The following is a 72,089-nucleotide window of genomic DNA, read 5'->3' as shown; positions in this document are numbered from 1 at the left end:
AATCTTATGTTACAGATAAAATGGCAGAAAACATACTTAAAAATATACACTTATATACTTAAAAATCCTCAATATTTTCTTTTAGTAATCATTTAAGTGTGTGTGTGTGCATGCGTGTGTGTGTGTGTGTGCATGCGTGTGTGTGTGTGTGAAAGTTACTACAAAGAGAAACTTTGAAATTTCTTTTCTCTAATCACATGTCTACTTCAGCCAATGTTTACGGCGGCAACATTATTCCTCATTATTCCTCCTCTTTTCCTGTTTCCTCCAAGGGTCATGTGAAAAACTGTATATAATTCAAAAGAGATATTTCTATAGTGAGGAAAAAAACCCCTCATATTTAAATCAATTCAAGCCTCTTCCTGACATCTAGGCTGTATCTAGGACACATCTGGACATTGAAAACATCCAAATTTGACTGAGTTTTCCAATTTTCACCAGAACATTTGGTAAATAAAAGAATAAGAAACTTATAATAACATTTAAAAAAAGGCAACAGCATTTCAGTGGGGCTTATTCCCCTATAGTACAGCCTTTATCTCTTGTCCTTTGTCAGACTTGCCCCACATTGGTGGAGAAGGCTCACATTCACAGGGTGTGGTTTTTGAGGTTGCCACATGGCCTTGCCATGACTTAAAATATCTCTCTCTGGCTGCCACATGGCCTAGGGAAGCACCAAACACAAGACTCATTGACCTCAGAACTTGGTGCCTTATGACTGAAGGCTTTTCCAGGATACTCCCTAAGTTTCTATTTCTAAATATCTGGAGCACTTCAAGCCTTAAACCATCATCTTGATCGTCTCTTCCTCCCTTTAGTAAAGCTGAGGGTAAAAATTAATTTGGGGCACAGAAGGTGAATGCTGATGTTCCTTGTTTCCCTGAGAACACTAATCCTTACTCTCCAGAAGAAAGTATCCCTTCTTCAGCCTAATCCTTTGGAAATTATTTGAATAAGAGGTAGGAGAAACCCATGGGGAAGCTATTCTGGGGAAGCTATTCTACATATAGTCCCAGTCCTTGGGGTATCTGCAGTGTACAATTCAGGCCCAATTCTCTACTGTGTGGATGCATAGAGGGCAATTTACTTCAAGTTATTAAATGATATGTATTTAAAATTTTGGAAAAACAATCATCTTGAAGGAAAAGGCAAAGAACATTCTTAAGGGAAAGGAATTGTTTTTTCTCTATATGGAAAGGAAAAATGAGATAAATTGGTTTAAAAAGAGAAAAATAAATATATTGCAAGGGAAACTTTTTTCATCAAACATTTTTGAGCGCCTATTTTGTGCCAGAGATGGTTCTAGGCTCTAGAGATATAGTAGTCAGTGGACTATACAGACATCTACTTTGGCCTCACGGACTTTCTGCTGCAATGGAAGTGTGTGGCAGGAGATGTATCCTAGTGTGTGTGTGTGAAGAGGGGTCAGAGGAGATTTCTCTCAAGACCTGAAGCCAAGACCTGAAAGGAGTTAGATGGACAAAGTCTCCAATTTAGTTTGGTTTCATTTTCAACAATCCTGTTACAAAACAAAACAAAACAAAACAAAACTTCAGTTCAAATTTATTTTTTTCTACCCTTCATGGTTGCCTGATGGAGATACAATTTTGATTTCAATAGGAGAAATTGGATTGCTACCTCTCTCTCTTCCCCTTTCAGGGATATATATTATTTCTTACATCTCACTGCACTGTATCATTAACTGTTTTACATGTTGGTCTCCCCTTCTGAATTGTGAGTCTCTTAGGGTCAGGGACTATGTCTTAACAGTCTCTGTTTAGGCACAAAAAAGTTCTATGATGAGCAAATAAAGAAATTAAGGGGCACCTGGTTGGCTCCATCGGTTAAGCAGCTGATTCTTGATTTCGGCTCGGGGCATGATCTCACGGTTTGTGAGTTCAAGCCCTGTGTCCGGCTCTACGCTGACAGCATGAAGCCTGCTTGGGCTTCACTCCCTTTCTCCCTCTCTCTCTGCCTTCCCCCCCACTCAGGCTCACTCTTTCTCAAAAATAAATAAATAAATAAACACTAAAAAAAGCAATCAAGATGGATGCTGCTGTGGTTGCAGCATCATTTTGCATGGAAAAAAAATATATCAAAATGTCCTTTGTCCTATCCAATTTGTTCAACCCTCAACAAATTTACTGAACATCTCTATGTGCAGGCCCTATGTTTGTCATAGGAACGTGAGCAAAACAGACGTGGTGTTGGTTCTTGTGGGGTGTACGGTCTGATGGAGGAAAACAGGCTTCATATACATTCTCACTCAAGTATCTAATTCCTAACTCTACCAAAGGGGACAAAGTAGGTAGAAATACTGAAGTAAAAGATTTTAGCACAAAATAGCAGGAAAATTTAAAGTGTTGTTAGAGTTTTGGATATCTGTAAGAAATGTAACTCCTATTTTCTTCCTCTCTCCCCTTCTATATTCCTGTAATAATGAAGTTTGTAAACTCAAGATGCATAATTTCTATATAGGGAAAAGGGCATACATTAATACTTATTCTAGATATTTCAGCTGCTTGGCTTGGTTCCGTTGCCAATGGCAAAAACCAACTTTTGGTAAACACCAGTCTGATTTTCCCCGAAGTTGTTTCCCAATGGTCTTGATATTTAGTGAGTCAGAACCTTGTTTTGCATGGAAGTTTTGGAGCTCAAAAAAGTACCAACCTCTAAATCAGGGTGTACATTCTTCCATATTGAGCTTATGAAAGGATAAATAGTTACAGAGATAGACAAGAAGAGCAGTAGTCATTTGTACTGCTCTCCAAATGTCAGGAAGACTACTCTTAGAAGCTTAAGAAATAATTATACATGACACAGCATATTTTTATTTCTGGCTTCAGATCTAAGAAAATAACTTAAAATAACTTCAGTATTAGAAGGTGAACATTGGAGGAGCAGAGTGACCTCTTTAATATAGTAGGACAACACGCTACTATTAAGTTGATGTTTCATAAATTGTGGATATGAATTAGGGGAAAAAATCAGCACTCTTTTCTTTTCTGTTTTTTTCTCATTTGCCTTTTTTTCTTCCCTTTTCTCCCCCTGAATGCTATCATGTAGACCTCCGAGTTGTGTTGCTAATGTTAATAATGCTTGCACATATGCTTTTGCCAGTAAATAGATATGGAGCTGAAAAGGCACATGTAGTGGTATGATAATACTGGAGAATACTTTTCACAGGTATTTTATTTCTCCCGTAAAGGAAACTGATAATAATTTGAAAAGGAAAGTCTTATTTGATACTGTTGCTTAATATTGTACTATTCTTTTTTAAATGTTTATTTATTTTTGGGAGAGAGAGAGAAAGAGAGTGAGCGAGCAGGGGAAGAGCAGAGAAAGAGGGGGACTGAGGATCTGAAGCAGGCTCTGCATTGACAGCAGCGAGCCCAATGTATGGCTCGAACTCACGAACTGCGAGATCATGACCTGAGCCAAAGTTGGATGCCCAACTGATTGGACACTCAACCAGGTGCCCCAATATTATACTACTCTTGATGAAAATACGAACTTTAGTTTAGCCTGGTATCGAATTACTTAGCATTTTAATAAAAATATGAGAGTCGAATTGGTAGAATAAGGATAGCCAATTCAGAAAGATGGAATAAAAGAAAAACATAAAAGCGGGAAACACCACTGACAGCACCACAGCTAAAGCAGTCCACTTCCCCAAACCCATAAGCCCTGTGTTCACCTTGTCAGCCACAGAGAACAGACAATCAAGGATTGTGTAACAGAAGCAGAGAGTAGAATGGGGGTTACCAGGGTGGGGAGGTGGGGGAAGTGGGGAGATGTTGGTCAAAGGATACAAAGTTGCAGTTATGTGGGATGACTAAGTCTAGAGATGCAATGTATAACATTACTACTATAGTTAATAATACTGTATTGGATACTGAAATTTTGCTATGAGAATAGATTACAGGTGCTCTGGAAACACACAAAGAAGGTGGATGATATGTTAATTAGCTTGACAGAAGTGATAATTTCACTATGTGTATGTATGTCAAATCATTATGCTGTACACCTTAAATGTATACAATTTTTATTTAAAAATGTATATATATAGGATGCACTTCATATGTCCTAAATCATGCAGTTTCAACAGTGTGATAACTTTCCCAAGGAGGTGACAACTGGTTCGTGTGTGTGTGTGTGTGTGTGTGTGTGTAGAATAGTAGTCTTTAGAGGATAAGCATATGCACAGTATATAAAAAGACATAAAGTATATCTATGATACTAATTCTCATAGGGTAGGGAGTAAATAGAAAAAATGTCTAAAAATGTTCCGTAGGGGGAGGATGATAATGAGAATAAATGGTTGAGAAATTGCCCTTAATGTTATCTTCATGATGTGTAGAGGAGATAATTTACTTCTATGTGAAACTACTTAAGAATTTGATATTTATGTTAGTGCATTAACTAGGAAATGGCCACGATGGGATGAAGCCCGAATGGTAGCATGTTTAATAAATGATGGAAGAGCCTGAGGCAAACTGATAGGCTTCTCAATAGCCTTATTATAAATCTAACAAACCTGGGCTCAAATATACTCTGTTTTGGAAATAATGAAGTGGTAGGAAGTAAATCCCTTTTTGCTTATTTATAGAATCTTATGGACAGAATCTATAGTTTCCACATGTACTTGTACAGTAGACATTGTCTTATCTGACCTCCACTAAATTTACTTGCCAGATTAACAGAGGTTCTCCATACTCTCTGTAATAATCTCTGGCTAAGGTCCATGGCCCAGGATAAAAGGCTACTCACTATTATATCCCACACTTCTGTTCTCCCCAGCTGATTATATGCTCATTAAGAGTCAGCTTGGTTCATTCCCAAACCTGCTAATACCACTTGCGTTTATTACTATATTTAGTTTTTATTTAATGAAATAGCAGGTAAGCCTATGAAAGCAAAAAGAAAGAGGATTATTGTTTGCACAAACACCAAGTTGAATTCTTTAGAAAGAGCCAATAAAGGGAGTCTCAAATTTAAATTGAGCACAGTCAAAGTGGTTGTGTGCTTGATCCCAGCCATGTTCAAGTACAAGTACAGAAAATGTAGAGCTTTGAATTGAATTAGACTTGGGGTTTTTCCAGAGGAATATAAAGGAGGGAGAGAAGGCAGGTCTAGGGAGTTAGTGAGTTAGTGAGTATAGTAATGGATCTTGTCTTTAAGCTGGATAAGGAGGAAAATGAGAACACAGAAGGGAGGAGAAAAAGGATGGCAGTCCTGGTCGACTGGAGGGGTTTGAGATAATGGAATCATCTGAAATATTGGAGATTGTAATTGATTGGAGAGTATAATGCTTGAAGTTGAGATCACGAGGGATGCAGTCAATGGTAATGACAAGATAGCCTTGTCATTGGTGGATTGGTGGATGAAGTGTTGTAGAGGGCAACTCAATAGGAGTGAATAAAAAGCTTATGAGATATCACATTATATTGGAAGGATGTTGAAATCACCAAGAATGACTTCAGGAATAAGGCTGGGGAGAGACAGTGAAATGGCTCAAGCAATAAAGAAGAAACATGCAACTCAGTAAGCGGCAAGTCAATAAGTGCCAGAGGTGCTCAGAGAACAGAGAACACTGTGGTCTGCTATGCTGGGCAAAGTGTTGTGGAGCAATGGGGTTAACCTGGGTGTTGACGGTTGAAAAGTCAGGTTGGGATAGACAGAGAGGACCAGAAGGTCTTTCAGATGTGGGTCATAGAATGAGCAAAGGACAAATGGCAGGAAAGAGCCTGGTGTATTTTTGAGGTCAGTGAGTTTACTGGGTGTGGTGGCTTCGGATTCAGAAAGTTTGGAATGCCGGACTGAGGATTTTTGTTTTTGTGCTTTTTGCTTTTTCTGCAGAAAAGTAATTATTGGTTGGCTATTGTCTTCTCTCTGAGTTCTGATCTTGACTGATGCTATCTTGTGAGCCAGAATTCACTCTTGCATTGAAGTTTAAGGTGGTGAGAAATTGCCTACGCTTGTAAACACAGGTGAATAGGCAAACATATTGAAACATAAAAGGGCAAATGGAAATAAGTTAGAGAGTTAGAAAACAAAAATTGAGCCTATGCCCAAGTTTACGTAGACGCTACATTTGCAGAAGCTTATGCCTTGTAAACCTCAGATTCTTTATCTTTGAACCCTGATCTTAGAGTTCTTTATCTTACAATGTCACTTCTTCACTTTTGTGATTTTTTTCCATAGAACTAAAAGTAAACTAAGTTAATTCTACCACCCCCACTTCCCTTTGACTTTCCATTCACTATTTTTATGAAGCACAATAACAATCTACTGATTTGAGAGGAGATATTATACCATACAGAGAATGTGTATGTGGAGACCTTCTGACCAGGGTCTTCTCTTCCTTTAGCTAGAACAACATTTAAAGCTAAGTTATCAGAAAGTTTCTAGGTGATATAAAATCAGAATAAGGTAATTTTTTTAGTGACATCAGGTTATGCAATGCCCAACGATTTCTGTTACTCTTCATCACTTATTCCAATCGGGGTCCTGGGGGCAAAGAGATCGTGTACTCAAAGGTTTCGTTGAAGAGACTTTAACGAAGGGATTCTTTACAGGGGTGCAGGCAGCGTAAAGGGTACTAACAAAGATGATGAGGCACCCAGGGAACTAGCAATGTTGGGGTTCTGTTACTGTTCCTAGGCCTGAAGGGACACAGAGAGCAAGTGGTATTAGAGAACCCAGCACAAGTGTAGCCACAGGAAGGGTGGCCAACAAGAGCTGTGGCCACAAGCAGAGGATTGCAGCCCCTGCCCAAACCTCACCAGTTGGGGAAAGAGCAGACAGAATAAACACTCTGGTCTCACTTTCTGCACCCTCAGGCTTCTCCAATATCTGTAACCCAACTGGAATCCAGAAGGCAAGGGAGTCCAGATGATGCAGCCAAAGTGGCTAGCCTCTCAAGGTCCAGCAAAGAAGAGAAAAGTCAAGACTAGATCTGGAGAGGAAAAAAGAAGAACAACCAGCACTCTACTCTTTCAACTCTTCAATTCCCCAGGGTTTCATGTGTTTTCAGTTTCTCCCAAGAGCAAAACTTTAAGATTCTGAAAAATTAGGGGCACCTGGGTGGCTTAGTCGGTTGAGCATCAGGCTCTTGACTTCAGCTCAGGTCATGATCTCACAGTTTGTGAATTCGAGCCCCGCATTGGGCTCTGCACTGACAGTGCAGGGCCTGCTTGGGATTCTCTCTCCCTCTCTTTCTGTCCCTTCCCTGCTTGCATACTTTCTGTAAATAAATACACTAAAAAAAAATTCTGAAAAATTAAAAATATGAAAAAATTATTTTTGTCATTAAACTAGGTTTAGGGTTTTAAAGAAGGATCAGTAAATAGAACATATTAGGAAATAGTCCAAGCGAATGGCAGGTGGAAGCCAAAATACCATGTTTGTGATTGCTTAAGTTATGTTGGAGGGAACACCTTAGTGTGAGGACCCGTGAATCTACCAACTGAGCCCAAAATTCATTGGTCTTCTCTGGCACCAAACCCTGTGGGGGAAAATCTGTTTCTGGAGGAAAGCAGAGAATGCCAGTTTCCTGTGGGCAATCTGCCTCCCTTTCCCAAAGAAGAGGAGGAAAGAGTAGGTTTACCCACCAGGGTAGCTGGAGGCTTCAAGTCCAGCATGTGCCTCTTGAGGCCAGCTCCTTCTCAAGAGGAAGATGGATAAGACTAGGCTGCACATGCCTACTTATTGTCCCCAAATTTACCAGGCAGAGAATTTTCTCCACTGCCTGCCAGTAGGGTGAATTAAGAATGTTGGAGGGAACTGCCTTTTGTTGACCACATTTTCTCATTAACCAGTTCATTCAACTTACACACAACTTTCAGGAACTGGGCACCCTAGAGATGCTGAGAATGCAAAGATGAATAGGATGTGATTTATCCCTGGATGGTAATCAGAAGAGCAGCTAGCAGTTATTGAAGATGTACCTTAAGGCGGGATGTATTTTTCATTCATTTGTCGTGAAAGATTCATGGCCATCGTATCAGACTGATACCATTGCTAAATTTATTTTATAGATGAAGAAACGGAGGCATGGCAAGTTTCAGGGACTTGTTCCAAGTCACAGAAATTAGTAGAAGAGCTGGGATTCAAATATAGGCCATTTGGTCCCAGAGCTAGTGTTCTTAACCCCTTTCCATGTCACAGGCCAGTGCTGGAGACAGGCCTGTGCACAACTAGTCACAGTGTCACGAATGAGGTAAGTGCTACTGGAGGGATGTACAATGTGCTAAGAGAGCAGAGGAAGGAGTGACTAAACAGGCCTGAGTGCATGACACCTGTGCAGTTTCCCTTGTCCATTGCCAGAAATTGACATAGTGGAGTCTTTTTAGGGCATGCTTTATTATTACTATCCATGGATTCAGATTCAGAGCTCAATTTATGTTGTCCTTCTGCTTCTCCCAAGCACACCAGCACACCAGGAATAATTTCTTCCTGACATCTTGGATCCCTTCCAAGGTTCTGTTCCAACTTTTGGACAAGGCAGAAACAGGAAGAGGATGTCCTAATGTTCCCTGACTAGAGATTTGAGTTGGAATTTGGAATAGTTTTGTGATTAAAATCATTGCTAAGGCTCTATTGTCCTGCACTATACATATGTGTGTATGTATACACACACATAGTTTATATATAAACTATATATAGTTTATAAATCACTAAAATCTTCTGTAAGTTTGAATTTCTATACCTTTGTGTGTATCAACTATATTATATACATTTTATAAATCACTAAAATCTTCTGTAAGATTGAATTTCTATACCTTTATACTTTATAAGTCTTATGTTACATGATGATGATTTTTTTTATAATGTGGGATTTTGTCACCTCAAAGACTTTTTTTGGCTATGACTTTATCATAAGTTAGTAGTAACATATCACAAACTCTCCTAACAACACAAAACAAATTCACTTTTCTATATCATCACTCTAGGTAGGAATTATTTCAATTTGGCCCCCTTTAATGAATCATTTCACAGATTATCTTTAAGATATTGAACATCCATATCTTTGGTTTTTTAATCATTTGATACTAGAGTAAATATCATTAAGTTTATATGACCAGACTGCACACTATAAACTGGTGCTGCTGTCTGCCTCTAAGAGACGGTCCATTCATGTCAGGATATTAAGTACATCCTGCATTTTGGTGTAAACACCAGGTGGGATTAGAATCCATTCAGCACAGAGCCCCTCACTCTTTCCTTTTTGATGAATGAAAATCTCTGGGAAGTCCCTGCTCAGGAATTCTCTATACCTTTTGAAGTCCATAATCTCACTCCAAAATGACTCAAGAAGAGGGCTGGGTCAATTCCTCCCAAGCCTCCTTTATTCACAGCCTATTTCTTGGGGCAACCTCAGAAACTCACAGAAAAAAGCCCAGGTTAACATGTATCCCTTCTTGTACTAGGTTACTCTTTCAGGGTTGCAAGGTAGGAGAAATCCTCCCTCCTGTCCAAAGTTAAAATCGCCTGGGAGCTTTGTGCCCCTGACTCATTCCTACCTTATTTTCCTTCTAGGGCCGTCGAGAAGCCATTGTGAGACTAAGTGATCCTCACAACCATGGGATAACCTTTGGGTGAAAGTAGTCTTTGGTTTATAGAATAAATGATGACAATACTCAGAACTGACTAGAGCACAGGAGTTTCCCAGGTCGGGGTACAGCCCTGCTTTCTGATCTGGCCAGACATCACCACACAAAGCGCACAGGTGCTGGGGCTCTACTCTCATGGCCTTTCCTTCCTTACTACTGGTGTACCATGCTGGCATGGGTGGTCTGACAAATGCGCCAGTTCTGGAGGGGGGCACAGTACAATAGCTTTGCAGAAAAAGAGGCTGTGTCTTCTGATGATTTAACCATCACCAAAGGAGTAATATGAAAATTGACAATTGTAGAAAACCACAGGCTGCCTGTTGGTATTGATTCTTCCCTCCCCCCCCCCCCATAGTAACAGAATCCCTAACACTGGGATTCTGGGAACAGCCTTGAAAGCTCTGCTGCTCATATGACTAAGTTTTGGCCAATGGGATATAAGTGGAAGTGATGTTATTTCTGGGTTATGCCAATTATGGGGAGGGGCAGGCCCTGTCTTTCTTCGACCTACTTTCTGGTTGGCTGGGATGTTGGTGTGAAGGTATCCATCCTGGACCACGTGGGTTCAAGGATGCAGAACTACACAATAGAAGGCATCTGGGCCTCTGAGCTTTGAGCTGCCATACCAGTCCTGGACTGCTTACTCCCAGACCATTAGCTGAGAGAGGAAAAACCATCGATTATGTTTAAACCACTATTATTTTGTGTCTCTGTCAAAGCAGTCAAGACTTGATCCTAAATCAGTGTGACTTTGGATTTCAGTAGAATAGAGTCAGTTTTAGTTGAGAACATTGCTTTGTTATTGCAATTCATCTGTTTCAACAGGTAGCGTGACTCTTCTCAGAGCTCTATAGCTTTCATGCAGGGTGTTGCCTTTTGGGGTGTACATAGAAAAAGAAAGCCCTGTGAAATTGGGCCTCTGCTAAAATAGAGTAGAGATCTGGAATTTTTATTTAGACTCAGAAATCCTGCCCAGAACTGTCACTTACTCCAAACGCTGCCATATTTCTCTGGCACTCCCCATGATTGATGTCTATAAGAGCGGGAGTACTTTCTCAGACACAACTATAGTGTTTAAATTTGTTGCTAGGACATCCATGGAATTTCCATATTCTATCCCAGGAAAGAAATCTAATTTTTCTTTGATGCTACATTCTTCTTTAGCCAGAAATACAAGGCAACCGCTGTTTGCTGTAGCGTTTTGGCAGAACTCTGAAGCGTGGCCTGGATCTGGGAACCCACGATCCAAGAATAAGGCACCATTTACGTACAAAATTATTGAATTTGGGTAGAAACTAGGCTCAGCTATGCTTGTGAAGCCACTGTCTTGCAGGGTCAAAAAGAGCTTATTTTTCAAGTAAGTGTGTTTCACTGTTTACTGGCGACTACCAAAATAATTATTTCCTGTGTGGGTCACTGGGAGTGAGGTAATTCCAAAGAAAATGTTCCATTGTGCTTACTGGGCTGGGCAGTGCTACAACTCCAGACATTCCCTTAAAGCAGCAGTAACCATGTTGAATGATAAAGTCTTGTTCATATACCCCTAGGAGGGAGATTCATTTTCTAATTAATATTTGCAGGACCTTGAAAGAGATGGCAAGTATAAATGTACACACACACACACACACACACACACACACACACACACAAAGAACATATCTCTGGTGCCCTTATGCTGATTCATTTAAGTAGTTTTATAGATGTTTTACAAAGAGAATGTCTATATGAACCAAGATAATGCTCTCTACTCCTTTCTTTTTTTAAAATTTATTTTTTATTTTTGAGAGAGAGAGAGCATAAGTAGGGGAGGGGAAGAGAGAGAGGGACAGAGGATCGATCCCAAGTAGGCTCCACTGATAGCAGAGAGCCTGACACGGGGCTTGAACCCGTGAACCATGAGATCATGACCTGAGCCGAAGTCAGATGCTCAACTGACAGAGCCACCCATGTGGCCCATCTGCTCCTTTCTATGTAAAAGTTGAAACTTACTTTGTAAAGTAGTTAATGGTTTACCTGTCTTGAGGGCATGCTTCATTTGCCTGTGTCTTCCTAGCCCACATTAACAGGCCCATCACTGAGTGCAATGCTCATTAGTCATCTGTGGATGAACGTATGGCTTGTAAAGGAAGTGAATTTCAGGGAGGGGACTACTATTCCAAAACTGATGTCCCTGGAACTATGACACTGAGATAAGAGAGTTTTTCAGAAGGAGGTCCTGGCCAGCTAGAATTGGCGTATTCCTAAGGCACCAAAATCTATGGTTCCAGAGATTAAACAATTCTGTACTTCCTACTACCATATTCCCTGGGTTGAGAGAAGTAAGGCACGGAATTATCCACACCAGTTGTTATATACTGGCATAGCAGGTACAGTGAACTGTGGCAGCCAGATCAATAGGTGATAGACAATTGAACTAGGCTGGATGGACTACTACTAAATTTTTTGTTGAGTTCCTATTATGTGCTGAGATACAGAGGTGAAGAAGCCAGATGTGGTCCTTGCCCTTAAGAAGTTTAGCTTCTAATGGAAGAGATGGACAATAGTACAAATATATAAAATAACTATAAACTGTGGGCATTTAAAAAAGTAAGCTGGATATTGAGGTAGGGAATAAAAGAAGTATGGCAGCCAGAAATGACTGTCAGGAGGAGAAGCAAGCCTCCAGAAGAGCCAAGGGGAAGAAGATTCCAGGAGAAAGCTCAAGTGAAGTCCTAGAAGAAACTGGTGTTTCAGAGGATTAAAAACAACACTCATGGGTCTGCAGCAGAGGGAGGGAGGGAGGGAGTGTGCTCTGACAGAAATTCTCCAAGAATTTTTTGATTTACTGTCAAGGACAGACTATCAAATGGAGGATGTGGAGTGCTTGCAGTGGTCAGGGGGCTTGATGTTATCATGCAGAGCAGGAGGTCTGAGCCTGAGTGTGGTCCTTTCACTGTATATTGAAAGTCTCGGGGTGCCTGGGTGGCTCAGTCGGTTAAGCCTCCGACTTCAGCTCAGGTCACGATCTCTCGGTCTGTGAGTTCGAGCCCCGCATCAGGCTCTGGGCTGATGGCTTAGAGCCTGGGGCCTGCTTCCGATTCTGTGTCTCCCTCTCTCTCTGCCCCTCCCCCGTTCATGCTCTGTCTCTCTCTGTCTCAAAAATAAATAAACGTTAAAAAAAAAAAAAAAAGAAAGTCTCAGCACTGTATGTCTCACCCTGTTGAGGGACAGTGAGTAGAATGGAATGTTGGAATTCATCTAAAATGCAGGAGAAAAACAAGCACAGGTGGAACGGTCGAGCTTGTGATTCTGGCCCAGTATCAGGCCCACATGAGAAAACCATGGTTGGGAGTGGCCATCTGTGCCTGGTCAGGCATGGAATTGGAGGCTGAAGAGCATACTGATATTGAGGTCTCTAATGTTATTCACACTTTCTGCTCCTTGACCTTTCAGGATATAAGACATCTGGGATGTGTCCTTTATGAATGTCATTAAGATGCTGCCAGATTCCAGCTGAGGCTGAAGAGCATGTGTGTGTGTGTGTGTGTGTGCGCACTTGTGTGCACCCCACAGGTTGGTGGATGGGCTGCTGACGGCAGCCAGATGCACTGGCTTGTTCTGGGATTGTTAACCAGGAGTCTGATGTAATCTCAGGCAGGAGAGAAATTACATCTTCGTTTTCACTAACCCCTGAAACTTAGCATTGCAACAATATACTTAGGCCACAAATCACAGTAATTTTAGCAGTACTCATGACTTTGTTATCAGTAGAAATCACATGATTATGAGAGGGGTTTTTAGGCTTTCGAACCAGCAATGGGTCCTTGACACAAAAAAGTTAAGAACTGTCAGATGTCATGGACACAGTCTCGACAGTTGGATGTAATAGGAATGGTTGGGGACAGAATGTCCACACGTCCTCTTGCATATCAAGCCATGTGAAGTAAGTACTGAGGCAAGACTTACTCATCAACCCCATGTTTGTGCAAATGCATACATATTTTTATTCAGCTTGTGGATCAATTCAGAGACTGAGTTTTTGAGAAATAAAAAGAGAGGGATTGATCAAGGGAGACTTAGAGAGAGAGAAAACGAGAGAGGAGGGAAAGTGCCCACAATCTTGGGTACAAAGACTGCATTTCCATCAACGTTTCTTAAGTAGACGGCTGGAAAAAAGCACACATAATCTTGCAACTCCGACCTCCTGGAGGAAGGCCATTCAGTCAGCCTGAGTCTTCCCCATTTCCTCAGGCTGTAGACCCAGGGTCCTCAGAGGTGACACCGCAACAGTGCACAATGCAGATTGTTAGCCAGTCTGCCACCTTCCCCGGCTTAGCCACCCAACAGGTGCTATTTTTAGGAAGTCTAATTTCTCAGCAGGGACATAACACCAAAAGCCCTGAGAAGTCAGCCTGGTTTCCCAGAAGTCTGAGGTGGCACCCAGAGAGAAGAAATCCTTTCATGCCCCTCTGCTGAAATTAAAATATTTCTTTTTTTTTTTTTTAATTTTAATTTCTTTTTCTAACGTTTATTTATTTTTGGGACAGAGAGAGACAGAGCATGAACGGGGGAGGGGCAGAGAGAGAGGGAGACACAGAATCGGAAGCAGGCTCCAGGCTCTGAGCGATCAGCCCAGAGCCCGACGCAGGGCTCGAACTCACGGACCGCGAGATCATGACCTGAGCCGAAGTCGGACGCTTAACCGACTGAGCCACCCAGGCGCCCCAAAATTAAAATATTTCTATTTCTGCACCCTGAGGCGATGGAGACAAAAAGGAAAAGGAGATGTTTGTTCACTTTTTCAGAGACTTCAGAAACCGGATTTAAAGCTTAGGAGGCCATTCACTCGCTCCCAGCCTCCGCCCTCCACCCCACAAACTGAATGATGGTTTCTAAACGTGCCTCTTCTGTTGATTCGTGGTCTAGTGGAAGCTCTTTCTAAAGGGACGGTTTAATGAGATGACGGTTTAATTGTGAAGAGCAAGGAATCAGAGAATTCAACTCTCCCAGGATCAGTCTCAGAGCAGCAACAGAGCGGTTCGGTTCTTTTCTGCTACTAGTAGTCTTCTCATCTGTAAAAGGAACCAGTAGCCAGGGCCCCTCCTCATGGCTTCTATGAGATAATGTGTGTGAATTGAAAGGTGCCTGGTCAATGGTCGTTAATCTGGAACTGCTTTCACTTCCGTTTCCCTAGATGAATGTGCCAATCTCAAAGAAGTGCCCTCCTTTTTAATTAATGCTAGGTATTAGATTATGATCTAGGCCTATTTCTTATCACCTCTTTCCTTTTCCCCCTACAAATTATCCCATCTTACCTCTTCAGTCTTTCTGCAGTATCTTCCTTGCTGGATCATGAAAACATGCTTACCTCTCTGTATCTTCTACCTTAAACAGACCCTCTTCCTGACCTCACATCTCCCTCTGGCTCCTGCTGCCTCCTGTCCGCATGATTGGGACCCATCTGCCTGCAGAGAACAGTGTTCTGCTCTGGCCCCAGTGGTAGCTTAGTGGTAAAGACTCTGCTCCTGTAGGTGGGGCCTCTGGTTTTCTAGCAATGACCTAACTTGGCGGGGTGGGGGAGGGGTAAGTCTGCCTAATTCTGGGGAGCCTGTTGTGGCTGCCCATCTTAGCCACATTCTTACCAGTGATATTTGCGTCTTCACCAAAGCCCGACTCCTTTGTCTTTTTCAGTCTTACTTGATTTAAAACCGTATTAGCAAGTAGAAGGGAATAATTTGTTAACCTCCTCCAACCCCAACAATGTAAAAATGCCAAGATTTAAGGGACAGATGGGGGAAGAGTAGCCTGCAATCTGATCTGTGTTCATGGCTTTACTATAATCCCAGTCAGGGAGCCACAGAGAGCCATTCCTATCCTTCCCCTGGCCCTTCCCATGCTCCTACTGAAATCCTGGTCACCACCGTGATTCAGGCAGCTGATATCAATCAGTTGGAACTGATGTAAGAAATTAAACCTATCTGACAGCCTGGATCTAGCATGCTTATGTTCCTAAACCTGAGTCAGCAGCCCAGACCTGCATGCTGACCCATATTGTTCTCAGTGCAAAGAGCAAACTTCTTACCGTGGCATGACTGCCCTGAATGTCTGTCACCTCCCTTGCCTTTCCACAGTGTTCTTTCTGCTCCAGCCACACTGAGCTTCTTATGGTTCCTTAAACAAGCCATGAACTTTCAGGGTTTTTCCTAGAAGGAAGTTCCCATTCTTCCCCATTGCTGATTGGGCCAATTTTGCTTATCCTCCAAACTGTAGCATCCCTGCCCAGAGAAGTTTCTCTAAGCAAGTTAGGGGCTTCTTCTTCAGTGTTTCTTCCAGACTTGAGTCTTGCCTGGACTCTCAGCACGTAGAACAAGGCCTTCTCTATTGTGGGCACCAAACATGGGTTTATTGGGTGAACACGTGCCTTTTCAAGGTCACTACAGACTTCCTAGTGTTGTTTGTTCTGTTTTGAAGCCTACTAAATAATTCCCATATCTCTACAAAAGTCCTACTTGGCATAGCAAAGGTGGATAAACTTCACACAATGAACAGCAGCATGAGAAATCAGAATCGTTTAGGTTCTTGACATGGATGAGATTTCCCTGTGTTTCCAATATTGATTCTGGCCCCTCAATGAAGAGAATGATGAGTTAGCTTTTAGTCACTTCAAATCTGAGCAGCCTAATATATCTATGTATCTATATCATCTATATCTATATCTAATCACCTATCATATAACAGAAACCAAACAAACCAGTTTAGTCTGAAATTTTCCTCAAGACCGTGTATGAAAGACATACACACTATGGTGTAAATGGATGTTTCTGGATGGATTCTTCCTTTATTTTTTAAGTTTATTTATTTATTTATTTTGAGAGAGAGAAAGTGTGAGTTGGGGAGGGGCAGGGAGAGAGAATCCCAAGCGGGCTCTGCACTCAGTGGGGCTTGAATTCCTGAACTGTGAGATCATGACCCAAGTTGAAGTCGGACGCTTAACTGACTGAGCCACCCAGGTGACTTGGATGGATTCATAAATACTACATTTGTCTGGACCTTGCCTCAGACCATAGCCTTGCTCTCAACAATTCTATATATTACTCAGTGCTACCAAGAGAAGTGTAGTCACCATCTGTCACCATATAACATTCTTGATCCCTTACTGTTGGGCTTCTTGTTATAGTCTTTTCTTCTCATGTTTCCTTTTTTCCCTTCCATAATTTCCAGGAGAAAACATAAAATCTTCATTCTTATCATCGGTACATATGGAAGGTTAGTAAATGTGTGTGAGTGTATAAGATGTGGGGGTATAGTGACTTAGAAGGGAAAATCCTGCTTTTTCTAAAACTTAAAGGAAAAAATAGAACTTAAAAACTTGGAGTTCTTTTAGCTTATTTCTATATCTGGCACATAGGAAATACTTAATAAACATTTGCTACAATTGTTCTTTTAATTTTAATATTATTAGTATAATAGGATCCAGTACTTGAAAGCAGGTTGTTTTTACACCAAAGCATGTGTAGGGAATATACTCTCCTGGCCCTACACTCTCCATAGGAAGTAGAGATTGTATATATTCTCTGGAGTTCATCCAAGCTACTTTTGGGACAAACAGGATCATGTATTTGGAACAGAGGTCAACAGCTGCTACTCCTCTGTGGCATTCCGGAGATGTGGACAGATGTATTCAGATTGACCTTCCCTATTCTGTGAGTGTGGGAACCAGTGGGAAGGGGTAGGGGGAGGGGAGATACTGTAGCAGGGAGGGTGGGAAGGTTCCCTTGGGGCCCAGTAATATGAGAGACCACTGAAAATAATGTTGAAGTGAATAGCTCTATTTCCTGGAGGTTCTGGGCTAAAAACATGTTAGGGGGATGAAGGCCCTTAAATTTTTTCTAAAATGAGGAAAACCAGGCATGACAGTTTTCCCAAGGCCAGGACAAGAGTGCACTTCCTGAAGAGGTCAGAGGTTTCCTCCTTACCATTCCACTGATTGCACAGTAGGGAATAGAAGAGGGTCAAAACAGGTTTAATACAAGATGTGGAGTAAAATACATTCCTTACTTTGCTCTCCCAACCCCAGTCATATTTAATTAACATTCCAAATATCCAAATATCCCAGTGGCTTCAAAAACTTAAAAATTCAGCCTGACTCAAGGTCCTTGGTACCTTTGTGTAATGCCAGAAATAAGGCAGACAGCTGGTCTTCTATAAGACTGAAAGAATGTGGCTCCATGAGGCTGTTAGATTTTCTGAATAATAGGATTTGAGAAAAGCACAGTAGACTTCCCTCCTAATAATACCTTTAGGTCCTAAAACCTGTAAATTTACATGGTCGTAATGGGTTAGCCAGAATCTGGTTGTTGGTAATTTTTCTCAATCTTTCATGATGGTGATCGATATTTTCTGTACTCGCCACTCTTCTTTTTCCCCCAGATTACCAAGTGAATGAACCTGTTTTCATGAAAACACCTTTTCCTCAAGCTGAGATTAGCATTGCCTAAGCTCACCATGTATCTTTGCTGATGGGACACAGATTCCTGGTCTCGTCAGGATGGATTCCTTTACTGACGATGTCAAAACTCTACACATATTATTTCTTCCTCTCGACTGGGTCAGCAGAAAAGTAATGAGAACCACATACTCCTGATTGAAGAAAGACTTTGCAAGTCACAGAGAATTGTCACTGAATCTTTTTTTTTTTAAGGTATAATTAACATACAATGTTATATTAGTTTCAGGTGTACAATATACTGATTCAACAATTTTATGTATTAGTGCTACCAAGATAAGTGTAGTCACCATTGTCACCATATAACATCATTATTGTACTATTGACTATATTCTTTATGCTGTGCTTTTCATCTCTGTGACTTATTTATTTTATAACTGGAATTTTGTACGTCTTAATCTCCTTTATCTATTCATTCATCTCCACTCACCTCCCTTTGGGCAATTACCAGTTTGTTCTTCCTGTTTAAGAGTCTTTTTGTCTGTTTCTTTGCTTCTTTATGAAGTTGGTGCTAAAGGTCAGATGTGCCTATAAAAAGATACATTTCTCTCTAAAATCCTTGCTCCTAAACACTGCACTATCAATTACATATTCAAGCTGCTGTTGACCAGGGTTATGTCTGCTTCTACCATGATGTATGGATCCAGACCAAATGGAGCTTATCCCTGGTTTGCTACTTACTGTGTGATTGTGGGTAAATTACTTAAATTCTCTAAGTTTCTGCTTCCTTATCTATAAAATGGAGATATTAATAGTACCCACCTACTAGGGTTGTTGTGGAGATTAGATGAGATAACGTATGTGTAATGCTTAGCTACTAGCAGGAAGTCTCCAGGAAATGTTAGCTCCAGCTTTTTTTATTTTTTGTATTTTTTTAAATGTTTATTTATTTTTGAAAGAGAGAGAGAGAGAAAGAGAGAGAGAGAGGGAGAGAGAGAGAAAGCTGGTGAGGGGCAGAGAGAGGGAAACAAGGAATCCAAAGCAGGCTCCAGGCTCTGAGCTGTCAGCACAGAGCCCGATGCAGGGCTTCAACTCACGGACCATGAGATCATGACCTGAACTGAAATTGGATGCTCAACTGACTGAGTCACCCAGGCACCCCTGTTAGCTCCAGCTTTTACCACTTGGAGTGGTAGACCTGCCTCTCTAAGTGCTCAAAAGGTTTTTAGACAGTTGTTTTTGGCTATTTTTTTACCATATTTTTCATGTAATCCTTGATAAAACCTCCTAGATGGTTCTTGCAAAAAGATCTTTTTGTAATAGCTGTTTACTCAGTGGGATTAGTCAACAAATATGGCAGTTATTTTTTTGTTTTTCCTTTTTTTAGGCATAATGTTTTTCAAGATTTGGTCCTGCTGGCTTGTGCTAACATGCATGACTTTCTTAATGTCATTGTTGTCTTTTTTTTTTTTTTTTTTTTTAAGTTTTTCGTACCAACAGCTGAGGTGATAGTACACAGATCAGGGAGAAAATCTCAGGCTTCATTATTTTCCCACAATCACCATGTGAGCATTTGAACCTCTGTAAGTCAGAGTTTTGGGGAGAATTAGAAACTAAAATGAAAGGCAAGTTTCTTGCTGGAATTTAGATCAAAGAAGATAATATCCTGGTAGGCTTGCTCTATATGAGTTAGAGAGAGCCGCAGGGCTTCTCATCGTTGTTTGGGTTGACAACTATGATTCTTTATATTCTTCAGTAATACTTTGTAGTTTATACGGGTGTATGTTACTATTAAAGCATTGTGCATCAAGGAGGAATACTATGCTAATTTCTTTTTTTAAACATTATTATTTTTTTAATGTTTTTTTTTTTTTATTTTTGAGAGAGAGAGAGACGATGAGAGAGAGAGAGAGAGAGAGAGAGGGAAGGGGAGACAAAGGATCTGAAGCACTGGCCCTACGCTGAGAGCATAGAGCCTGATGTGGGGCTTGGGCTCATGAACCCTGAGATTATGACCTAATCGTGACCAAATCGTGACCTGAGCTGGAATCGGAGGCTTAACGACTGAACCACCCAGGCGCCGCTATGCTAATTTCTAAAATAAGAGTTCTGGTGGTGCTCACGCTATGAAGTATGTGAAATCAATCCACATAAATATACCGAACATACATTCAATGATCCATTTTGGTTGATCCAACAAACATCTATTCAGCCTATTATAAATGTGGTGAAATGGAGATTCATGAAATCTGATTTCTATCCTGATGGTGGGAAGAGTTACACATTATGTGAGATATAAACAGCTTATTGAGTGAGGTATTTTCATCTCCATTTTACACATGAGGAATTCAGACTGTGAATTTCTAGGATCATGTAGCTACAAAGTGGCCCAACTGAGGTATTTGACCCCTAAACTCACAGGACTTCAAATCTTAGCCATTGGAATTCAAGATGTGTGATTTTCTCCCTATTCCTACCATTTCTCCAATACCAGCTGGATGTCCTACAGTTCAATTCAGTTCTGACACTGTTTAGTTAGTGTCAGATCCTACAAATTAAGGACTCAGTCCCAGGAGACTTCCTTCACTTCAGATGCCAATTCCAAGTCTCAAGTTGTCCATTTGTACTTCTGTCTGGCTTGCCTATAAACTGGGTTTCTACGACTCCTTACTTAGGGTCAATAATTTGCTAGAACAGCTCACAGAACTCAGGAAAACACTTACTTACCAGTTTATTATGTAATTAAGGATATGACAGAGGCTGCTAATGAATAGCCAGATGAAGAGAGATATAAGGTGAGGCCTGGATTCTAAATTCTGGAGATTCTGTCTCTGTGGATTTAGGGTGCACCACCCTCCTTGCTTGTGATATGTTTACCAGCTCAGAAGCTCCTTGAACCCTGAATTTCAGGGATATTTACAAAGGCTTCATCATATATGCATAACCAACCATTAACTCAATCTCTAACTGTTCTTCCCTCCCCAGAGGATAGGGGCTAAGCTTCTAATCATAGCTTGATCTTTCTGGTGAACTGCCCGCATCCTAAAACTATCCAGGAACCTACCAAAAGTTGCCTCCTTAGAATATAAGATGCTCCTATCACCCAGGAAATTCCACAGGATTTAGGAGCTGTGTGTCAGAAACTAGGGTCAATGACCCAAATATTAAAACAGAAGATGCTCCTAGCAACTTCATTGATTAGGAAATCACAAGAGTTTTAGGAGCTATTGCCAGGAGCCAAGGACAAAGACCAAAATATATATTACATCACAATCTTACATGCTCTGAGATTCTTTTCTTCCCCCCAGGCTCTTACCCCTAGCCTTATTTCCTATTAGGTTTCAAATAGCCTATAGAATTTGGACACTTGTATTATATTTTTTTCTGACAAGCCATGTAGTTGGGACTTCAGTATACTTGTTGATTGAGTAAGGTCATTTGTTTCATCATGTTGCATAATATGTCCTTGCATTTCAAGAGCATGTGCGGATTTAAGGAATCTGGAGTTTCTCCAGAAAAGTACATGTGCTGTTTTATGAAACACAGTTGGATTTATATATCCCCAGTGCTGTCTTGGCCCACTAGCTCCTTTCCTCTCCATACTCCAGTCACACAGGCTCTAATAAGACATCTTCTTAAATATGCCTTGCAATGGAAACGTAACACGCATTCCCTATTCTTTGGTCCTGAAGGAATTTACAACACTGGGGAGGGTTGAAAGCAGGGAGTCAGTAAAGTGCTGTGGTTAAGGAATAGCGGTTCAAGTTTGAAAGATCTAGGTTCGAATCCTGGCTGCACTGCTTCCTGCACTTCCTAACCCTCTCTCAGGGTCAGTCTTCTCATCTGTGTAATGGGGATAATAATAGCCTCTTCCCTATAGTTTGTGTGAGTATTGAATGAGATCAGGCATGTAAGCTGCTTGGTACATTAGCGCTTGCTACTATTATTGGAAATGCGCTAGAGTCTCAGTACTGTACCCATGTACTGAAATGGTGTCCCTTATTTGACCTCTATCATTTCTACTTCTTAGTATATGTGAATGCTGTTGAATTTCAGGAGGAAATGTGAAAGGATTCTAATAAAATGATTTACTTTTTTTGTGTGATACATGTTGAAAACAAGAAGTCAAAGTTTGTGTTTCTTTTTATTCTAAAGAATGAAAACCAAATAAAGTTGGTCAAGTAATAAAATCAAGTACATTTAATTACTTGATTAATTCATCTATCCTCTCTGGGCTTTAGTCTCCTTTGCAAGATAAAGGCATTAGACCAGATAACTGCACTATTTCTTTCTACTTAATTTGATTCTATTAAACACTACCGTAGATACAATATTAACTAGATGCTATACCGTCATCCTTGGTATACTTGAAGATAGTTATTAACTCACATCTTAGCCTTTGTTATCAGTCATTGGAAAGTTTGGGTGGTCTTCGTTTCTACTATACATATTTTTAACCCTGGTAATGAGTTTCAGAGCCTCAAATTCTAGATCTGTGTAGTCTGGTGGCTCCAGAATAGGGGTTATCTTTTAGAGAAGGGTACCTTGCCTTCTATCACTGCTCCTGGAAAGACATCAGGCCCTAGGTAAGATCTAGAGGGTCAGAGCCAGGAATACTGGGTCAAATTCTGGAAGTGAATTTTCTCCAGGACTGGGGACATGACTTCCTCATTTACTTTTAGTTCAGAAGTGTAAGTGAACCACTGCCAAATTGCTCCAAAGTGCAGAGAAATATGTCAGTACAAAAGGGTCACCAAGATCTGTTTGTGAGAAAATTGAAATGAGGACAAAGAGGGTCTGTCCAGAGACAAAATACTTTTGATCTGTCATTTACCAGATGAGGAGGAAGAGACATGAAGACTTTTTCCACTTGTAGCTAAATCATCAAAGATGTTCACAGTAGCATTTCAAAATAGCAAAAAGTTGGTAAGAACATTAAGGGATTTTTTTTAATGTTCATTTATTTTTGAGAGACTGAAAGAGACAGAGCCTGAGCAGGGGAGGGGCAGAGAAAGAAGGAGACACAGAATCTGAAGCAGGCTCCAGGCCCTGAGCTGTCAGCACAGAGCCTGATGCAGGGCTTGAACCCACGAACGGTGAGATCATGACCTGAGCAGAAGTTGGACACTTAACCGACGGAGCCACCCAGGCATCCTGAACGTTAAGGGATTTTTAAATAATTTATGATATAATTATAGGACAGGATATTATATCTCAATTAAAAATGATGTTTATAAAGAATGCTTACATGTCATGGGAAAATGATTACGGTATAACAGATAATAGTATATATCTGTTGAAAATATAAATAAAACATAATATTAAATACATAAAACAAAACTCTTAATAGAAAAACCTATGGAAGGCAGTGGACCAGAATATTAACAGTGTTTATATCAGGGTGGTAAGATTATGGATGAGTTTTGTTTTAATAATTATTTTTAATAATTAAAAAGGTAAAATGAATCTTTTAATAAATTTTATATATGAAATATGTCCTTTCACAGTCAGAATAAAAAGCAGGACAGGTTATCTTAAAAAAATACATAACACCCCAAATTAGGGTAGTCATATAAAGCTTAGATTATCAGGAAAGGAGGAGAAAAATTATGAGAAAGGTCTTGAGAAAGCCAGTGAGTGCAAGATCTTGACCTGGATGGCCAGATGAGGAGAGCAGTGTTGGCTCCACCAGTGGGCTGGCCGTATATGCAGAAGGCCTGGCCAGCAGCAGAGGGTTGTGAAAGCATGGTGACTGGTCTTGGGGAGCCTTCTAGAGAGCCTGTGTTCATGCCTCTTACTTAACCTTGAATGGTTCCTTGAGGAACCTAGGGAGATACAAAGGGGCTTTTGGTTACACTAATGTCATATGTGAAACTTTTTGACTTCCCCACTGCTCAGGGAACCCTTTCCAGATATTCACTGGGCTGGCACCTGCGTGTGGGGTGTGTTCCTCAAAGTTCCTGGAAGGGAGTTGGGGGAGGCTTGGTATAAACTAAGGCTTGTGTGCTGAATGCTCCATAGAGCTACCTATGTCTAACACAAAAGTTCAATTCCTAATATTTATAACTCCTCCCAACACTGATAGGGATGTTTCCCAAACCCTGTAATTATTGTTGTTGTCTTTTGGACACAACCTCTACTCATGCTATAAAAAAATCTCTCTGCTGTGGTTGGTTCTCTTCCTCTTTTGAGAATACTTTGTTTGTCTTCCTTTCAATTCTTGGTGGATTTCAAGCACCTATTCCACAAGCTCTGATACCTGTGTACAGAAAATAATTCTCATCAGCCCATCATAGAGTAACTGACATTCTTTTTCAATGACAAGAAAAGCTTGTCTTTAAAAGAAGAGGAAAAGTCTAAAGTCATCAAAACAATGTAATATCCTGTGTGAAATGTTGCAGTCATGATGCCTTGTGGTTTAAGTCCCTTGATCATGTGCCCTGAGTTGGTGGTGGCTGTGGATGACGGAGACACTCAGACTCTGGCAGGTGCATCTTCAGCTGCCCTCACACTTTGGGCTCCTCGGGGAGGAGGGGCTGGAGCCCTGGCCCACCGTTAGCACAATGATCCTCAGGCTGCTTCTGGCTCTCAACTTCTTCCCCTCAATTCAAGTAACAGGTAAAGAATTTTGATTTCTTTCCTCCTTTCAGTTTTTCTTTTGAAGTTTTCGATTGGCTTGGCTCATCTTAAATTTCAGACAACTTATGAAATGTAGTTTTTCAACTATTTGAAATGTAGTTTTGCTCTAATATGGCAACCTGTTATTTAGGAACTCATTGATTCTCAGTCTACAGTATGATATTTTAAGAAACATTCTTTGGAATTAAGTAAGATTTATTTAGCTAGTAGTTGACAATGTTTCAGGGAGCTCTAAAAATTATGCTTTGAAAAAAATTAAGACAATTACTATAAGAGGGTTGGTTCTGAAAGCTCTGGATTTAGACCACTAGGGTTCATATCACAGATCCATTTCTTACTAGCTGAGCTTAGGCTAGTATGTAAACTGTATGAGTCTCAGTTTTCATGTCTATAAAATGGGGATACTAGTAACCTCATCTCAAGGTCACTGTGGGGATAAAATGAAAAAAATCTGTGTGAAATGCTTAGCACAGTCAGTGCTTGGCTTGCAAGATGAATGTTAGTCGTAGTTCCTATGTCTACTCAAATTGAATTCAGTGTGTCAGAATGAATTCTGGCGTCATTGCAGAAGGTGGCACAATCCAAAATCCAAATGCTAATGGAGAATTAGTTTCTTTTACAATTGGCTGAAATCTGTTACCTTAGATTAAAATCCTTTAAATTCCCAATGGTGATGATGAAGATGATACACTTAGTGCTATTATAATGGAACTCCTTTTCAGATGAAGAGATCAAGGGGTAGGGATGTTAATTTGTCCGAGTATATACAGATATGAGTTGTTGGTTCAGGGTCTGAACCACCTTAATCTGACTCTTCAGCTCTTGACGATTATACTATTCTGCCTGATGTGATGTGGTTTACGATTTCATAGCTCCAGATATATCCAGGGTTAAATTATCTTTGAAAATCACAATTCCAAACAGAAAGAGCTTGTTGCTTTGGTGGGCTGGGGACGGGTATTCGAATCGTTCTCAGAATTTGAAAAATGTCCCGCTTGGCTCAGGATTTGTACTGATTAGTGAGCACATCTAAATAGGATAATTATTTTTCCTTTAAGGTATGTTGACTAGCCAGTATCTTCAATGTTCTTTCTCATTTATTTTGGTGGTGTGGAGACTGCATTATTTGATGTTGTTCTTAACATCATGTGCATGAACTCCAAAGGGTATAATTTCCCAACCTGCACAAGTGAAATAGTTACATATACACCCATCTATTCCATTGCCTTTTGTGCCAGTGAGCACATTTACAAACTGTGTGTATTTATAAAACGTGCCGATACAATGAAAGACATAAGCTGGTGATGAGCTAGGTTATGCCCTAGTATCTGGTGCCAAGCATTTAAAACTACCAAATATATTTTAAAAGAATTTAAAAAATTTCTTTTAGAAAAAGCTCTTTAAACTATTTTTAAGGGATCTTTAAAATTTATTTTTTAAAGATATTTAAAATTTCTCAATTTGTTACACAGTCAAGGATAGACAGAAAGGAAAGACAAGCCTCATTCTCACCGAAACTATTCAAGTATTTGTACACAAAATACTCTCCTGATGTGCTTTGTGGACAACCATCTGTCATCAACTCACTGAATCTCTTTTGAAGATATTTTTTTGTAAGATGCAAAGCTTTATATTTTTCCTTTAGAACATTTATTGAAAGAGGAGTAGCTAAAACTGTCATTAAGGATATACACATGTGGGACCTCTGTTTTCTACTTGGAGATATATCTGCATTTCAGATGCCAACTCACCCCCATAATGACTTTTAAGATTTGATACTGAGTGGCCGTCTAATGAAGTAGGGGTAGAAATGCTTTGAAATGCTTCTTCCAGTAAGAAAACTTATGAGAAAAAATAACTACAACATAAAAAGATGCATGATCCATTCTAATCAATGATTCAAAACCTGCCATATGCTTTTTGCCTCTCTGTATTTGCCTTCCATAAAGAAATTATAGATAAAATAATTCTCTTGTCACACTGTAACTGTCCTCCCTAGGATTGAGAGAGATTACTGGTATGTCTGTGTTGAAGCGTGTGTGTGTGTGTGTGTGTGTGTGTGTGTGTGTGTGTAGAACTGTTCTTTTCCACTATTTAAAAAATTTGAACTCACTGGCTCACAGCATAGCTTAAAATGTTTATTCTATGAAGGTTAAACCTAACCTGATTCTTCATGATTTTAATGACACTGTAGAAAGATCTTTACAGCTAACTTAAAAAAATATATAATTTAGGAAGCATGAGGAAACCTTAACTTAGACAAATCCTTTAAGAAAGTTACATGTTTCCTACCAGATTTGGGCAACTGTGCAGTTGAGATCTACAAATTGAGAGGATTTTGTTGGACTTTCAAATAGAGTCCAACTTAGAATTGCAGTCCTTGAAAGGGAACCAAGTTGTGGTTGATGGTAGAAGGAATGTGCATATCGTAGATGGCATTGATCATAGATTTTTCAGCCAGTATTGGTTATTTTTCACCAAGGCTAATCATCCAGCATGAAGATAAAAATCAGGAAAACACCATTTATTTTTCTATCTGAGGATTTCTTTTCATCTTTCCCCAAACCTCCACAAATAAACTGTCCAAATGTCCAGTTTGAACACAGTGGATTTCCCCAATGCTTTTGCATTTCCCTTGGCACTTCTTTTTATGAGAGAGGCATAGAAGGCAGGAGGAAGATGATTTAAAAAAAAAATCATCAGTGAAGCAAGGTAATTAAAGACTTCATTTTTAGTTCAGCAAATGACCCCTCTGAGGTCGTTGTCCACAAGAAGTAATTGACCTCTCACAGGAAAGTGTTGCTGTGAGGCTGGGCTTAGGAAAGATAAGATAGAGAGATGAGCATTGAAAATGCTATATAATCGGCAGATTGCTGTATCTCATGACATCCACTATACTGTAGCCCGTTTTTCTGACTGTTAAAGAATCTACTGGGTGTTTTGTCATCTCAAGTAAATTTGATGGACATTTCAAATGTACAGACATTGCTTAAGAATTTATTTTACTCTACTCCCACACATACGATAGGATTATTACTTTTTATTTTTTTAAAGACAACCATCCAGACAGGACTTTTATAGCAAGGACCATAAAATCAATATCAATATATCAATACCAAGGAATAGAATGAGTCATTTTCACAGACTGATTAGAAAGAGAAATTGATCTGTGATTGTAACTCTGAAGCTCTCACATTAAAACCCTTTTTATGGATGGGAGGTGGGGATCTTGCTCTCTCTTCTTTAGACTTAGACTGTCTTCCCTTTTAATGTCTTCATTTTATTTTCCTGAGTGGAGAAATGCCACACGATTACCATTCAGCTTTTACAACATGTGGTTATTTTCCTCCAAGTAGTTCCTGTATGCAGTGTGCTGACGTTTACAAAATGAAAATTTTTATGCCACCAATATCCTAGAAGACAATTCCATTGTGGTTTATCATCTCTAAAACAATAGCTCTTTATTAACTAGTACGGGCATTGATAAGGATACATGATTGCAAACTTTCTCATCTACAAATTGGAGGGCGGGCAATCTTTCAAAGCAGTTATTTTACAGCAGGTCACTTAAAAGGATAAAACCTTTCATTTTTCCCTTTCATCTTGGTTAAAGTTTTGCTTGCCTTTTTCTTCAAGAAATTTGTTACTTATGTAACTTCATAGAGGCTGGTACTTTTCTCCTTAGTAGATGGTTTAGCTGAACTCTTGGAAAAAATGACATCTGGGTGGTTTTGTGACTAACTGAAGGGGTCTCTGGTTTTTGAAGACGTGTTTAGGAATCTATGTCTCTTTTATGGTCATTTCTTGACTCTTTTGGTCTTAACATGGTGTTGTCATAAAAAAAAGAAAAAAAAAGGTACCCAGAGCTTTCAGTCTGAGAATCGTTGCATAAGAATTGGTCCGTGAAGCCGGAGAGAAGGCAATCCAGGCCCCAGGGAGAAGTGATTGCAAAGTAGGGGTCAAACTTCTTGCTTGCCACTCTCATTTTGATGATTCTGAACATTAGAAGAGAGGAACACTGGATGGAGTCAAGGGCTCGTTGGTCACTTGTTAGAGGATGTGAAAAAGAGAGTTTAGACTTCTTTGGCCTAGTATTTCAATACTCACGTCATAGGCATCTTGATTTAGTCTGTGTGTCACCATACATGTTACGTGTGTTTATATTTTCATTGCTGGATGGAAACCTGCACTGTGGTGGAGAATTTCTTAACTATGAGCTGCAACTTTATCTGTGCATCGCCATTACCGTCATCTTGTTCATTTGTCATCATCTTCATTATCTGTGGGACTTCAGCTGTCAAGGTAACTGGGTTAATGGTTCCTGATGGTGTCATAAATGTCACCCACTCATAATTCACTCTGACCTCTGATCTAATCAGGACCCCTTTTCTGCAGTATCTAAGTCAACTTTGTGGCTCATGATTCACCATGTAATGTATTGATTATAGCAGGAATTCCTGTTCACCCACTCATTCACACAAGAATCTGAATTATTGACATATCTTGCATTTTAACAGTGACATAGATTCCCTTGTTAGGAACTGAGGTGGGTGGGTCTTTTCTTTTCTTTTCTTTTCTTTCTTTTTTTGTTGTTTTTATTTGCTGAGATGGTAGAGGTTGTAGTCTTCATTGTTTAATTAAGAACACTTGTCAGATGCTGAAGTGGCAGAATATCACTGTCGCTAGATCTGCAGCTTTCATGTGATGTGATGACTTTCTTTGATATTGAACACTACTAAAAAAGAGGGTACACAATTTAAGACCAGCTTTAGGAACATCGGGTCCAGGAGGGTTCCGTTTCTGATCCACAGACTCTGTCCCATAGAAACTGGGAGAGAATGGGCATGTATAAGAAGACTGTTTCCTTTCACGTTGGAGCTCCTGGGAGGACTAAAACCAGGCTGTTACTAGGTTTCTGTTCTGTAAAGTGCCTGCTTTTTCTTGTGCTTTAGCAAGACAGGTCTTCATTCATGTACTCATTCTATAGGTATTTATTAGTATCTTCTATGTGCTATTCTAGGTTCTGTGACTGATATAAAAATCCAGTTTGAGTTTCAATGAAGTACAAATGAGAATTGTGAAATCTTTCTAGAATTTTTTTCTTTCAATTTAGTATCATTGAGAATAATTTTCTGTTCACAGTAATTTATTTTATGCCAAACAGTTACAAACAGAATTCTCCATGCAAGTGGTGGATTCAACCACAGATACTTAGAGATGGGCAAGAACTTGGACATCTCTCCAGCTATAGAAAAGCAAGTTGTGTTGATGGTTCCTAGATGATGCTCATAGAAAGGTGACTTTGCAACATGTCCTGGCATTTTTGGATGATCTTAGACTGGATCCATCTCACTTATCCAATCTACTTTCTTTCATTCCCTAATATAGGATCCTCAAACCCAATATTGCAGCTTTCTTCATAGTCGCACCTACCTGAACTCTGTGTTTATGCCCTTTCTGATGCTGCATCCCTCCTGGAACTCTCTCTCTCTCTTTCCATCCATCCAAATCCTACTCATCTTTCACTTTAGAATATAGTGCAAGATTCACCTCCTTTGAGGAAGTTCTCCTTGGGCATCCAGCCTGTGTTATGGACTTGTAAGAAGAGTCCCAATGGGAATGTAACTCAATCTAACAAATATTTAGTAAACCTCTGTTATTTTTTTAATCTCTGTTGGAGTCTGAAGGAATATAAAAAGAGGAAAAGCACTATAAAGACTTACTTAGCACACAAGAGCTGCTTGTGTAATTAACCAAGTTCTCTCTGACTTTATGATCCAGTTGAGAAGACTATACATGACAGGATATGGCAGCTGGAAACAGATAACTAACTCGGTGCAACTTCCTCATGCTGTTTGGTGCCTTAATGATTTTGCATATATTATTCTTGTAATCTGAAGTGTCCCTTACACCTCTCACCTGAAGAAGCCTTCTCTGAGACCCTAAATGGCAAAGTGAGGGACTTCTTTCCTTCTCAGGTTTCCCAAAATTGTTATTATGCATTTATACATCTTTTTGTCTGTTTTTTTCCCCTAGACTGTGAGCTCTTTGCAGGAAGAATCATGTCTTATTCATCCTGATAACTTAACAACACACTGAAGTTATAACTTATTTCAGCACAGTGCTGGAAGCATTATAGGTGTTCAACAAATACCTGAAGAAGGAAATGAATGAGTTACTACTAAAATGAAGAAGGATAACATAAATCTGCTAGTAAGATTAATGCAGAATATAAGCATTTATGGAGAGGTGGGAATTGAAGTGGATATTAAAAAATAGGATTTGAATGGATGATGTTATTAATAATAATTGCTAGCTAACACTTATTTAGCACTTATAATGTGCCAGACACTGCTCTACCCGGTTTTCCCTATATTAGATCACTTATTCTTCCCTGAAATCCTTTGGAACAATTACTATGATTATCTTATCTATAAGATGGGGACACTGAAGCATGGAGCAAATAGAGTGACTTGCCTGTGCTCACACAGCTAATAAGTGAGTAAATCCAGACACTCTTGCTCCAGGCTTCATATTCTTACCAATCCCATGTTACTTCAGGAGGGAGAAGCAATACAAATAAAGAAATTAAACAAGGCATACTGTTCCGTGTTCTTGGAACAAAGGGCCAGTCTGAATGTGTGGAGGCTTGAAAAGTTAGGGTAGAATCAGGTCAAACCAAGGATTGAATACTGATAACCCAAGTTCAGACTTCATTTTCAAGGCCTTCTGAAGCAGCTGGAAAGTTTTTGGAAGCAGGATGGTCTAGAATGCCTAGAGATTAATGGTAAGGAGATCATGTTGTAACACTCTGCACTTTGCCAGGAGAAGGGGTAGACTAGAATTTGGGTAGCAAAGGTGGGAACAGAAAGAAACAACTATTCTGCGAAATGACTGAAAAGTAGAAATTCCAGGATTTAGTGCCTGAAAGAGAGGGAGGGATTAAGAATGATGCCAAGGTTTTTGGCTTAACAGGGGAATGGTGGTATCACCACCTGAGATGAAGGTGTTGCTGTGCAGCTGAGTTTGGGAGCCAAATTGTGTTTAGTTTTAGACACACTGAGTTTGAAGTAAGGGCCTGAGATGGCAGAAAAGTGTCCAGTACAAACCTGAAGCTATGGGAGTTGGGTAAGAAGAAAACATCTAGGAATCCTCATCTTTGGAGTAAAGCTGATGTCATGAGAATGGATGGCCACTAGAAAGGAGAGAGCGGGGCGCCTGGGTGGCTTGGTCGGTTAAGCGTCCGACTTCGGCTCAGGTCATGATCTCACCGTCCGTGAGTTCAAGCCCCGCATCGGGCTCTGTGCTGACAGCTCAGAGCCTGGAGCCTGCTTCCGATTCTGTGTCTCCCTGTCTCTCTGCCCCTCCCCTGTTCATGCTCTGTCTCTCTCTGTCTCAAAAATAAATAAACGTTAAAAAAAAAAATTAAAAATAAATAAAAAATAAAAAAAAAAAAAAGAAAGGAGAGAGTATAACTATAGAAAAGCAGAGTTGAATCTTACCTGGAAAACAGCTCTGGTTAGGAGTTGGCTAACAAAGATGACAAGCCAGTGAAGGAGACATAGAATGTATTTGGAGAAATAAGAATAAGGCTCGATAGAACACCACTAAAGCCAAAGGAGGAAAGAATTTCAAAAAGAGATAGTGCTTAATAGCATTAATTGTATAAGGGGAGAAGTGAATAGTGACTTGGTGAGGTATTGGTTTTGGCTCAAAGGAGGCCAGTTGGAATTTTGGAGCTTAGACAGAATGGTGGGGAAGCGAGGTAACACTTCAAAAGGTCAAGAAAAAGTGGAGGGGAACAAAATAGAGATAGTGGAAAGAGAGGAAATTGCTAGATTAGAGACAATTGGGAGCTTATATCACCTATAATGTCTACCATTTTTTCATATATGGTAGGTATGTAATAAATGTTTGCAAACTGAATGACTTCATTACGTTTGACCTGTGGAAGAAGCCAAATGCTGTTCTTGAGGGAGGGAGTGAATAAGTGAATGTGCAGTGTTGAAGGGGTGGAGGGGAAAGAAGACCATTGGGAAATAAAAGAGGAAGAGGGAGAAAAATAAAGGAGAATGGAAGCAGTTTTCTCCAGGAGATGGGGAGGGAGATTTGGGGCACAGAGGATGGGAGTATTAGAGAAAGGAGGATAAATGTCTAAGAGGAATGAGGAAGAAAAGAAGAGATTTATAGGGGCAGAGATATGTATGTTAGTATGGAGCTAGGGTAGATGGATGATTCCATGCTGGCATACCTGACATTAAAAACTTTTATTAAATATGTGTGTGTGTGTGTGTGTGTGTATATATATACATATATGTGTGTGTGTGTGTATATATATATATATATATATATATATATATATACATAATTCTTTCAGAACAGACCTTGGTGTTAAACCTATATCAACAAGAGCTACTGGATAATACATACCTTGACTTTGAAGGCTTAGCCCATTTGTATTTTAAATTTGCTTGAACCTTCAAAAATGAACAATATGGCTAGACTTGGCCTCAGCTCATGCCTGAGATAAGAGGGTCACAAGGTTCAGAACAATCTTGCCCAACATCATGGGCAGGGCTCCAATTTCCAGTCAGGGAAGTTAATCTCAGAATCTCCATGTGTTTTTCAGAACAAGGATGTAGCTTCTTGCCCTTGGCTTTGTGGAGGACATGTCTGTTATTCTACAACCCCCCTCCCCCCTTATTTTCCCCAAACTTAAAAGCTAAAGTCACTGATTTCTCAAGGAAAGGGGATGTGATTAGAAGTTTTAGTCTGTTGAATTGTGACAAAACTTTTCTAGGCCCTCATTTCCTTGTCTGATATGTGAGGAGGTTGGATTTGAAGACATCTCAGGTCTATTTCTGGCTTAAAAATGCTTCTTACATGGAATAAAAATGCTGGCTTTTATCTGCTCTCATGAGGCAACTCAGCCACCCGCCCCTTTGTGGATGCTCTAGAGAAAATACAAAGAATTGCAGAGCAGACATCTCTGAAATTGCTTGGAGAGACTGCAAGCCAGGACATTAAGTACTAAGATGCTTAGAAATTATGGCAGGACTTGGTCTTTGCTCCCTCTCTTCCACCTTCCTGTGTAATGTTAAGGTTCAACTTAGTAATTATTTTCAAACTTCCAGGTCATGACATTTGCCTAGAAGATTGTGTATGTGCCAAGGTGGCCTCGAGGAGGCTCTTTGGAGATGTAAGATTGAATTATCATCATACTGTTTATGTAGAAAGCTGTGAAGTACTGGTTACCTACCATTTGGACTATAGGTAACTACTGTAGTAGTAGTAGTAGGTAATTACTACTAGGGTAATAAAACTGGATATTTGGGAGTGGTCTGGCAGTGTGTGTATAAGTTAAGGTGCTCTTCCTGGTTGGCCTCTTAGATTTTCCTTGTAGCATTTGGAGCTGAGAGGACAATTGAGGACTTCTGAATTGTAGGGCTGGGTCACATCACACTCATTTCCGTCACTTTGTGCTTAGGGAGCTTCAGTCCTGGAGCGCTCACACTCTGCACTCCCGGGCAGCGTCCGAATGGGGATGGATGATAGGGATGGCTACGACAGTGCAGGCAATGGCTTTCGGCAGCCTTAACATTAGCTGTTATCTTCATACAGAGGACATCCTGATGTATGTGTTTATCTCCGACTTTCTTGAGCTCTGGTCCGGCACATCTGATTCCTGGACCTTTCCTTCAGGATGCCTTACCCACCTCTCAAACCCAGTGTATCTAAAACTGAACCCTACGGCTTTTTTTTTCCAAACAAATTTCCGCTCTTCACTTACCAAATTTTGTTAACAATGCCTCCACTGCCACCCTCCCCCTCCCCACAAACTCTGTGTCGTTTCTGATTCTTGTTCACCGTCAGTGAGCACGACCAAGCACCAACTCCACGTCCGTCCGTCCTTTCCATCCCAGCCCCCTCCTCAGCTCTGGCCCTACGAGCTCACATCAGAGCTACTGCAACAGCCTCCTGATTGGTCTCTGCCTCCCCTCCACCCTCCTCCAGCTAGTGCACCCCGCACGGCAGCACTTACCACACCGTTCTCAACTCAGCTGTCTTCAATACCTCCCGTTGCCTTTCTAATAAAATCCAGGTGTCTTTTCTTGGCATTGAAACCTCTCTATGATTGCTATCAGCCATCTTTACCTATTTCCCCTTTATGTAAAAGGAATGCGCTGCTGGTCACCAATGAACCTTTATGCTAAAAGTCATTCCCTTGATCTTAGTCTGTCTAAATTTGCCCCAGACTTCATGGCCCGGCTAAAGGTCAGTCTGTCTGCACAGAAGCCTCCAGAATCATCTCATCTGGAAATAAGGCCTTTTTCACGCGACTGTCCATGACAGGGCTCCTGCACCGTACGTGGCTTTGGAGTATAGCTAATTGCGCATTTGCCTTAGGATTTCACCTAGAAGAAAGAGGCTGAGTCTTTTACATCTCCCAGGAACCTAGGACATTTTGTTCTATTACTTATTTGCTGAATAAATGCATGACTTTGTCATGGCAGAAGTCAGAATACCAAAGAACAATTTTCTGACACATTGAAATTTCTTTTCAGAAAGTACTCATTGATCGTTTTGATAATTTTTCTCTCTTCAGAATTAATGACTAGGTGCTCAGATGGGACTTTTTGCTACTGAACTATTTGACCTCTGAGTTACTTTCCGACAATTGCATGGAGCACAATAGTTTTTTAAAAGGACAAGAACAAATGTCCTCTATGCTAGAGTGTCCAGCCTGTGTATAAAAAGATGAGGGTGAAACATGAAGCTTAGATTGGTGCTGGTTAACAGCAGCTTGTTGAGTAAATTTATTAATTAGGTTTCTATTTCTATTTTTATTGCTACCTGTAATCATTGTACTTGTTTGAACTAAGGAATCTGGATTTTGTATACAAATCATCCTTTTGATACGAGTAAATATGCTTGACAGAACTGATGGTTGTACACACACAGTCTTGGGCAGGGCTGGTCCCGTGGCCGGTTTCTCTGAAAAAAGTCATTGCGTCTGTCATGGTGGCCTCCTCTTCATGATTCTCTTTCCTTCTGGTTCTGGTAGGCTTACCCTGTCCATGCCCTTTTAGACCTAAGGGTGGTCATAATTGCTGCCGTGAACCAGTTTCTAGCATTTGCCTTGTGGTTCCACACTTTTGACAACAGTCCTTTTATAAATAAGCCTTCCTCCTATTGCCCAATTTTGATCGTGCCATTTGTTTTCCGCAGGGATCCTGAATGAGACTCTCTCTCTCTCTCTCTCTCTCTCTCTCTCTATATATATATATATATATATATATACACACACACATACATACATATGGCTGGCTTTGAAAATACAACATGCTTTTTCAAAGCTCTTTTTTTGGAGGAGCTTTCCTTAGATCTTTATTCCTTGGGAAAATGGGGAAACTTTCAAGACAACAGTCATTAGAAAACTAGATGGAACAACCACAATGTGATTTTGAAAATGTAATGTGTATTTTTGTTTTCATTTTAACATGAATTTCAGAGAGTCTGGAGCCATTCAAGGTATGCTAGGTCATTCCTAGCTTTGTTTTTAGCTCAAAGAAGATGGCAAAATTCTGACAAGTGTTTTGTAGTCCTCTTTCTCACATTTGTATGAGGCAAAGCCACCAGACAGAGGAAAGAGCCACTTTCCTCCCAGAAAGCACAGTTTGTCTTACAGTTCCCTGAGCAAACACTGGATTGGCCTGTGAGCAAGCCTGCCCTTAATGGAGCCTAAAATGGAGCAAGTGGTCAGATGGCCACGTGTTAAAGAGTATCCTAGGCCTGAAGAGGAAATATACTCAGAGGAAAGTTACAGTAACTTCACCAGCTCTGTGGTCGGGAGGGAGGTGCCATACCCCAAGGAAATCAGCGTCACCTTCATACTGCGTTCGCAAACACCACAGAGCAAGATAGTTGAAAATAGAAAGCTTTCATTTTCTTGGGTTCCTGCCTGACACGTTAAATTCTGTTCAGTCAGAATTTTAAAAAAGGAAACGACGTGATTAGGATCTTACGATCTGATTTTTAAGCTGCAAAAAAAAAAAAAAAAAAAAAAAAACCCAAAAAACCTCTGATTGTGATGTGCAGAGATGGAATCCAATAAAGTTCTTGAGAGGTTCTGAAAGAAAATCACATTGTCAATTAAAGATGTATTATATTTCTACCTACTGCTTCCTTAACGTCTCAATGCAAATACCAGTCTTGAGTGCTGTCTACTCTATTCTCTAGTTCACTAGCCCTAGGTGCTATTCTGTTTCTCTGTGGTGCTATGATAAGGAAAAGGAAAGATGGCATATCATAAATTAAACATGATACATATATGTAATTCACAGGTGTCCTGAAGAATTTTCCCAGTGAGGTTTGAATGAAAAGTGACTATGTTTCAACTAATGTTCATGTTCAAAGTGTTTTGTGCAAGTGCATTACAGGTAAAGAAAGTTTGAAAACACACTTTTTCTACGGGTGCCTGGATGACTCAGTCAGTTAAGTGCCTGGCTTCAGCTCAGGTCATGATCTCACAGTCTGTGAGTTTGAGCTTCCATTAGGGCTCTGTGTTGACAGGTAAGTCTGGAGCCTGCTTTGGATTCTGTGTTTCCCTTTCTTTTTGCCCCTTCTCCACTCATGGTTTGTCTCTGTCTCTGAAAAAAGAATAAACCTTAAAAAAAAACCCAAAAAACCAAACACATTTTTTCTAAATATGACCATGAATCACCAGAAATCACGTGAATCTGCTGAATGCACAAAGTTAGTTTTCTATTCATTCATGATTTAAAGCATTATTTCTAGAAACGTAAATAAATAATCTTAGCTGTTCCACTATTTGTGTGACCTTGTTTAAAAAGTCACTTACTTTTTTCATTTTCAGTTATCTCTTCTATAAAATAAAGGGTTGGCTTGGATTATTTCCAACATTCCTTCCAGCTGAGCACTTTTTGCATGATGGTACTCCAGCAAAATGGTGGAGAAAATTGAATTTAATTTGGTTTTATCTTGATCTCACTCCATTTATTCCCCTACTCAATTGTGTTTTCCTCCCTAATTCTCACTTCTAGTACCATCCAACTATCCAGTCCTGCTTTCAGATGATCTAGGATCACTCACCGAAATTGTGTTGAAAATTTTACACAATGCAACCCAGAGGGAAAAGAACAATACATTACAAGTCATGAAGCATGAGCCACGTCCTTAAGGTCACTTGTCCTAAAACTTGGGCAACTTATTTGGCCTCTTTAACCTCAGTTTCCCTATCTATAAAATGGGCATAAAAATGGCTGTCCTATATGTTTACTTCAGAGGTTTATATGGAGTTCATATGAGATAAAATAGGAAAAAGCATTTTGTAGTCCTATGACTGTAGGCCACAATTACTAATTGAAGTCAATATATTCCCTACATGGCATTTTAGGATTCATCTTCTTTTGAAATCTAAGCATTAACTGAGCTGGTGAGAAGGGTCCTTCCAGGGTCAGGGTTCCTTCTCTGGTGCTTAGAACCACACCTTAGAGATGGTTATCCGGTTCACCTGTGCAAAGAGTTGACAGCTATTAATGTAGTAATTGACCCATTTAAAATAGGGAAAAAGGGAAAGTTTTTTGTTTTTGCTTTTGTTTTGTTTTTTTGTAACCAGTTCTCATGGAAGCACATGTAACTTCCAATTTTCCAAAAGTCAACTGTATCACAAGATTCACAGATTATCTATGGGAAATCTTTTAGTTCTCACTGCCTTGCTTATAAGGAACAGATAAGTACATTTTCGCCTCCAATCTTATTCTTCATGTTGCCTGTTGTTAAGGAGGAGTTGTGAGGGAGAGAGGTTTGAGGTTATAGCTTCCTGTCCCCACACCTTTAGCTGATTTAGCTGCTAGGAAAGGCTTTGAAAGCAAAGCACTAAATTCATCATCAAAACAACTTGTCAATTCAGTTAGAGAAATGTCAGTCAAGCGAATCTTTTGAAACCAGAAGCAAATACAATTGTTGAATTTACAGTATTTTTCTTTTAATGTAGTAGGTTTGACCTAGGTGGACCTTGCCTAAGCACTCGCAAGAAGGAAACCAAATATCCACAGGGAAAGGCTTGGTCTGCTAAGACCAAATTAACCTGAGAAGGATGTTTTTCACTCCTAGCATGAACTAAAGAGCAAAAAGGAATCAAATAAATGTTAGTATGGGGAAGCTAGATATTTCTCTAGTTTTTTTGTGAGTCTAGGTATGTTCTTAAATTTTACAATGCGTTCTTAAATTATTTGAAGTACTGTGTGGATTCCCTGAAACTCAGAGAACCGAAATACGTATCAAAGTCCAATGTCATTTGTTGTTTCCGTTATTGGTTGCTATGACTTATCCATGTTATTGCCCCACTCCCCTAGAGTAAGGGGTGTGGATTTTTACAGTGCTCCATTTTAAGAAAAAATAAGAGGAATCAGAATTAAGGTGTCTACTGTAAGTTATAATGATCACATATATTCAATATCACTTAGAGGAATTGGTTATCTTTTTCTACCACCAAAAGTGAATTTCCTTCATTGAGTGTCTCTTTAAAGCAGGTGTAGATTTTGAAGTCCTATGAGATGGTTTCACACTTAGGCTTCTCTGAATGATTGACATGAACCAAGGTGGAACCAAGGGCTATCAGGATATAAATGTTGAAAACAAGAAGTTCTGTCAGCCAATCCTTAACTTGGGTTGAACCTTAAGCTAGAAACCATAGCCACATGCTCACACATATTTGGCAAACCACTTGAAGCATAGCACCTAATTTTAATATTATGTGTTGACATGGAAGACAGAGAAAAGTAAACATTGACAAATACATTGGACGTCTCTTTCATCAAATGGCCATGTAATCAATATTTTTCAAGCTTTTTCCTGACACAGTATTGGTACAGGGAGTCACACACAAAAGGATTATTCCTTCCCTCTTGCAGTTGTTGGATGTGCCATCAACCGAGAGAATACCGAATATGTAACAGCCAGCCAAGACACTGGGATCTTGGATTGCTTTTCCCTGAGAAATTTCTCAATTTGTAGTGCTGAGGTAGAATATGTTCAGGAGATATCCCAGCAGTCTTAAACATGCTGAGGTTTGACTTTGGAGGCTCCACGATAAACAGAAGGAAAATATTATCACTATATTATGCTTTGTGAAGGAAAATCAGTTTCAGGAGAGGAAGACTACCACTTCTCCTTTGTGAAAACAGAAAACACCGAACAAAGTTCCAGGCAGTCAACTGTGTTCCCAGGAACCTTGGAGGTAACTCACATTTTCTTTGCAGTGATCTCTTAGGCTGGAAGAACGTCTTTTCATAGCCCAGATGTATAAACTTTACCTCAGTTTCTGAGCATAATGAGTGAAGAAGAGATGTAGGCAAAACAGTATTACTTACTTGGTTGGTCTGTGGGCCTGAGGACAATCATTTTTAACTCCCCTTCTCCCTCACTCCCCACATCTAAGCCAATGCTGAGTTCTGCCAATTTTTTTTTAACTGTTCCATCTTTATTAGAAAAGAAACCAGAAAAAGGGAGTGGGGCAAGCCCAACCCTAAATGACCCCTCCACTATGACACAGGCAAAGCCCAGCTCATCCGGGCATCAAGGTGTGGACATGGCCACCTAAACTGGGCGTGGACATGGTTATACAAAGTCAACGTCTCATAGAAAAGGTTGAGTTCTGCCAATTTTAACTTGTAAATATTTCTTGAGTTCATCCACTTCTTTGTAATTGTAGTTCAGGCCCTTATCACCTCTTGCCTAGACTACTATGATTGTATCCTAATGGTCTCCATGTTTTCTTACTTATGCCCTTCAAATTTACCTTCCATTAATTTTTTTTATTTATTTTTGAGACAGAGAGAGACAGAGAATGAACGGGGGAGGGTCAGAGAGAGAGGGAGACACAGAATCCGAAACAGGCTCCAGGCTCTGAGTGGTCAGCACAGAGCCCCATGCGGGGCTCGAACTCACGGACCACGAGATCGTGACCTGAGCCGAAGTCGGCCGCTTAACCGACTGAGCCACCCAGGCGCCCCTCCATATTTTTTATAAAATGAAATCACCTTTCTGCTTACAATGCTTCAATAGGTCCTCGTCACCTGCAAGAGAGAGCCCAAGCTATGAACTCTACTTGTTTGCCAATCTTGTCTTTTATAAGTCATGGTCCAGCAAAATTGAGGTAGCTATAATTCTCTACCTCTGTCATACTCTTTCTCACCTCCTTATCTCCTCTGCCTAGACTCTTCTTTTTCTCTCTTTGTCTTATATTCCCTGCAGTCCACTACTTCATGCCCCATGTCCTACCACACAGTCTCCTACTTCACCCCATCCCTGACACAAAGGCTCATCTTAGCTAGGCTTTTACTTAATAAATTTGTTGAATAAGTGTATGCATACGTCAACACTTAGGTCAGCACTCACTTTCAGAAATCCTGAGCTGGTTGTCCAGTCACACCTAGAAACACTGTGCAGATCACTGTGCCAGTATTTTAAAAGTAGCCGTTTGTTTACGTATCTTTCTTTCCCATCAGGCTGTAAGCTGCCCAAGGATAGAAACTGCGCCCTATTCATCTTTGGGAAATGAAATTTTCTCTTCTGTGTGCATCTTGGGAAGGTGTCATATTCTGAGTTACACAAGAATATTAAGCAAACTACTGGAGTATAAATGCTAGAGCTTCTCTTCCTTCTTCCGTCTCCCTTCCTCTCTCACTGTGGGTGCTGGGAGAAGGAAGCCAAAGTGGCTAACCTTCCAGGCTTTCTCTCTAGATTCTCTTGGTTTATCTGCTTATTCTCCCTTTTATTACCTTGGCAAAGAAGTCCTGTTTTCATCTTTTTCCTTATAGCAGCTCTTGAAGGCAGAGCAGGAAGAATTTGACTGTCTCTTAAAACAGAATCCAAATAATTAGTAAGAGAAACAACCCCTGGAGGGCTCAGTAAGCGGAAATACCAATAGCTAACCTGTACTCCTTGAAAAGGAGGGGAGATGCTGGCATTTCTTGCTGGGTTTGGTTCTTCTGGTCAGAAATGATTCTTTCTAAGTAAGCAAAGTATAAAACCAAACAAAATAAAACAAAACAAAACACAAGTTGCATTTCCCTATCATAACAGGTTGAACTTTTTGATTCCTTACATGTGCTTTTCAGTGCTTTTAGGGAGTGTTTGAATGAATCATAAATGAAGCTCAGTTGTTGAGACACACATTTTGAATAAGGATTTAGTGAGATGGTAATCAGACCTAGCTGCTGATAACAATGATACAGTCAGATTACCATCTTTCACTTATTGATTATTTAATGAGATCCTATTATTCACATGGTACCATACAAAGAAACATAAAAGGTTGTCCTTGCTCAAAGAAGACATGGAAACTAGAAGTCTAGACGAAATACACACAAGTCAAAAGCTTGAAGCATATGAAACAGGAGGTGCTCAAAATGTAGAACCTGACCAAGTGATACAGATAGTAATTGTTTTGAGACCTGAGAAGGGAGATATTCTAGGCCATGAAATTAGTTAACAAAGTATGGAGAGAGTAATGCTCACACAGTACGTTGCTGAGATGTTGACTTAAATAGTCTGGCTAATGGAGGCTTGGGTTTGAGGAAATGAGGTTGGAAAAGCCCGTGGAGGCCTATGAGTTGAGGATAAGAAATGAGTTTTCAACTGTAAGGTTCTGTAACCACTGAAAATTAGAATCTCCTGAGAAACTGAAAGTACTGATGTTTGGATCCTGTACACAGAGATTCTGATTGAACAGGCCTGGGAATCAAGGGTTTTTAAATTTTCAGGTGATTCTAATATGCTGTCAGCTCAAGAAATCTGTTACATGATAGTGATTTTCAGCCCTAACTAAATATTAGAATCAAAGGGGGGAATTTTTATGGCAATACTAAAGATGATCCATAGAATGGGAAAAATATTTGCAAATCACATATCTGATAAGGAACTTGCATCAAAAATATGTAAAGAACTCTGATGATTCAACAATAAAAAGGCAACCCAGTTAAGTAGGCAAATAATCTGAATAAACATTTCTCTAAAAAGGATATACAAATGCTAATAAGCACGTAAAAATGCTCAACGTCATAGTCATTTGAGAAATGCATATCAAACCACAATAAGATATGGTTTCATATCCACTAGAATGGCTATAATAAAAAAGATGAACAATAACAAATGTTGGCAAGAATGTGGAGAAATCAGAGCCCTCATACACTGCTGGTAGATAATGTAAAATACTGCAGTTGCTTTGGAAAATATTTTGTCAGTTCCTCATAAAGTTAAACAGAGTTAAACCATATGACCTAGCAATTCCCCTCCTAGTATACACCCAAGAGAACTGAAAACATGTCCACACAAAAATGTGCACACGAACATTCATAGCAGCATTATTCATAATAACAAAGAGGTGAAAGCAAATGATGAATAGAAAAAAATTTGGTATATCCATACAGCAGGATATTATTTGGCCATGAAAAGGAATAAAGTTCTGATACATTTTACAGCATAGATGAACCTTGAAAACATTATGCTAAATGAAAGAAGCCAGACAAAAAAGGCCACATATTGTATGATTCCATATATGTGAAATGCTCAGAATAAGCACATCCATGGAGATCGAAAACAGTTTAGTGATTGCCAGGGGCTAGAGGGAAGGAAGCATGGAGAGTCATTGCTAATGAGCATGGGATTTCTTTTTTGGGGTAAGAAAAATACAATATTCTGGAATCAGATTGTGGCAATCCATTCATAATTTGTGAGTATAGTAAAAAAACCACTGCCAAAGGGAAAGGAGGTGGGGGTGGTGGGCAAAATGGGTGAAAGGGACTGGGAGATATGGCTTCCAACTGTGGAATGAGTAAGTCATGGGAATAAATGGTACAGCACAGGGAATACAGTCAATGATATTATAATATGGTTGTATGGTGACAAGATAATAGCTACACTTGTAGTGAGCATAGCATAAAGTATAAACTCGTTGAATCACTATGTTGTATAACTGAAACTAATGTAACGTTGTGTGTCAACTATAAACAAAGAAAACAAAATGAAACACAACCACTGAATTGTATACATTATATACTTTATTATAAAGTATAATTATAATATACTTTATAAGTATAATTGTATACTTTTTTTTATAAAAAAAAGAGTGGCTTTATGGTACATGACTTGTATCCCAATAAGTTGTTTTAAAAAATGAAAATAGATGATACAAATCCCTTCTCCCATCCAGCATAGACAAATTTCATCAGAATTTCTGGAAATGGGACCTGGACAGGTTTTTGTTTTTGTTTTTTAAGTTCTTGGTGTACAACTAGTGTTTAGAACTATATAGGTGATGAAAAGCTTTTAGTGATTTAGTTCTATGCATCTTCCTTCTTCCCAAAGCAAAAACAAAACACCTGAGCACTTGAATTCAAATCCAGGCTAAATTGTAGGTTTTATTTTAATAGATTTTTATTCTATTTGGCTCTTCAGTATGGGTGTGTGGGATGTTGCTTCAAATAACCTTAAAAAATATTTTTTAATGTTTGTTTATTTTTGAGAGAGAGAACGAGCATGAACAGCAGAGGGGCAGAGAGAGAGAGAGGGAAACACAGAATCCAAAGCAGGCTTCAGGTTCTGGGCTATCAGCACAGACCCTGATGTCAGCCTTGAACTCATGGACCATGAGATCATGACCTGAGCCAAAGTCGGACATTTAACCAACTGAGCCACCCAGGCACCCCTAACATTTTTTTTTAAAGAAAATGAAAATAGGTAGACAATTATTAGCATACCCCAAAATAATGGCAAAAATGTTTGGTTCTTATTAAAGTTTGAGTCAGAGACACAAAGCAATTCATTGTTTTAGAATAATGGAAAATTTAGAGAACTTTGCAAAGTTGATTCTTAATGCTTAAGTGGTCTATTTCTCAGGTTATTGTAGTTTACTTGGGTTTTTTAGTCTTAGCTTTGCTCATCATCTGTTTAGTGATTTAGACAAATCATCTATTATTTCTAGCCCTTAAACAGTCATTATATATATATATATATATATATATATATATATATATATATATATATATAGTTGTGTTCCAGGCAATGGGGATATAGTGGGAAGTAAGATGGGATGGATATGCTCTCTTCTACATGTAGGTTATAACACCTAGCTTCAGGTTCTTTGCTTTAAAAGTGAAAAGATTGAACTAGATGGTCTCCATATTCTTTGATCATTTACTGGAATAGCATAAAGGTAGAAAAATGGCAAAGAGGGGGAACTCTTGTATATCTCTTCTATCTTCTGTGATTTAAGGGAACAAATATGTGAAGTTCTTGAGAAGGCTTCTCTCAGAATATGCTATGGAAGGTAAGTTAAACTCCTTGGGTTATGTTTTCTCTTACTCTTCATCCTACTTTTTCTCTTACTCTTCATCCTACTTCATCCTTCTTACTCTTCATCCCAATAAAGTCAAATGGCTCAAAAGATTTTAATTCCTTCACAAAAACCTGCATCATAACTTAAAGACAAATCTATTTGTGTATCTATGTCAGGTGTTACAAGCCATTTCTAAGTATCCCACTCTACCAGGAAAATAACAAAATTAAACATGATTAACATCTTTGGAATCTTAGTCAAGATTCAAAAATTCCAAACGCATAGCTGTGGTGCTCAATGCCAAAAGGAGGCCACATTCTGCCCTCCAAGTGAAAACATTCTCCATTGTCCCATTCTAAGAAGGATGGAAATAATATAAAAATGTAAACTTTTAAACTCTCAGTGTATTGTCTTCCAAAGAGTTCCTGCATCTGCTTCTGCCAAGAGAAAGCCTTTGCTGGAGATCTGTTTATTTTGTTCATTAATATATCTTGATTTCAGGGGGATAAAAAAGTCCTCATGACCTTGTTCTAAGCAAATGATTTTTCCTCCTTCAGAAAACAAGATTTTGGTGAAGCAGTTGCCCAGGCTTGTGGTGTACAACAATGAGGTCAACCTTAGCTGCAAGTATACTCACAACCTCTTCTCAAAGGAGTTCCGGGCATCCCTTTATAAGGGAGTAGATAGTGCTGTGGAAGTCTGCGTTGTGAATGGAAATTACTCCCATCAGCCTCAGTTCTACTCAAGTACAGGATTCGACTGTGATGGGAAATTGGGCAATGAAACAGTGACATTCTACCTCCGAAATTTGTTTGTTAACCAAACGGATATTTACTTCTGCAAAATTGAAGTCATGTATCCACCTCCTTACATAGACAATGAGAAGAGCAATGGGACCATTATCCACGTGAAAGGTAACATGCAACTCTACCAGTGCACCACTCTAAAGTAATGGTTTTCAATGGCAGTCTTGAAAACTAGGTCATGATCAGTGACTTCCCAAAGAGGAAGTCTGCACATTCTAAGCTAGTGATATTTTGCATATTTTGATTCATCTCCCATTCTTCCATAATGTTCAGAAGGAAGGAAATGTACTCAAGTGCCATTCCCATGTCGTTTAACCCACTCTATTCTATTTTTCAGAGAAACATCTTTGTCCAGCTCAGCTGTCTCCTGAATCTTCCAAGCCATTTTGGGCACTGGTGGTGGTTGGTGGAATCCTAGGTTTCTATAGCTTGCTAGCAACATTGGCCCTTTGTGCTTGCTGGGTAAGAGAAGCAGCGCTGCTTTTGTGTGCCTTTTCCACTACACATGTAATCTGAACATGTTCAAGAACTGTGCCTGTATGGTTTATTCTCTGTTTAACATGTGATTGTTACTATTATTGCTATTATTTCCCTGCTAGGTTTGAGTAGGCTCTCTTTTAGCTTTCAACGTATTGGAGATGAAAACCTAATGTGAATTCTAGTTTTTAGAAGGCATTAATTAGGTGGCCAGGCAGAATAAGAAGCTAAACGGGTACATTGCGGGTGATGGTTGGGAGTCTTAGGGCCAGGTACTTTTTTCTTCTCCCCATTTTGCAATATCATTATGACACGTAAAATAGCTTTAATATACATATATGTATAAGAATCTAAGCAACTTGGGAATCTAGGCAATGAAACCAATGAACAATTTTGGTTCAGGGTCAAAAATTGTGAGAAATTTGGCTACTGAAATTATGCATTCTGCATTCAAACCTAGCAAAGAAACTAGGTCTGTTTATCTGAGTCATATTTTTATCTCCTCTGAAGCAGTTGAATTTTGTGAGGCCAAGTATGGTTGCTGTCATTATGAAACTATAATGGGAGTTAGACTTTTCTGAGCTCTCAGCACTGAATTAGAGTTTACCAACTTGTGCAAATGTTCAAGTAACAAACTTGGCATATTTTTCTTTACCTTCTTCAAAATTGAAGTTTTGAACATATCTTGATGACTGTATCTACTGTTAAATTGGGACTCCCTTACCAAAGGGTCTTTCCCCTTACTCAGAAACCTCCCATTCTCATGTACATGGTGTGGGACAGAGTATCTCCTGCTTTGATTCTATGTTGTCTTTGAATTTTTTTTTATAAGTCAGATGCATGTATGAGTCATGTCTTCAATAAGAAATGTTACTCCTCAAGGACAAAGGACTATTTCTCTTGATATTCACCATCCATCTGGTATTAAGCATATTTAATGCTTAATGAGTGCTTGTCAGATTGTTGAATTGATAACCCCCATAAGGGTCTTTAAGGCATATTCCACACATTTAACTAATCTACACATGGGTCAGTGAAAACCATGACAAGTGGAATCATCCTATTTACTATAGCATTGTTATAGTGCTGGGGTGGTGGTGGTAGGTGGAGGTGAGGAGGGCATCCCGGGTTCATGGTCATGTCAATGATAGATGCAGCCTGAGATCCTTTTAAACTTCGTTGGCCTATTACCAAAGTTTGCCTCTCCATCCTTCCCATTCCCCACATGAATTGTGAGAGATTCTAAGGGCAGATGGATATTTGCTAAGCTGCCTGTTGCCTAATCTGTACCTTCTGCAGGGTAGGGAACAAAGTGGCTACTTTTTCCTGGAAATCCTTTATACTAGATATCAAGTTGATATTTACCTGTCTTGCCTTCTCTAAGTTGCCCAACCCTGAGAGCTTTTTATGTAGAGAAAATTGCCTAAATTCTTCCTCTGATGTCAGTTGAGTCCCTCATCTTTCTGGATCTTGGTGTTTTCATACAAGGTACCTTCCCACTTTTGAACCTCTGTGGTACTTGCCAATGATTTAGAATGTAGAACCTTAGTCCTTATTTTCATCCCTTAGGAATTTCAATGTCTTAATCTAAAATATAGGTGCAGAGGCTTTTTGGGTACATCTCCAAGACAGGTGCTCCCCTGTAATATGCTGACTTAGGTCAATGTAATTTACCAGCTTCCCAGGAAGTAGTTTTGAGAATTACTTTAACTTTCAGTGGTCAGAAGGGTGCTTCTCATCATTTAAAACTTATTGTAAATACACATTAGAATATCAGTTACTATTATCAGGCACTAATTCCAGGCTCAGTGACTGGGACTGCCCAGAGGAACAAAGCCTGCTTCTCCTTTTCAGTGAATTTAAACAGTTTACTTTCAAATTGGAAACATCATAGATGCTATGGGCTTTTCTTTAGTAGCACTACTTGCTTTGTCTTGATAAAACTTATTTTAGTCTTATTCTAGTTCATAGGTTCCCCGTGAATTAGGAAGAGCCAGTTGTTGGCATAATCTTATCTTCTGTGGTCTCTTGTAGTCAGGTTGTCCAATAAGAACTCTTTATTTGCATCTCAACCTAGATCTTTATACTCTCTGACCAAAAGGGTGTGAAATAAATATATGTGTATATTTTGTAGAATAATACAGCATTTTTACCTTTGGCTCATCTTTCTTGCTGCTGTTACTATCTAAGCAACCACCAACTTGCTAAGCTAGACAGGGCATTAGGGATCCCTAGAGTTCAGCCATTTCCTGGGTCCTATTCTGGGATCCTATTTTTGACTGGTCTACATTGTGCCTTGGTGTAGCTGCTGTTTTCCCGGAACTTCCTGAGTGCTTGTGATGTGCTACTGTAGGCAGTTGTAGGTTGAGTGGGTTTCTGGGAGCAGCTGCACATTCTATCTCTGTTCTTGACCTGTTGCTGACATTTGAATAAATAAAGAGCTATCCTCTGCCAGGCTGCTGCAGAACAGCACCTGTTACTGTCACTCAATCCACCATTCACTCAGCTGAATGGTAAAACCTATTCTCTTTCTTAAAGGAGCCTTTTAAAAAACATGGTCTTCTCCACTATCAATCACAATGTAGGGAATGTAGATAGTATGTGGATAGGTAGTATCTGCCTTTAAATTCAGTGTGTTCTTGAAGACTGTGTCTTTAAGCGAACTGTCTTGTCTTGCTGCTGTTTTGAGGAAATAAGGAGGTAAGAGTGGGAGTGGAGGAAGGGCAAGGGAAGATAGATTGTGAAGTCCCACATCTTTAGCAGACACAGAGGATTGGTGAAGGGGCAGAATAGATGACCCAGTCACACAGACACATAAGGCAAATACTCCCCACACATATAGGCATGTGCTAGATGCAGCTGGACACTACGGGTTCTGTATGGTGTTCCCAGCCATGCACGTGTCATTTCCATCCCACTTTTATGTTTATGGCTAAGTGGACTAAGTCCACTATATGATAACAGCATGAGGATAAGCATGGGAGCCAATTGAGCACATCTTTCATAGTCTTTGTGCAACCTGGAGAGCCTCAGACTCAAGACATCTTCATTATTGGGGCCAGCTATAGTTTTATTTGGGTGTCTGAAGGCAAAGGCTGTCATTGGGAGTCTGGCAAGGGAAGTCCTCAGAGCTGTAGTAAGAGCTAAAATTCTTGCCAGGGTATCATTAGCAGCCTTCCACATTTATTTGGGGGCAGACATTTCCTTGCTCTTACTCCTGCCGTGTCATAACCTTGTGCCCAAGAGAACTCTAGTCTTTCATTTATAGAAAGGATGTAGAGCCAAGATGTTTAAAGAGCAACTTCCTTCACCCACTTGGTTTCCATGGCTACTTCTCTTGAATGAATCTCCCAATTATGTCTGTTTAATGTTATGGTCTTCTTAGTTTCAGCTGGATCATTCATCCATCATTCAAATCCCAAATGACCAAAGCTGAATTTGTAACCTTCTCTTACAAATCTACTTCTCCTACTGTCTTGTCTTATATCTATGGATGGAGCAGCATCCTTCCAGGCTCCCAGGCTCAAATCATCAGTCATCTCTGGGTATGAGCAAAAAGGAAGGGACAAGCAATCCAATAATATTCATGCTAAATTTGGTCACATATTTTGTATCCATTACTTCCCTTTCACTCCATTCATTTTCATGATCAGACTCCTTCGATCATGATTTATCAGTCTTGGCACTATTGACATTTTGGGCTGGATAATTCTTTGTTGTAGGGGGCTGCCCTGTGCATCAGAGGGTATTCAGCAGCATCTCTGGCTTCTACCCACTAGGTGCCATAGCATTCTTCCTAGATGTGACAACCCAAAATATCTTCAGACATTGTCAAATGTCCCCTGGAACAGCGGATAGGGAGCTGATTGTGTCAAGAATGAGGCTTAGGTCGTCTGGTTTGGGCAACCGCTGACCGTTTCTGACCCGCTGAGATCAGAAACAATGAAAGAGGACCAGACTTTAGGGGAGGCTCTTGAGTTTCCTTTTGGACATGTTGAGTTTTAAGTGCCTTTGAGGTCTAGGTCAGAGATATAAATTTGGGTGAATAGTTGCAAATGGGGATGAGATTGCCTAGAGAGAGAGAGGAAGGAGTGAGTAGAAGTCTATGGGGAACTCACATTGAATGACTACTTAAAGAAGGATGAGCTTGCAAGGGAGGCAGGCAAGGAGTAGCCAGACAGGTAGGATGAAAACCAGGATGGTACCATCTCACAGAAGGCAAATGGAAGAGTGCTTCAAAAAGGAGAGAATAATCATTAGTGTAGAATGTGGCTGAGAATTCAAATGAGGACAACTGAAAACATGTTAGCTGTATTTGGTAATGTGGGAGTCAGTATTTTTCCAACCTTCAACACTTGCTCCTGCCCATTTGACAACGAAGGTATGAATGGTTCATGGAGGAGTGCATGGAAATAGGCCAGGGCAGAAGTCACTTGCTTACGTATTTATTCAAGTGTTCATTCCATTCACATGCAACATATCTACTTATGCACCAGGCCTAGGTGCCAAGAAATAGACATTTTTTTTTTCATAATAGAGAATTCTGCATTCAGAAATCTGGGTAGCTTTCTATTTCTAGAATTTTTATGGGACTTTTATCAAATATGTAAATTTTACCATCATGTTGGTTCAGAAAAGATGCTCCTAATGCTCAGTCAAAACTTTGCTAAGATTTATGGCAAGTATGCTCTTGCTCTGGGTTTAGGATTGCCCCTACTTTCTTCCCTTACCCCTGATAGAAAGGGGAAGAAGGAGCAGAGTCTGAGGAACAGAGATGAAGGACACTATTGTCTTTACAGAAATGTATGTGCATATAAAAGAATAGGAATGTAAGTAGTTGTCTAGAACCATAACTCTCCACTAATTTGGACTCCACTGCTATGAATTTTATGATCATTTCAGAATCTAAGGTCCTCTTGGATTACCTGTGGAAAAGCAGCTTGTTAACCAAATGACTAACATAAGAAGATTGCAGTGGAGAAGCTCAACCTTTTCACAGGAGGAAGGGCCTTAAAGAGTACTTACATATCAACAAAGGATACGTTAATTAGATATGCTTTTGGAATTCAGATCAAATGATTGTATTAAGAGTAACATGGGTACATTTATCTAAAATACGTTGTTTGATTCCGATTTCGCAGGTTAATTTGGAAGAGTCCAAAGTAATTAGGTTTGATTAGTCACTATCCAGGTCCAAGGCGCTCAGTGAAGTCAGGTGTATTCAGCTTCATTTGACAGTCTATGTTCTGAATAGTTGCTCCCAAGTCTTAGAGCTCCTCCCATGACGTCTCTTTCTGTGCCCCTGCCCCCTTCACAGTGATGTTTCTCTTTTCTGCAGATGAAGACCAAGAGGAGTAGGATCCTTCAGAGTGACTATATGAACATGACCCCCCGGAGGCCAGGGCCCACCCGAAGGCACTACCAACCCTATGCCCCAGCACGCGACTTTGCGGCATACCGTTCCTGACATGGACGCCTATCCAGATGCAAGCCGGCTGGCAGCGCTTCACCTGCTCAACACAACTGCTCTGGATAGGAAAAAACTGCCTCGTCTTCAGCCGGCCACCAGCTCCCATTAGGGGCTCCTATTAGGCCAACGATGCCAATGTTTCTTGAATGACTAGACCAAATAACATTATTTTGAGGCTCTGAAATGAAGTTAAAGAATATTGCTGTGGCAGGCTCTATCTTGTAGTGCCATGACCCAAATTTCAACTTACCATGTATTTATTGACTTGATCAAGAGGTTACAGTAGAGAACAAAAAGCCAGTGGATTCTGTTAGCCTTGAAATCTGTTTTCCATTTCACTTCTCTTTCATCTCACTCACCTGAACACTGTGGCCAAGTGGAGTGTGATATGGAAGGACTTTTTAGATGGAGAAGAAAGGTTACAAAACCATTCCTTTTGGTTAAAGGGGGGTTTAGGGTGGGGGTAGGTAAGGGTGGGGGAGGGGGGAGACTTCATATTTTAAAAATCATTAAAACACTGTCTCTCATTCATGAAATGAGCCACTAGTTCCTATTTAATACTTTTGGTTAAGAAAGATATAGACATTGTGTTTTTTGTTTTTTGTTTTTTTGTTTTTTTTTTTGAATTCTGGTCATATTTAGTCCTTTGGACCAGTGGAATACCTTCAAAGCAATTTGAAGCAGTCTTGCTCTTCTTACTCCCTGCAATGGGAATTCAATGTAGTATTGACCATATGATTTGAAAAGAATAAAGTAGTCCCCCAAACCACAGAAGAATGTGTCAGGAAATGAAACCACCTGATGTCAAAATTATTTGAATACTATGAAGTGTTATTTCTTTAGCAGATCATTCCAGTCACATCATAGAGGGGGCTTTTCTGTTCCATATATTTCAGATTTGCTGGGTTGGTCTCTTTGTTATCTGTGCAGAAATCTAAAGTGGGATGCTGAAAGCGTATCCAGAGCAGCAATGATACTGTGAAAAAGGGGTGTTAGTACTCCTTAGGGTATATGGAGGATGAGTCCCAAGATGCTTCTTCTAAAGGAGGAGAATAGAAGGGAATGATGGGACTCTTGCCAGTGTGCTCAGGGAGTGGCTGGCATCTGGTGGAAGATTTCCAGAAGACAACAGGCAAAAGGAAATGTGGCAAGAACTCCTTTACAGAGACTTTATGTGCTTTAGGGCTCTGTGCTCCAGAACTTTGTGGGTTCAGCTGTGTGTTTGCCCTGGAGGTCCAATGACATGGAAAAGTATTTTGGAGTATGTCTTTTGAGTCCACATCAAAGTTCTCAAGATACTCAACAAAGCCTGACCCTGTAAAGCCTGACCTTGTAATGAGCACAGATATTTTTCTGCCTCCGGTTTGGGTCAAATGGAGTATGCCTGGGGACCTTGAAGAAGAGCTTTACTGCTGCCTTTACAATTTGTTCAGTGCCTCGATTTATTCAGATGTTAGAGGAGTCTAGGTTGTAGAAGCAGATGAAATAGATCTTGTCCAAGTCCCATTACTAGTTGGCCTCAGGAAAGTTGCTGACTTTCTAAGACTCTGGCTTTTCAACTATAAAATGGAGGTAATGATCATAATGTACTGTACCAGTGATGTACTGCTCTGTCCCTATATTATAATCTCCATCAGGGCATGGCCCAAATTTGTCCTTTTTTCATGCTTGTCCCTGATGCTTAGTACCATACCTGACAAATAATGTTAGCTATTATTATTATTGCCATTTAAATTATGTATAAAGATTAAACTGGGAAATGCCCTGAGAAGGGGAAGAATATTGTAACACAAATTTAAACCCACTACCCAGGGATAAGGTGCTATAAAATTTGAGAATCTCTTAACTTCTGCCATTTTCCTGTTTTGGAATCTTTTAGCTTGTAATGAAATGTACAGCATTCTGCCCCCCACTTTTATGTATAGAAAGAAGTCTTCTTTAATTTTATTTTTTGTGTGTGTGATGTGGGGAGGGATAGGAATCCTATGATTCCAGACAGAAAATATTGTACTTCAGTTGACTTTGAAATGGGCTTCCATTCCATGAATACAATTAACCCAAAGAAGGTCAAACTCGCTAGTACTTGGGTGACAAAAACTCCTGAATTTTTACTGGCACGTGTGCTGCATTGCCAGCCTCTTGGCACACAGAGTTCTTTAATCCAAGTGACTGGATTGGATTTGAAAATGATAGAGCTAGAGAATTTTTAGAAAGGGCAATGTCAAAACATAAATTTCAAAAATGGAAAGATTTGATCTTTGGTAAAAAAAAATGGTTTTATTTTCTGATGGGAAAAATAGGTCTACTATAGATGAATCACACTTTAGATTTCTCTTACTCACTCTGAACAGAGCCAAAGTAGAAATGTTAACAGGGAAGTCCATTTTCATTATTAGTATGAGCCAAGAAATGGTTTAAAAACAGTGGTTGGAGCAATGCTTTTACAGTTTCACATAAGGTAATTGTGAAGAAAATAATGTCATTTGCTGCTATTATTGTAAGAGTCTCATAGTTAATAGTATTTCTATAATTTTTGATTGTGAACTCACTATTGTTGGACCAAGCATGCCAGTTTAAAGAGACCAAGTGTACATTATGTTCTGTGTACTCAGTGGTAAAATTACTGAACTATCACGTACCTGTTTTTAAATTTATGCTTTAGTATTTGTCTTTCAAAGCAGGTATGCTTCAGTTTTGGCCATGAATCTGGAGAAAACTTGCTATTTAAAAATGGTGTGGGATAAATCTTTTAAAGTAAATCTCCAGTTTAGCTTTTTAAAAAAAACCCAAACTTTCAGATAGTAGTTTTATTTCAAGCAAGGTACACTCCTGGTTTGTTTACTTGGCTTTAGTCACAATTTCTCATCAGACCAATGGTTTAGATCTTTGAGATGTCAGGCTGTGCATTTTGTGTGATGTGAATGTTCTACGAGAGACATCAAACTTTAGTCTTGACCCCATCAGTCCCTTGGGTTAACTAACGGATCCACTAGTTATCATGGCTAATTTAATGGGGATGTTGATGGTTAAATGGATGTTAGATCCCTCATTTCAGCTTTTTGCTCTGCTGGATAAGAGCCACAGCTCACCTAGGGACTGACCTCAAAGTGTTAAATTCAAATACATTCTGGAGGTTAGAGATGGTGGCAGTGATGGACCCAGAACTAGGGTCATCACTGCTGTAGACCTGTAATTGACCCAAGTCAAGGACAGTGGCAAGGATTTTCTCAAGTCCTGGGCTGAGTAACTTCTTGGGATCTGTAAGCACATTTGAGGCTCAGGAAATCTCTCCTAGAGGTATATGCATACTTTCCAACATATTTCTCCTCAAACATCACAGGTATGTTTCCATCTCAGGGCTTTTACACATACTGTTTCCTTTGTCTGGAATGTTCTCTTCTGGGTATCTATCTGGCTTGCTCCCTCATTTCCTTCAGGCCTCTGCTTAAATGTTACTTTCTGCCCTAGTTAATACCCCCACTTGCCCCACCAACCCTATATACTTTCCTTGCTTGCCTTGTTACCATAGCATTTCACCATCTCTTATGCAAGATTTTTTTTTATTTTTTTTATTATTTTTTTAAATTTTTTTTTCAACGTTTTTAATTTATTTTTTTTTGGGACAGAGAGAGACAGAGCATGAACGGGTGAGGGGCAGAGAGAGTCTTATGCAAGATTTTTAAAAACTTATTTATTTGTTTATTGTTTGTTTCCCCAAAGTAGAATGTAAGCTTCATGAGGGATGGAACTTTGTCTGCTTTGTTTATTGCCATATCCCCAGTGCCTAGAATAGTACCTGGCATGAAATGTATATTTATTGATTAAATGAATGAACTGCATACACCTTATGTATTAATGGTCAGCTTAAATGTACTAATCATACTCTGAGAAGGAGAGAGTCAGCTCTGTTTTCTACTTTTCTATTAATAAGTTCAAAAATCCATTTTATCAGTGAAACAGGAGGTAAAACATATGTAATACACAGCCGAACCTGATGAAAGAAAACCTGATAGATAGAAGTTCATTCACATTTTAGAAATTTTTGTGCAGTGATGAAAACCAATACTGTTAGAATCATCTTAAAAGGTCATGCTAAATAAGCCACAGACAAGAGTAAGTTGCTTTTCCATTGAAGTTCCCAAATTTACTCTTAACAGAGTATTGACCATGTTTTAAACATGACTTTAGACTGAGACTTCTAACACTGTTGCCTTGGTGGTTAAAATCCCATCTCACTATGAACTGCTACTCATTTCTCTCTCTCTTTTTTTTTTGACCCCAGCAAATTCTATAAATGCCTTGCCTGGCTATGATTCAAAAAGAGCTCACAGATGAGAATGCTGGGGATAGATAATTTCAGCTTCTTTATCTGTCATGCTCATAACTGAACACTCTAATGGCTTGTAAGAGTTTAAAAATAAAAGACCAACAACAAACAAAATTGTGGCACTTTTAGTAAATTGAAAATTCAAATCAGATATGTTAATCACCACACACACACACACGTACACACACACACGGCTATCATCTTGCAGGTAGGGGAAGGCCCTTGAAAAAGAGACACAGAGCTTGTCTGATAATTTACATAGTGGCTCCTATTTATTTCATTGCAAACTCTTCTTTGAAGGTGGCCTGAAGTCAGATAGGTGTACCATGAGTTCTTCTCCAAAGTGACTCTTCTTTGTTGAAATGGAGCTCATTAAATTTAATAAAGGTAAACTTGAAAAAGATGAGTTTATATGCATCCTCCTACTCCAAAAAACCCTGAAGTTAGCTAATCACTCATGAATTCAATTGGACAAACCAATTCAATCAGAAAGGGACAAGACTGGTAAAAATCAGCCATTAAATGAATCTGCTCAATAAGTGCTCCTTTATTGGGCTAATAAAAATAGTGTAACCTAGTTATGTAAAAAGGTTCTAGCACCTTGAAACCCAAGTTCAAAGTGAAATCAAGTGCAAACTTAATAACTTTACCTAACAGATCTCCCACCATGTTCTAACTACATAACTATTGAATGATATAATTGCTCACAGCCCTGAATTACCTTTTTTTCTCTAGTCTGATAAAAAATATGGATTTTTTTTAAGCAGTACCCTTTCTCCTCTCTCCTCTTGCCTGTAACAGAGATAATGGATGAGTGAGAAAAATCAAAGAAACTTCTAAATCCATCATAATGGAGGCCAAACCACCACACCAGCAGCAGCAACTGGAATGGTCTGAGAGTCATTACCAGACCCTTGTTTGGTAACTTATTTGTGTCTCCTAAATTGAGGCACTGCCTCACTCTTGACTTTTTGTCAGTGGTACTCAGAAGTTTGGTTCTTAAGGAACAAATCTGCATGGGTGGATCTCTCCACTTTCTCTGGTGGCATCCCAAATGAATGGATGCTTTCCCTTCGAAGATTCACAGGCTCTCAGAACTTAGAAACCCAGACCACTGTCCAGAGCAGAATGTAGTACACTTTCGCGGTATTTCTTTTGTTCTTTTCAGGGTGTGTGGACACTTGGGCTCCATACTTGAAAAATGCTCGGGATGAAATACAGGTGATCCAAGAATATTTTGTCTTTTCTAAGCTGACCTCATTATTGAGGCTACTCAAAAGGCCAGAATATATGCTTTCCAAAGACCAGCTTCGTATCCTGTTTGCTTGATTAAATTTTGAAAGGTGTTGGAGTGCCAGGAATTCAGGGGACGAAAAGTCACAGAAGGGTGAATTTATCCTAGAGTAGGGGTGGACTAGATTCTCCTTACATTGCATCTTGATAGTGCTGTCTTGATGACAGATTTAAACACTCCTCTGGCTCCAAAGAACAAGTTGTGAGAGCTGGGTGGAAATGTCAGTTGAAACAGAAGAGCAGCAAACAGCTTTGTTTTCCTATAGTTGTGGTTTTACTTGGTGATGATGACACATGAAGATGAAAATGTGCAGCATGAACTCCAGTTGTTATCTGAGTGAGCATCTCTGCCAACACTGAAGGATATGTGTGGGTGTCACCTGCAAGCAAAGAGAGAGAGAAAGAAAAAGAGGCCCTGTTTCGGAAAGAAGAGCCAGTTAATCAAAGATCAACAAGTGGTGATGTTTATTTCATGAGCTTTATCTTTGATTTCCTTCCCCTCGTTAATCTTCAAGTCTCAGTTTTGTCTCTGGACTAAATATATAAGTGTCTGGTGATTGAGGAAGGGTGGAAAGGTGGGCTTGAATGGGGATCATGGCCATTACTATAGTCATTCGGTCATTTTTTTCGTCTCCTGGGCACAGATTAACAATTGATATGTTAGCTTCTAAATGGTATGTTAGCTTCTAACTTTTGAGAACCTGTGGCATATTATGCAAGGATAGACAAACTTGAGATTGCTGTTGGGGACCCTTTTTCACTCCCAACCCTGTGCAACTCTTGTTTCACTTGTTTTATGCTTCTTCCTCCTTCCTTCCTATTCATTCGTTCAATAACTATTCAACGAGTACCTGCTCAGCTCTAAGAAATGGGGTAGATACTGGGTATGTGGCAGTGAGCAACACGGACATTATTATCTCCACACTTACTAAATGTAAAAGGTAGACTTTATGTAGCCCTTTTCCTTCTTCTTTAAATACGCTCCTCCTCTTGGTAACCATTTAGTCTTAATTATGGGCTCAGACCTTCATGTGGCTCTTTGATAACCTCTGTTCTGTTGGTTTGCCTGAAATCTATTTCTTTGAGGTGTTTTTATTTAACATTTCTAGCACCTTTAATGTCTTAGATGAGGTATTGATAAACTTTTTCTGGAAAGGGCCAGATAGTAAATATTTTAGGCTTTGCAACCACATGGTCTCTTGCAGCTATTCAACTCTGCCAGTGTAGTGCAAAAGCAGCCATAGACAATATGTAAACAAATGAGCATGTCTGCATTCCAATAAACCTTTATTTGTAGATATTGATACTTGAATATCATGTAACTTTGATATGTTACACAATATGAGTATTCTTTTGATTTTTTTTCCCAACCACTTATACATGTAAAATCCATTCTTAGCTCATGGGCTGTTCAAAAGCAGGCTGTGGGCTGCATTTGGCCTGCAGGCTGCAGTTTGCTGACTTAGACCCACGCCACAATTTTAGTTACAATTATGTCTTTGAGTTCCAGTCACCATCTGCATTTTTAGGGCTGGAAGCAATCAGTTTGGATGTGTAAAAAGGCTTCTTGGAAGTGGTGAATGTTAAGCATCTGTTTTGAAAGAAGGACATGGATCATGCAAGAAGGAAGAAGAAACTTCATCTGAGGGAAAGTCATTTTAGGTAGAAGAAATGGGAAATTAAAAGTAAAGATGAGGAGAAGCTGTTTGAATGATGATGCAGTCCCCTGTACATTATTGCTAAAAGCCTAAAAATCTTGGGAATTGTGGTTACTCTTCTCTCAAGTCCAGTTTGCCTTTTCTCCTCTTTTCTAAGCATCAAATCCTTTTAGTCTCCAAAGAAACAAAGCAAATTTTGAGTCACAGCAGGTAGGGGCCAAAAAATATGGCCTTGTTTAGTGTAATGAACAGGACCACTTTCACGGTGAACTCTTCCACACGTAGCACAATCCAATCCAACATGGGGTAGGTGCAGCAGAGATCAGAAGCAGCTGTCTCAGAATTGGCTCCCTACTTTCTGCCCATCATCCATGATTTCAATCTGCACTTGGCTGCCATTTTATAGGTGACCAAGAGTGACCACCCCCTGGAATCCAAACTTTCACAGGGAAGTGGTAAAATCAGTTTTACTTACATAAGAAGGACACTGACCTGGCTCTTACCATTCTCTCATCTCCATTCATGTCTCTTGTCTACAGCTGCTGGTTACACCCAAGGTACGAACAGTCTCTGGAAGCAGTCCAGCATATGTGGGCACCCCAAGTCATATACCCATCTGGGCAATTTAAAAATAGAGCCAAATGTAGCATTTAGTCCGATCTGTCCAGCCAAGATGAGGAAATTGCCTCTAAAAGGTCAGATGATTAAGATCATTGTGCCAATAGTCTAGGATGTCAGTAATGAATAAAGATTCTGGCAGAATGAATTTATCCTGACTTTGTATATGGCATTCAAGTTCTGGGTCTACATGAACAGCCTCAGGAATTCCAAGATTTTTCTTTTCCGTCATGTAGGCCCACTGTGTATATTTATGTGTTGCGTGCCCTGCACAGGGCCCCTAGCCAAAGGGGGTGGAGGGGGCTGAAATCCCTTTGGATCCCCTTAAGCTACTCACCTGCAAGAGCTATGTCCACCTGCAGAGAGTGCCTTTCTCTACTGCCCACACATATGGACTGCTGAGGTCCTGACAGAATGCTTGCCTTTCTGCTACTTGGTGACTGAACTCCTTATAGAATAAATTAGGTCCTCATTCTCAAAACAGGAATTATCTAGGATGAGCAAGAGTTAAAAATCAACCAAAAAAGTGGAATTGTTCTTAATACCATAAAAATTTCTCTCTTGGGTCCCTTCTGTATTCTTTTCCACACTATTTATTTATTTATTTATTTATTTATTTTTCTGCACAATTTAATTCAGTTGGGTGGTTTTCTCTGAAATACTTCTTGGTGGGGGGAGGGTGGTTTAGGAGTAATGTGAGAAGAAACTTCCTGGCTCAGATCTCAGAGGAAAAAACCTGTGCCCTGGAGAACACCAGGTTTGGAGTTCTTTCCTGGGCTGTCCTTGGAACTTCTCTGTTAATGGCAGAATGTATTCTTATTTTGTAGTTCTCAGTACATGAGGGGCTTGGACTAAATAACTTCAAGTCTGATATCTATAATAGGTATGGTAAAATCATATTCCTGATTATAACTCTGCCAAAATAATCGTCCCCAAATAAATTCATTGCTTTGGGTTTTTGCCCATCACCACATTCCTATTTTATAGCTATAAATATTTTATGTTTGATATTTTTCAGTAAGGATTGTTTGAATAAATCTATAATTTCCTATAACTCTTAAATTCAATAATTGATCATAAAGGTTCCCATTACTTTCTCTAAAGAAAATCATGAATTTTATTCATACATTTTAGGTCAGAAATCTTGAAAACTTTTTGGAACTTATGGATTTCTTGGGTGAATTTAATCTTAAAAGCACCTTCATGTTATAGCACAAGAAACTATTACATCATTTTTAGAGTTTATCATTTTCCAAATAATAAACTTCTTGATGACATAAACTTTACATTATTTAGTCTTCCATGGTGAACTATTATCTTGAATATGATACGTGCTCAGCACATCTTTTTTTGTTGTTGTTAACATTTTGTTTTAATTTAATTTGATTTAATTTAATTTAATTTTAAAGAGAGAGAGAGAGCGAGAGTGAGTGAGAGCATGCCTGTGCAGCAGATGGCTGGGTAGGGTGGGGGGGGGGGGGGAGAGAGAGAGAGAGAGAGAGAGAGAGAGAGAATCCCAAGTAGGCTCAGCGCTATCAGCACAGAGCCCAATGTGGGGCTTAAACTCACAAACCATGAAATCATGACCTGAGCCAAAAGCAAGAGTCAGATGCTTAACTGACTGAACCACATAGGTACCCCACTCAGCACATCTTAATTGGATGAATAAATGGATGGATGAATGAACATCTGTCATTTGATAAATATCTGCAAGCTGTTTTGGCCTTTGACAGATTAGATGAACTAGCTACTGTGAAAAGACTTGGGAAAATTGAGGACTACTGATAAAGATTTAGAGTTTCATAAATTGTCGAAATGTATTCTATTAATATATACATGTTCAGACATTGTTTAGACATTCAGAAGCAAAACCCATTTCCCCTTCCTTGGCAACAAACAGAACTCTAATTGTGTTCATGTATCTACCCCCATTGTGCTTCTGGGGCGTTCCAGGGAGTGGGTACTAACTGGTTTAGGCCGGAATAGTGGTCCTATCTTCTCATTAGTGACTGTTTTAAGCATGGACATGTGACAACATTCTGAACTAGAGCCAAGGCAGTATGTTCTAAGAGGTCTCTGGGAAATTTTTTCCTGGCTCTTTAAAAGAGGTCGGTGGAAATAAACAGTCTCTTTCCTGCTACAGAGTGTTGTGTCTGTAAGTGGCATCTGGAACAGTCATTTTAGGACTGTGAGGAGAGGAGAGTTAACCCAAAAAGAACACGCTGAGATACACAGAGCGGGAAGAGAGGAGGAACCTGTGTTCTGATGACATCGTTGAGCTGTAGAATGAACCAACACTGAAGCTGTTCTTCCTTCAACTTCTTGTCATGTGAAACAATAAATAACTTTATCATTTAAGGCATTTGAGTTGGCTTTTCTGTTGCATGAAGCTTAAAGCATTTACCTAGTAACTCGTTTATGCTTATTGATGTTCATAAACACTCAGATTATATTACTTGGTATACACAGAACTTGACTCACTAGTATCTTGTCTTGTTGACATGCTCAGTAATTAGTCTCTGGTAACTGTGAATAATTAAATGTTATGCTAGATGTATACTTAGGACAGTATTCATACCTGCTGACATGGGAAACTTGGGAAACTTGCTGCCTTGAACACACTGCCTATTGGGGTGTTGTAGATTGCAGAATAGCTGAAGATACAAGAACCTCACAAGAGATCAGTAAGACTTAACTGATAAGAAGGAGCACCTCCTACAAGGAGTCTGGGGAACTTATAGTCATATATATTTATTTTATTTTATTTTATTTTATTTTATTTTATTTTATTTTATTTTACTTTTTTAATCTACACCCAAATTAGTTAGCATATAGTGCAACAATGATTTCAGGAGTAGATTCCTTAATGCCCCTTACTCATTTAGCCCATCACCCCTCCCACAACCCCTCCAGTAACCCTGTGTGTTCTCCATATTTAAGAGTCTCTTATATTTTGTCCCCCTCCCTGTTTTTATATTATTTTTGCTTGAATTAAATATATATGTGAGATACAAGAACACTGGTTTGCTTCCTTATAGTGTAGGACACTACACACCAGTAAAATCTAGCTGAGTGGTCTCTTCTTATCCCTGCGTTTGTTTGTTTCTCTTTTTTTACCTGTTTATGCCTTTATTGTCAATAATTGTTTTCTGTTACATAAACATGCCAAAAACTGAAGTTTTTGACACTTTCTCTTTTTTAATTTTTTTAACATTTATTCATTTTTGAGAGACAGAGCATGAGCGAGGGAGGGGCAGAGAGAGAGGGAGACACAGAATCCAAAGCAGGCTCCAGGCTCCGAGGTGTAAGCACAGAGCCCGGTAGGGGACTCAAACTCACGGACCGGAAGATCATGACCTGAGCTGAAGTCAGATGTTTAACCGACTGAGCCACCCAGGTAACCCTACACTTTCTTCTTTCTTTCTTTCTTTCTTTCTTTCTTTCTTTCTTTCTTTCTTTCTTTCTTTCTTTCTTTCTTTCTTTTTCTTTCTATATAATTTATTGTCAAGTTAGCTAACATACAGTGTATACAGTGTGCTCTTGGCTTCGCGAATAGATTCCTATGATTCATCACTTATATACAATACCCAGTGCTCATCCCAACAGGTGCCCTCCTCAATGCCCATCACCCATTTTCTCCTCCTCCCCACCCCCATCAATCCTCAGTTGGTTCTCTTTATCTAAGAGTCTCTTATGTTTTGTCTCCCTCTCTGTTTGAAACTATCTTTAATGCTCCTTAAACTCTGGGGAACCAATAAGAGAGAGAGGTCACAGTAGGTGTAAAACAATAAATATTTTAAAATATCTTAAATTTAAAAATTCAAAATGTACTTTGTTAAAAATATAAGTAAAAAATTACATTGTTGATTTAGACCAGCAGCTTAAAATTAAAAAACAAAACAAAAACCTCTCCCATTTTTCTTCTACTGAAATCCTACCAAAAGGTCAAAGTAGGTTTGTTTAGTAGGCTTAGCCCTGATTACTTCAGTATCTCTTAGTTTCTGCAGTGGCTACTCAGGTAACACCAATCTTCCTTGGGATGACACATTAACTTCTAGAGTAGCTTTGGGATTTTCTGGAGGAAGCCTTGTGTCATGTGAAGAGAATGCAAACTGAGCACACATATGTTCAGTATAGTGACAGACACTGAGAAGGACAGAGAGGTTTAACACATAGTCCTGATCTCAGAAATTTACTATCTGGTTGGGTAAATAGAAGAGATTTACATAAACAGTATATGCTAAGCTCCAACTAAATGTTATACAATTCAAATTCAGAGGTGAAAGATCATGGTGGACTGGAATTTCAGATCTGGCTCTGGACTGGAATGAATGTTACTGTATATATATCTTTTAAAACTTGTGTGAAGTAGAATTGCTTTGAGGGGGAGTATTTGCACTTTCAATTTTTAGAAATATTGTCAATTTGCTTTGCATAGAAATCATACTGATATATATTCCCATCAGCCTTGTATGAGAGAGACTGTTATCCTATTTATTACCAATAACACAGTTTTATCACAGTTTGATCTTTGCCAATTTGGTAGCTTAAAATGGTATCTCATCACTGAGTTAATTTGCATTTCCTTTTTTGTGAATCATATTCAGTATCTTTTCATATGGTTAAGAGTCATTCATATCTCATTTTTTGTGAACTATCTACTCACATTTTTTGTCCATTTTGTTTTCAGCTGTACTATTGCCTTTTAATGTAGGACCTCTTTAAGGAAACTAGCTTTTTGCTTGTAACTCCTTCATTTTAGTGATGAGCAGATGCAAGCTCCTCATCAATATCTGTGAAATACTCATTCTGCGCCTGCACTGAACTTGGCACCGAAGTTAGATATAGCCCCTGTCCTCAGGAAGCTTCCGGGTTGTGGGAGACACGGTACCAGTCCCATGTTTTTTTGGTCTATTATAAATAAGGCATAGAGAGTTATTGGAGCTCAAGAGTGTGGCACCACCTACGCATGGGAGGAGTTGGGGAGACTCAGGGAAGCATTCGTGGAACACGTGACACCAGCTGAATCTTAAAGGACAAGGGAGACTTAACCAGATCACAGAGAAGAGATTTACATTTCAGGTAGAGAGACCAGCTTGTGCAAAAACACAAGCATGGTGCCTTTGAGGAGTTCAGCATATGATTTCAGAGTGGCTGGAGAGCAGGTTGATATGGGAGAATGTAAGAGATGAGACTAGCAGTGTGGCTGACTTCATATTATGATAGACCCATGCCAAGAAATTTGGAGTTTATTCCAAGGGCATTGGAAAGCTAATAAAATTTATATATATTTTAAATCTTCATTTTAAATTATTATAATTTATGATTAATAACCTTACCTTATGGAAAGCCACACAATAAACACTAAAAGTCTTCCTCATCCTTGTTCCCTCTGCTACAGTACTAGTCTTCATTTTTTTACAGTTTCTATTTATTTTCATAACCCTAAATATGTGTATATTCATATTTCTTGATTTATTAAACTTAACGGTACTTAAATACTTTCCACAGTGAAAGATGAAGATCTAGCTCATTTACACTAACTCCTACCCTCCCAACTTTCTGGAAGAGTTTTAAGCACAGGGGACCCAATTAGATTTGCATTTTAGGAAGGTAATTTTGCTAGTGTGTGAAGGGTGGTTTGGTAGCTGCTATAGTAACTGGAACAAGAATGTGGGACGGAGGGAGGGGTTAGTGGAAGGTGCTTGGGAAGGTTAAGATGGTGGCTGACTAGGAGTTTTTGGAGGGAGGGAGAGAGTAGCTCTCTGGGTGCTGACTGGTGCTACAGCAGGTGGTACTTGCAATCTAAGACACGGATGTAGGAGGAGACAGTGATTTTTAGCAGGGAAGGAAGATGATGAATTTCACTTTGGATATGTTGAGTTGGACATGTTTCTGGGAATCCAGGAAGAGATGCCTTCTGAGGCAGCTGGCCATAGAATTGTGGCACTCAAGAGTCAGACCTGGGCTAGTAGATAGATTTTTGAGTCAGGCATCAATCCACAGTTTTTTCATTTTCTCATTTGTTCCTTCAACACATGTTTGTTGAGTGTCTTCTATGAGCTACACGCTGGGTATAAAATAATGACAGCAGACAAATTTCCTCCTCCTGGAACTTTCAAAAAGGTGGAAGATAAACAGTAACACATAAACTTACAAAAATGTGCATACAGTCTGAGGTAGGCACTATGAAGAAAAGAATAAGGCTTATGAGCTAGAATGACAGCATAAAACAAATTTAGACTGGGGGGACAAGGGGAGAAATTATGCATAGGTAAGTCATCTCTATACCTAGACCTGGAGAGTGCCAAGCATTAAGGAGGTCTTGAACAGAGGGCCTTTTAAAGTTGAAGTCATGGGCAGGCCAAGCCCTAATCTTCGTGGAGCTCAAGATGAAGTACTAAATACCTAAACATCATAAATCAAGGCAACAAAGTGTCAATAAATATGTTCTATTCCCCGACTGAGATGAATTTCATGATGACAAAATATAAAAATAAGTGTGAAGACAGAGCAAACTATGGACTACAGCTGAATTCTGCTATTATAACATATGGCTGGTCTTCCATTAGTGGGTTGAGGTGTCTGAATGAGCAATAAAATTAAGACACATATCATGCTCTGTTTTTTGAACTAGGTGCTGGTTATTTGCTCTGAAAACTCACTGAGCTGTACATGTATGATTTGTGTACTTTCTGTATTGTTACACCGTAGCAAAGAGTTTTAAGAATTTGTCATATACTTATGTCATAATTCTATTTTTCTTGTTTTTATTTCAGCACAAATCATACGTGTTATAATCAAGACTTTAAACACAATTTGTGTATCACTGACTGTAATGTTGAATGAGACAACTTATCTGTGTTCACTGTAATTCTTTGTCTCAGTTGAGATGATGCCTTGATCTCAGATGGTCAGAATATAGTCTGTAGAGAAATTTGTTATAGGATTACTTATAGGTGAATCTTCTTCATATCCATTTCTTTATATTTTATTAAAATGCCACTTTTGTTGTATTTTGCACATGTAGTTTCTCTTCATTTGGAAAAATAATTTACTCTAAAATAAAAAGTGCTTTCAATTTATTTTAAAAAGAAAATATCCATGTTATATCTATTTATTTTTTATAATAAATAACAAGGAATAGTCCATAACAAATAACTGTAGCCAGAACAAGTACAGAAGTAACTTCATTTTCTAACAAAACCACAATTTGTTTTTTATTTGAGGATCTTCTGTTATTTCACTTCATTCTTCTAATGGATTCTCTGTCTTGTCTAAGCTAAGTCTAACTGCTTTAACAGTATTTAGTTGACATTCCCATCATGTACTCAAAAGCAGTTGTAAGGTCAAATTTGCTATCTGTTCCATGAGGATTTCTGTTTTTTGACAGATCCATAAAATATTGTGTATAATCTTTGAATTTTTTCAAAGAAAGTTCACTCTCAGCATATTTGAAGCCATATCTCATATAGTGCCAAATACAAACAATGAATCATATGTGACCTCTGTGTTTTGGGCCAAAAATTCTGGCTTATCTACATTTTTCTTTCCAACCATGTTAGTGTCATTCTCATAGGCTTTCTTTTGACAATTGGAAAAATTTATTAAAATAAAATTGTTTTAGGGTCTCCTGGGTGGCACAGTCAGTTGGGCGTCCATCTCTTGATTTCAGCTCGGGTCATGATCCCAGGGTCATGGGATCAAGCCCCCCATCAGACTCCACGCTGTCAGCATGGATTCTCTCGCTCTTCCTCTGCCTCTCTCTTGTTAGCCTGTGTGCACAAACACACATGCACACGTGCCTGTGCACTCCCTCCCTCCAAAAAATAAAATAAAATAAAATAAAATAAAATAAAATAAAATAAAATAAAATAAAATAAAATAGTTTTATTAATTTCTTTTGAAGATTTGAGTAAATGGTATTAATATTTTTATAAAGGTTACATACTTTGCAATTCTACCATGTAATGCCCATTTAGTTGCCCTTGTAAATGTGGTGGATACGAAGATGTGCGGTCCAGATCCCCTGCAGAATCAACGCTTCATTTCTGAGCTGCTAGAGTGCTTGCTTCAGATGACACCTTCTCTAGGAATTGCTCTCTGCTTTACCCAGAGTTATGCCTTCTCCCTTAGAACAGACTTTGTTCAATGGTGAGTCAATTTGGAGGTGCCACCATTGGGAAAACTCAGCAGGGCCAACCATCCCTTTTCCAGAACTTCTAGTAGAGTTGACTGAGGCTTTTGTTTTAACTGTAACTGCATCACAGTTCAATTTCTTCCTGTGCCCAATCCATAGTCCACATGAGGGTTCACTTTTGGTGTTGTATGTTTCATGGGTTTTGACAAATATATAGCGATGTGTGTTCATCATTATAATATACAGAATAGTTTCAGACTGCTAAAAAAATTCCCTGAGTTCTACCATCATCCTTTTCTTCCTCAAGGTCTTTATTATTTGCCTATTTTTGAGCTAAAGATAGTTACTTCATACATTTCAATGTAAAGAAGAGAAATGATTACATTTACTCTAAAAGAGAAGAAAATTTGAAGTCTGACAGCATGGTCAGCAGTGTTCATTAGGTAAGATAAGTGATGAAATCAGCTCTTCGGATTTCGCAACTGGGGCCTTGGTAAGACTAGTTGCAGTTAAAAAGTGGGGCTGGAAGTGAAGTTCTAGCAGGAAAAATTGTTATCAGATAGTGAAAAATGGGAGGTCAAGAGAGTGAATTTCTGGCAAGAAGTTTCCTTCTGAAGAGAAGCTTCTTGACATCTGAGCTCCTTTATTGGTCTGGGAACTCCTTGATGGTATCTCCCAAGTTCAGCACACTATGTAGTAACTGGTCCATGACAGTCTCTCAAATGTTTGTTGATTAGAGAGCAAGAGGAAAGGAAAGTTTTGTTGTTGTAAGAAGGCAAAAATTTAAGCTGCTTTAAGGAAAGAGGGCAGCTAGTAGAAAGAGAGAAATGAGAGCTGAAAGGATAAGAGAGAAAGTCATGGATGATGAAAGATCCTTACTGAAATGGGGTGGTAGTGCTGGGGATGGGGACCTAGGGTTGGCTAGAGCCCTGAATCTTGGCCTGGAGAGTGATTCTGGCTGCCTTTTACACATACATATCTGTACAGCATGCCCTGAGCATCCATTATTTTTAGGGTGTGGGGAAAGGCCATTTCAACCATCTATTCCTGATCTTTTTGCTGCACTATGCACTAAATAGAAAGAAATGGACTGAGTGGGATTTGTTTTCTGCAAAGCAAGCTCTTCAATTCTTCTCTTAGTGCAAAATGCACAGGATGACTTGATTTCAGAAAGGCAAATACAAATCATCAGAGCTTGCACTATATTCCTTTTATGTGTGGACAGAGCAATTCCCTACATGGGACCAATTGGTTCTCTGAAGATTGTTGCCTATACCTACAAATAACACCCAAAGGTACTCCTGTTTTCATTCTGTTATCTAATGGTATGTAACAAACCCTCCCAAACTTAATGGCACAAAACAACAACAATACAATAAAGAATAATAATAATAATAATAATAATAATAATAAATCTTATGGTTTGAAAGTTGACTGACTCAGCTTGCTGATCCTCACTTTGGTCTCTGGAGCTTCTTGAAAACCTGAAAACTTCCAGGCTTTCCAAAACTTCCCAACGCTTTCCACCTTGAAAGCTTCTCATGTAGTCTGTCAGCCGATGGTGTCTGGCTAGGAATTCCAGGGGTGCTATTAGCCAGAGGCTGTTGGCCTACATGGAATTTTCTATATGGCTAATATTCCTAATAGTATGGCAGCTGGGGGCCAAGGGCAAGGATCCCATGACAGATTCAGCAGAAACAGTTTGCCTTAGGAGTTAGAGCAATCCATTTTCAAAGGGAAGAGAATTAAACTCTAACTCAAGATGGGAGGAGGAGCAAAGAATTTTAAAATAGCCATATCCCAACTCCCAAATCAACAACAATGTAGTGAAACAAAGCATGGCAAAGTGGAAAGGGTATAACATTTGGAATTAGGAGACTTGACTTGGTGAATAATTTGCTATATACGATCACTTTAATATTCTATATTCTCTTTTTTAAAAATGTATATTCTCTTTTTTTTAAAATGTAGTGTTTTTTTTTTTTTTTTGAGAGACAGAGAGAGAGAGCAGGGGAGGGGCAGAGGAAGAGGGAGAGAGAGAATCTTAAGCAGGCTCCATGCTCAGCATGGAGCCCCACTCAGGGCTCAATCCCATGACCATGACATCATGACCTGAGCCAAAATCAAGAGTCGGGGGCTCAACTGATTGAGCCACCCGGGTGCCCTAACATTCTATATTCTCTTACGCTTGGAAATGAAGATGTCAGAAGATAATGTCAGTATTTGTTGGGAATCCTTCATCTGCATTCAGAATATCTGTAGTCTTTATTACTTCTAAATTCCTTCTAAATATCTTATATATATGTGTGTAGCTTTCATATGTTGGCATTCAAGGAGCTAATAGTTGGGGTGCCTGGGTGGCTCATTCATTTGAGATACTAACTTTTGATTCTTGATTTTGGTTCATATCGTGATCCCAGGGTCCTGGGATCTCACCCCACTTTGGGATTCTGCACTGAGTGTGGAGCCTCTTCCCTTTTCCCTTGCTTGCACACATTCTCTCCCTCTCTCTAAAAAACAAAAATTAAAAAAAAAAAAAAAGCTAATAGTTGAATTTTCTATAATAATGTATGGCCAATGTCTAGAGAATGCTAAGTAAATGAATAAGACCATAGCTATTATTTGTTTAGTGCTAGGCACAATGTTAAGCATCTTAAATATATAACTTCCCATCTTCATGATAGCCCCGAACACTGTCTATTTTCAGCATTTTTCAGCTGAGGGAATGGAGACCCAGGACAATTAAGTAACTTGTCTAAGTCCATGTGACAAGAAATGGCAAGGCCAACTATTTCATCCAGCTTCAAAGTTTCCTCTCTTTTCACTAGTGCTCATGTTAATTTCACTATGGGCTATGTGCTTAAACCATCCTGACCTTAAGATCTCTTCTAATTCAGAGATTCTACAAGTCTGTGAACTTTTGTGTCAAAGCATGGTAGTAAAGGGATATGAAATAATACTGTATGAGGCTTCCTTCCCACTTGTTTTTCTCTTCTTCATAATTTGGTGGGGGGAAGGGGATAGTCCAGAAATTGAAGTGATTAATACATCTCCATAACTCTTTTAACAAACAAGTGAATACAGTGGTTTTCACACTCAAATCAAACCCAAGATTGTTTTCTGACTGTAGATGGGTCTTTGCAGAATGTAGTCATTTATAAATTAGGTGGAGCTTGTGCCTGGCTGCCCTCGCTGGAATGGAGAGAATGAGCCATGATGGTCTGTAGGAGTGTGGGGGTCATACTGGGGGAGGTGTGGGCAATCTTTTGAAAGACAATACCACAGTCAGAGATATGTTACACCTGGGTGGCCTCTGGGTGTTTGGGAAGGATTACAAGTACTACATATAATACAAAAGGAAAAAAGAGGGGTAGGGTCTGGCCCAAGAACTTATGATCTGACTCATAGAGGCATGAAAACATTTGAGAGAAGGGGAAGATGTGTGCTTCAGTCAGATATGAATGCACACATATAGGATAGCAAATGTGTGCTTTGAGAGCATACTGGAACTTTATCATGCCCCCAGTAAGGAATTGAGTGCCACTTGAGCTATGCTAAGGCCTAATATGTGCTGGATGAAAAAACTTACTATGCATTCTGTCTTTATATTAGCATGCAAACCAATGCCTTTAAACCCCATATCATAGAGCATAGGCATCTAAACTACTATACAACTTGAAACTACCATGTAGTTTCATGCTGGGTCTTGAAAATCTATAGTAAAAGGACCTACAATTAAGACTTCATGTCATAGTATTATTTCACAAGACAGAATAATTAAATATAAATTATGATGATTATTTACCTTTATGAAAACTTGCTATGTAGGTCAGGAAGGGGTAAGTATCACTACAGTATAATTCATGTTTTTGTTGTTTTGGATTCCTGTTAATACTTTATTCCCTTGCATTCCTATCTGCTATTCTATATTACATAGAATGGGCTTACTCATGTAGTCTTTGCTCTGACAAAACATTGTTTTGGAAAATCGGTTATTCTCCACATATTAACAGATATTCAACATAACAAAAAATTAGAGAGTGTGTTCTAAGAATAAGGTAACAAAAATATGAGTATGGAAATGGAAAAGAATGGGCAAAAGGTAAAGTTGTGCTTGTTAAAGATAGGATTTTGCAAAAAGGAAACAGAAAGGTGGTCAAAAAATTTGGGGAAACACCACAGATAATATTCCCTTCAGAAAGTCACCATATATGTTAGCATATTAAAGGTTTTGAGAAGCCTTGTAATTAAAAAATTGAT

The 72,089-nt window shown here is 39.4% G+C and overlaps 1 protein-coding gene and 1 long non-coding RNA gene across 3 annotated transcripts; both read left to right on the top strand.

Annotated features, from left to right (window-relative positions):
* The first annotated feature begins 24,445 nt into the window (after window positions 1-24,445).
* Window positions 24,446-54,427, top strand: CD28 (CD28 molecule). Of its 2 annotated transcripts, none has more exons than XM_053905798.1 (4): window positions 24,446-24,527; window positions 45,598-45,954; window positions 46,184-46,308; window positions 51,662-54,427. In XM_053905798.1, exons 1-4 carry the CDS (start codon window positions 24,446-24,448, stop codon window positions 51,788-51,790), a joined length of 693 nt encoding a protein of 230 aa, XP_053761773.1. In that variant the 3' UTR covers window positions 51,791-54,427. The 2 variants fall into 2 exon arrangements, with proteins under 2 accessions (XP_053761773.1, XP_019301839.1); XM_019446294.2 differs by having other exon boundaries at window positions 24,480-24,657.
* Window positions 54,428-55,426: 999 nt separating this feature from the next.
* Window positions 55,427-62,047, top strand: LOC109265194 (uncharacterized). The gene is made up of 2 exons (XR_002079075.2): window positions 55,427-60,572; window positions 61,833-62,047. It is a non-coding gene; the product is annotated as an uncharacterized LOC109265194 (long non-coding RNA).
* Window positions 62,048-72,089: the final 10,042 nt, after the last annotated feature.

The sequence above is a fragment of the Panthera pardus genome, unplaced genomic scaffold (assembly GCF_024362965.1).
Source record: "Panthera pardus isolate Hobbes unplaced genomic scaffold, ASM2436296v1 HiC_scaffold_10, whole genome shotgun sequence".
Lineage (NCBI taxonomy): Eukaryota > Metazoa > Chordata > Mammalia > Carnivora > Felidae > Panthera > Panthera pardus.
The sequence above is the reverse complement of the archived record's forward strand: the minus strand, read 5'-3'. Positions and strand labels throughout refer to the sequence as shown.

Excerpts from the sequence above, each read along its gene's own strand:
- CD28 (XM_019446294.2), top strand. The coding sequence starts at position 24,501 with ATGACGGAGACACTCAGACTCTGGCAGGTGCATCTTCAGCTGCCCTCA. Across the intron at positions 45,955-46,183 it reads GACCATTATCCACGTGAAAG|AGAAACATCTTTGTCCAGCT; the intron begins GTAACATGCAAC and ends TCTATTTTTCAG. Across the intron at positions 46,309-51,661 it reads TGGCCCTTTGTGCTTGCTGG|ATGAAGACCAAGAGGAGTAG; the intron begins GTAAGAGAAGCA and ends TCTTTTCTGCAG.